The 72,089-nt window shown below is 41.9% G+C and overlaps 1 protein-coding gene across 2 annotated transcripts; it reads left to right on the top strand.

The window, feature by feature from the left end:
• Positions 1-19,382: 19,382 nt before the first annotated feature.
• On the top strand, positions 19,383-57,545 carry THUMPD2 (THUMP domain containing 2). 2 transcript variants are annotated; one of them, XM_037136151.2, is made up of 10 exons: positions 19,383-19,539; positions 26,575-26,710; positions 28,058-28,470; positions 29,420-29,497; positions 32,989-33,041; positions 37,385-37,472; positions 42,121-42,192; positions 42,709-42,823; positions 47,966-48,074; positions 56,780-57,544. In XM_037136151.2, the coding sequence occupies exons 1-10, from the start codon at positions 19,414-19,416 to the stop codon at positions 57,138-57,140; spliced, it is 1,551 nt and encodes a 516-aa protein (XP_036992046.2). In that variant the 5' UTR covers positions 19,383-19,413; the 3' UTR covers positions 57,141-57,544. The 2 variants fall into 2 exon arrangements, with proteins under 2 accessions (XP_036992046.2, XP_036992105.2); XM_037136210.2 differs by lacking the exon at positions 29,420-29,497 and having other exon boundaries at positions 28,058-28,471; positions 32,987-33,041; positions 56,780-57,545.
• The last annotated feature ends 14,544 nt before the right edge of the window (positions 57,546-72,089 follow it).

Genomic DNA, 72,089 nt, shown 5'->3' with positions numbered 1-72,089 from the left:
GAATTCTATTATTTATCATTCTTGTGCAGACATAGAAAGAAAAATATAAGTGAAATCAACTGATTAAGGAATTCCTAAAATTTCTTCACAGTCAGAGTCCATCTCTCTGAATCACTTTTAGACTCGGAGGTACAGAAATCCATGCTTTGCCATGGAATCTTATCCTCTGTGTTCCACTATTACCTCCAAAATCATCTTCAAAAATGCTGACGCATGTTAGTTTTGATGCTGGAAACCTCTTAATATTTACGAGAAGGAATTGCAAGGCTCTCAGACACAAGCTGGGGCTCGTACTTCCCCTGAAGTGGTCTTTCATCAGTCCGCTACCTGCAAAGGCGAAGAGCTGCAGCTGCCCACCCCATGCAGGCACAGACAGCAGCCATGGCACTGTGACTGCTGTTCACTGGCAAAGGCTCTGAGATGCCACTGTAAGCCTCCCCCCAATGTAAGGGGCTAGAGTATTTAAAATATCTTGTATTGTTGAAATACGTTGCTTAGTGAAGAGAGCAAGGCACAGTCCAATGTGTAAAGCAGGCCGCCATTTGCGTTAAAATGAGGATAAGGAATATATGTGACTGTGGAAACAAAAATATCTCTAGAATACGTACACATTCCACCATTGTCTGGAGGATTTGTACTGTGCAGCTAGAGATGGGTAGGTAGGAGGGAGGACTTCACTGTATATCGTGTCTCTTAGATTTTAAAAAATGGGAATATTTAATTCAAAAATACATCTAAAATTTGTAGATTTGTTTTAGCTGTTTTAAAAATAAATGGGAAGTGATTTCATTCTTATCATAAAGTAACAGTTTTCAATGCTAAATAGAATGTTTGCATAAGAGGTGGGTACATACATAGTGTCTTGCATTCAGTTAATTTAAGAGCCAAGAGACTCCAAAGGATCCATTACTGCAAGTCAACTCTAAGCAAAAGTACAAATAAGTTAATAAATCAGCTCTGGTTTGCCATTTGTGTTATTAGTTGACTGCAAAAAGACACTGAAAAGCTTTGAACCACAGGGGAATAGAAAACTGCCATTTCTTCTTCTCCTTCCCTTCTTTCCCCCTTTATCCCCCTCTGCCCTCCCCTCTTGTTGCTGTCAGTCTTTTCCTTATTCTAGTTTGCTCATTTGTTTGTCTTGTTCATGAGGTTACTCTTATAGGTGAGATCAGACAGTATTTGTCTTTTACCACCTGGCTTATTTCACTTAATATAAGGGACGGGTCTGGTCAAGGAACAGGTATAAATGACCCATTGGACATGGACAACGAGGTGGGGATTGACCGTGGGAACAGGGATGGAGGGCAGGGGAGAGCAAAGGGGGGAAATTGGGACAACTGTGCTAGAACAATAATAAAAGAAAAAAACATGTCATTTCTGATCCATCCTTTTGAGTTGTGTACACAAATACAAAAAGGATGGTGGTCATTCACACGATAAACTAATGAGTAGCTATCAGTATGGAACTAAAAGACCAAAGTCTTAACTGCAAGGAGCTCCAATTCCAGTGAAGATAAAAGATACCGTAGACCTATGATGGAACTCAATGGGAGATGCACGCACAGGGCAGGGGAAACACAGGTAGGCGTTAGCATGGTTTGTTATATAAGGGCACTTACCCAACAGCTGACACTTGGGCTGAATCCCAAAGGTTCTAACTCTGAAGCAGACAAACTCAGTGGAAAATGTGCTCCAAGACTGGTCGGAGGATCCATTCACTTCCACTCTTGAGCCCATTGCCATCTGATAATGGATGCATTTAATAATTCTATCCACTTCTCTTGTATATCCTTGACTTCCTTCATACTAGTTCTTTCTTCTAAGCACAGAAACATTCTCATCTCTTCCACCTCTACATCATCTTTTTCTCCCATGACACCTTCTAATTACTGTCCTCCTTCTTTGCTTTCCTTTGTAACCTTTTTCTAAAACATGCTATATTTACTAACTCTGCTCCCTCAGTTCTCATTCGTGCTCACCACCTCAACAATAATTTCTCTTGCCTAGGTAGCCAATAATCTCCTGCCTGCCAAATTCAGTCAATACCTTACCACATCTTACTTGACCTCTTTTTCTCCTTCCTTCATTTCTCAAATCTTTGAATGAATGTCGACTGACTTTATTATCAGAGTTCATGCTAACCACATGATGTGCGAGAACATACCTAGTTTGAGAGGCCCATTTTAATTTCAAAAACAAATGCCTAGAGAAAAATAGATTAGGACACATTATAGAGAAGTCCCTCTCCCCCAAAAAGTCCATCCTGTTTAATCAATCAACTAACTGACAAGTACAACTTAAAAGGCCTGTGGCAGAAGTATTGGCTTCACTAGGGCCTTCACTCCCAAGCAAAGGTCATGGCAAAGAGCAGACCAAAGTTTCTGATCTCAGTAGGCAGAGAGTCTCATGGGAAGAAAAAAAACAACAGACAAGGTCATCTGAATGAACCGTTTCACTAAAGAAAACTTCTTTAAAACTTTCTTAAGCTGGACCCACAAACAGCTCACAAAATACGGAGGTCTTACTAGGCCAAGATAAGAGGACAAGAACCAGGGAAGGTAAGCCTGGCTATAGGGAGGCTGCATTTTCTCCAAAGGCATCTGCCTCTGATGGAAAAGAAACTATAAACTCATCCTCATGGTGAGTCCTCCTGAGGCCAAGGCACCAGAACTCAGAGCCAGGACACTGCCAAGGGACACAGCTTCGAGAAATTAATTTCCACGTCCTGCTGGAATCATGACAGCATGTCCTCAGGGTACGGGTGAACCAAAAATAAATCAGCACTCCAGGGATCTGTAATCTAGCCTTCCATAATCTGAATGTCCAGGAATTTCAAGTTTGAACCAAGATTAAGGAGGTCCCAGAATGGTAGCACTGCCAACCAACCAGAAGTCCTCTCTGAGAGAAGATACCATCCTCCTAGGCATCAAAATAGTTCCTAAATATCTTAAATGCAATGTTCAGCACAGACTTCAATATGACCAAGCACACAAGGAAGCAGTAAGAGAAATGACCCTAAAATATGATGTACTGAAATTTTTAGACATAGACTGCTAAAAAAGCAAAAACAACAAAAACTGTGTTTATGTTTGAAGAAATAAAAGCCGCAATTAAAATTTTAGGTAGGTAACTAGAAACTATAAAGAAGACAAGTAAAAGTCTAGAACTGAATAATATAATGGTTAAAAATAAGAATGCAACAGATGGTTTCAACAATATGCTAGGCACAGATAGAGAAAATTGGTCAATAGACCCCTGACTGAGGTGGCTCAGTTGGTTGGGGGTCATCCCACAAAGCTAAAGGTCACTGGTTCAATACCTTGTCAGGGCACATGCCTGGGAAACCAATGGATATTTCTCTCTTATATCAGTGTTTCTCTCCTTCATTTTTTCCCTTCCTTTCCCTCTCTCTAAAAAAAATAAAATACAATATTTTCTAAGAACAGGCAGCTGAAAGACAGGTCAAAGAAACTATCCGGAAATAGCACAGAAATTCTAGAAACAAAGGAAACTACTTGAGAAGGTATTTAGTACCATAAATTTTCCAGCATGCAGAAGCAGAAGAAAATGCATTCTTTTTTTTGGGAGGGGGTGTGGGGGAGGCAACTGAGTCCCATAAGACAAGGGAAATGTCTGGGCCTCTGTGTACCTGTCCTGTTCCCAAGTTCACCAGGCAAATCATTCACTTCTCCCCTGAAAGGAATGTGAATTAGACAGAGAGGGGACAAGGATATTACAATGACCAATGAAGCCAGGGAAAATTCAGGCCACTCACATAGAAATGTTGCTCTAGTCTAGGGCATTGGGATGCATGTGACCGTGGGACACCAACAAGGAAAGGTTGGGGAAAGAGAAAGTGAGTGTGTGTGAAAGGCAAATCCTAAGGAAGGTTGCCTCAGACATTTTCAGAAGTTACTAGGACAAAAATAAATAGTAGGAGCAGATACAAACCAGTGGGAGACATGGGAAAGAAGTACTGGTCAATACAAAATTCAGATAAAATATGATTCCTTCTCGTATGACTGTCTCTACCTGCATCCTCTTGAAAAAATATCAATTACACAAAAGCACTTTTTAAAAGGGTGCATTTGTCAACTAAAGTTGAAGAGCAGTTTCAATTAAAGACTCATATAAAGTTAGGATCATCTCAATCCTTCCATTTTTAAAAATGCCCCTAAGCTAGCCACCTCAGAAAGATAGCAATATATCCCATATTTAAAGATTTCCAGAGAAAGATTTTACATATCATCTCAATAACTAATTTCAGCACTTAGCACAACTTCTTTTCATCAACAAAATTAACTATCATTCAGAACTTTAACTGCAATCTCTTTTTTAAAAAAAGGCTAAATTAATTTGACTTACAGCTTAAATCTAATTTTTCCTCCCAAAAGATAAATATCATACGTGCTCCATAAGACCAGTGTTAGGATGCCCCGGCGCCCTCTCAAGCAATCCTCCCCATGAGAAGCAGGAAGTTGCATGAGCATGAAAAGCGCAGAATCGCTCTTTGTCAACAGGCTGGATGGGTCTGGTGCGGGCGCAGGATTTACGACACTGAAGTGAATTGTTTGACTTTGTGGAAATCAATGAAAGTAAAATTCAATTTAAACTTTTTATTAAAATGACATAAATTTTAAAATGTGACTATCCTGTCATAGTAAATCATCAAGATTGGTAAGGATTATTAGAGGCAGAACCAGAGAATAATCATTCAAGTGCATGAATTATGCTCTTGAAAGAAAAGTATTGGGCCTTTTGGGCCCATCAGGAAAAGAGAAGTTGGGTCAAGTCTATACACTCCAGGCAAACCATTCCATCTTCTCATGTCAGCAGTCTCCAGAAACAGTGACTGGTGTGTCCAGGTCAATCACACAGCCAGAGGATGTGATTATTTCAATTACTAAAATCTGGGAGCCATGGTGTACACTGTCCTTTCAAACACAGTGATACAGCCCAAGAGTTGGCAATATCATAAAGAATGTAAACTTGTGGCATGACACTGAACTAGTCCAGGCTGCTAGCTCCCTCACCTGAACCCAACACTGAAGAACCAAAACCAAAACAGAAAAAAAAAAAAAGCAAAGCAAAACAATAAATGACTAAGAGGGAATCGCATGCATTTGAAAAGCTAACATAAAACCCATCAGAGACCCCTGAGGATCCAGAATGTGGTTATAACCTTGAGAAGAGAGAAAGTAGCAGTCTCACGAAAGAGGTTTACAAACCAAGCTTTGAACTACTGTTTGTGGATACTCATTAAAAAACCAAGATAGCAAATAGCCCCAAGAGAATGTAAGCTCAGAAGGAAAACGGCACTTGAAGAGCATTAGTGCTGTAAAGCAAAAGACAACACACATGACATGACAGATAGCAAGCACAGTGAATTAATGGGAGAAACACACTAAGAATTTAAAGCACATATAAGGTCATGGTCTGGTTATATGACGCAGAAATGCAGAAACAAGAATTTTATAAAAGAGCCAAGGAAGAACCATGAAAGGCAGTATAAATGCAGTGAAAACCAATTAATGCGCTGGAAGACTCAGTCAAAAAACCCTCCCAGAGAAGGACTCGGGGGTCAATTAAGAGATGGAATATAAATGGGATATTATGAGTTCATGTTAAAGGTGTGAAACAAACAGAGTGGTACAGGCCAGAGGAGGGAGAAGGAATCTGGGGTTGCAGGCGGTTCGGGAGGAGAAGCAACTACATTGATGTTTCTCCCTCTCTCCTTCCCTTCCCTTAAGATAAATGTCTGCATAATAGTATAATGGGAGAGTAAACAAAAGGAAGTACAAATATCTGAAGAATTAATGACTGACAGTTTTCCATAATTAAGGATGAATGACCTAGATTAAGGAGGAGCATCAAGGGCCAAGGCCACCCCAAAAAATGACATAGAAAAAAGTAAAATCCAAAAGCTAGACATCCATGAGGAAAACTCAAGAACTTCGAAGTCTAAAAGAAAATACTAAAAGACTCCAGAAAGAAAGACCAATTCAACTACAAAGAATAAAGTTCAGATTATTACTCTTCCCAACAGCTATACTAGAAACAATGGGAAAATATTTTTAAAGTGCTTCAAGTAAACACAAAACTTAAATTTGTTTCCAGTAAATCTATTGTTTGAATATGAGAAAATGATAAGAATGTTCTTTGTATGCAAAGCCTCAGAACATTTACATACAAACACCTGCTGTGAAAACTACTCCGAAAATGTACTCTAACAAGAAGAATAAAAATAAAGCCAGCTATAAGGAGAGTTGGGATGAGTGAACAATTCAGTAAAGTTTACCTTGTCTAAAAAAGCAAGGGCAAAAAAATAAATCAATATACATAATAATCCAGGACTGTAACAGGATGATACTAAATGGCCTTTCCTTGGGGAAGAGGAAAGGAGAGGTTGCAGTCAGAGAAAAGTAAGACTCCATGTTACAGATGAGGAAACCGAGGCACAGGTAGGTGAAGAAAATTGTACAAGGACACACAGCCAGTGCTAAGCAGTGCAAGACTCAAACTCAGGCATTCTGATTCACAGTCCAGTCTTAAAAAGAGAAGATACAGATATTGATAAAATCAAGAACTGAAAAACATAAGAATAGGTCTTAATAAGTCTTAGGTAACAATCAGATAAGTAAAAACAAAATATGTGTAACTGTCTAAACAGCATAAGAACATGTGATTTATTCATTGGAAGAAGATGAGAAATAAGTTAACCAAATGAGAGTATGATGAAGAGATATGAACTAGATGGTATCAATAACTCTAAATATAACCATAACTAAAATGAATAGGAATGATTAATTAACAAAAAGAAAGGGTATCTGGTTGGCTTAAAAACAAACAAAAAGATGCAAGAACAAGTTTTCTATAGAAACACACAAGGGGAAACCAAAAAAAACCATAATTATCTTCTGGAGGGTGGACCGCTTGTAGTGCAGGCTTCCCCTGCTAGGTGAGTGTTCTAGGAACCCGTCTGTAGCAGTGTACCAGCTGGCGTTGTTGTGAGAGGCTGCATTTGGCTTTGGTGAACTTTTTGAAGACTCAAACACATTTGCCCATTTCATGATGTGTGATTTATGAGCACAACTGCCCACAATGCACTGAGTGTTCAGCAGTTTTTGACCAAAAATGTCATGATCTCCATGTCCCACCCTCCCTATCACCCAATCTCCCCCTGAACAACTTTTTTGTTTCCCCGAATGAAAAATGTCCTCAGAGGGAAACATTTGTCTGACATGAAAAAAGTGAAACAAAAAACAGCAGAAGCAATTAAAAGGCACTAAAATGAACTCATTCAAAAACTGTTTTGAGCAATGAAAAAAAACATCTCAAATGCATATTGCAGTAAATGGAGAGTACTTTAAAGGTGACTGGAGTTTAAACATGTAAGAATAAATATACAATTTTTATAAATAAATTATATTTTTGGGGGGGTCCCTCCTCATACGCACAGAAAAGTCAAAGTGAAAAGAGAGAAAAAGATGTAATAAGAAAGTATAAAACAAAAGAAAGCCAGAGAAGGAATTTTGATGTCAGCTGCAAGTGAATTCAAGGCACGAAGTACAGGGAAAGGCATAAATACTACATAAAGATTAAAAGATTATATAAGAGGCATAATGATTATGTCCCTAAATGTACCAAACAATATCTCAAATAATAATGTTTTGCCTTCATATAGTGCTTACCATAATCCAATCACCATTCCAAGAGCTTTCATCCTCAGTAGCACTAGGGGGTAAGAATTATCATTATCCCCACTCACAGGGGAGGGAACTGAGATGCAGAGGACTAAGAGACTTATGCAAGGACACGCTGACTGTCTAACTCAGAGTTCACCTTCTCAATCTCTATTTTCTGTTCCTATTCTAAATTTTAAAGTAACAACTGATGGGTTTTCAAGGATATAAATCAAAACTAAATCATGGATTTATTTAGAAATTTTAACACATCCTACATGGAGAATCTGATACATCAGGTAGATAACAACATAATAGAACATGAGTGAGAAAATTATGGCTTGCAGGCTGGCTGCCTATTTTTGTAAATAAAATTTTATAGGAACACAGCTAGACTCATTCATTTACATACTGTCTATGGCAGGTTTTGCATTGCAACAGCGGAGGTGAGTAGTTACAACAGAGACCCCTACTCTGCTAAGCTTAAAATATTTACTAGTTGTCCTTTAAGAAAAGCATCCTAGCAATTGCTATAGAAGATTTATACCACTAAATTCACCGGCTCAATCATCAATATATAGAGCATTTTATACCCACAGAACAGAGTCTACACATCTCCCAACAAGACACCAATTTCCTTACTGTAAAGCTCTAATTCTACCTTCTTTGCACAATAACATGGTTGTCCAAAATATATCCCTGATGACAATATTAGAGAGTCAAACACACTTAAGAACCGGGTAAGTAAAAAGAAAATGAATGCCTTAAGAATGGGCATTTGAATGTGACAGTCAAATGCACAAATCTTCAGTGCTAATTTAGATGAGTGCAGACGTAAGATTAGTAGAAGGTCTCAGTGCAACTGTGACTACTGAACACATTTTAAATAAGCATTGACTGCACAATTAATGGAAGCGTCTACTGCATATCCTTTGAGGCAGCAAGAGTGAAGCACAGCAGGTAAGAACCTGGGCTCTGAGGTTAAGCAGCAAGAATCCCATTCTCAGCTCTGCCCCTTAGCCAGGGGTGTCTTTGGGGAAGTCACTTAACCACTCTGTGCCTCAATTTTCTGATCTGTAACATGAGGTTAATGACAGCATCCAGTTGATCACAGAGTTATTGGGTGTTAACAGGTGAAATAATGTAAAAAAAAAAAAAAGGGCTGAACACAGTTCCGAGCACACAGAAAGTTTCCAGTAGACACTACTGGACTGTATCTGTTGGTAAACGGAATACCATTCCACTGATCCCTGGGAAACCACCGTGACTTCAGAAACAATGTTTTAGGAGATTACTTTCTTTTAAACTTTTAAAAATCTTCCTGTTTTAGCAGCTGAACTATCTGTACTTTGAGAGTTCAGGTTGTTGCTATCCAGGATTCTCTCATTTAGTAAGAACACCCAAGTTTAGAAGCAAACGCTTTGTGGGGAGGAGGGTGAGGAGTGGGCAGGGTATCTGTTCTAAGGAAAAAATAGACTCAAAATCTCAAAATGTAAGGAGATCCAAGTTTAGGAGGCTATCTTTTATTTGGGTCTTTGAATGTCTCCTAATAATGACTGTCATGATGATAGCGCAGAGATGTTCCTATGACCAGTGCCATGGAAAGCAAGATGTTAGTGCCAAGGTCTTCCCTGACAAAAAATCAATTTGAAGAATAGAGATGCAAAGGGTGTGTCCTCTAACGCTAACCCTGACCATTATGCTGTTGTTTGGAAGCAGTACCTCATTCTGGTCGGGACTGAAGAGACACAGAAACAGTTTTATCAGATTTCAAGGGAAACAAAGCTTCACCAGGATTCAGGGGGTCCAAGTTATGCAGGTATTGGAACTAGAGCAACAAAAATGACGCTGGGGTAGAGGAAGTTTAACTTTACACACCTCTGGATAAATATGTTACTTTGCATAGTCACTCAAAGAATACCGGTCTCTGTGAAACAGGAAGCCTACAGAGAAATATTATATCACGGTCGTCATTTTAGGTAAAGTTTCTTACAAGGTTGTGCATCTCTTTTGGTTGAAATCTCTAATTGGGAATATTATTATATAAACAGTACCATTTAACTCGTGGCTGACATAATACAACAGGCTTCCTATGAACTGAGACCCTTTATATAAAATGTAGGAACCTCCTAAGTAATAATTGGAACACTTCAAAAATCATCCTTTTTCTAAAGCCTTTTTTTTCTCTTATGCCTGTAAGTCTTCATAATGCAGCTTGGCCGAATATCTCATCAAGACTCAGCAATAATGATCACAATTGGTCATTTTCATTTAGACCACTATTAAGAAATATCCCCAGAACAAACTCTTGAGTTGTTTCATTGCTCTTATCAAATGCTGAACTGATTGAATCAAAATTGTATTTAAATAAATACTACCAACTCTAGTGGAAAAATAGTTAGAACAAGTTCATTATCTCTGCATCTACTGATCCACCTTTTCCTAGGGTATACAGGGAAAAGATTTTCTTTGGTTTCTAAATATTTTTATTGAATTAGGCCTACCCATCTGCAAAATATATAGCTGTGTTGATTTTCAAAATCACAGAAGCAACACCAAGCAACTTGGAATTAGTTACAGATTTCCTTCTGACGTTTATTTATTATATTTACTGAAATATTTGTTGAACAGTAAAAAGAAAAAGGAAGGAAAGAGTAATGTCACACCACAAAATCTCATTTCTGTAGGCAGTGGCAGTGTTAATGCCATCGAATGGAATAAACAGGAAAAAGCTTATTAAAACTGTTCCCAGTGATGATTACTATTTATTAAATTTGTTCCTCAGGTTGTATTTTATCACACTTCAGTTTACACTTAATCCTGGATGTGAGATTGGATGCCTTGCCTCCATTGGATGTCGAAGCCCGGGGAAAATAAAGGGTTTCCAGCTGGTGCCATAAAACTTCAGTCCAGAAGGCCATCGCAGTAACTCAGGGAGGGAGGCAGGGCACAGAGCGGTCCAAACAGAACATTTTTTTTCTCCTCTCTCTTCAAAAACTAAACCGGGCTGAAACTACACAGCCATAAAACACCAACCAACTTAGAACACACTCTGGAAGGCCCTGACCTCCAGAAACTTCTTTGTTCTGCATAATTGTTTTATGAGCAAAAAAGAGAACAGGATTTCCATACATTGCTGCGGTTTGGCTACAGGTGAACTGCGTCCCTTTTCATGGATATTTTTTCAAAAGAGAGGCCTTTCCGTTGGTTTTCCAAGTTTGCTCTATTCTCCACCCCACAAGTACATTTAAAAAAAAAAACTTTCTTTTTTTTTGGGGGGGGGGTAATCTTTATTTATTGTAACAATGGGAAAAAGCACAGACTGTATTCTTTTTAAAAAATTTTTCTTCTAATGTATATGTGTTAAGTTTCTTGTCATCCTGCTTTTGAATTTTCCACTGAATGAAACTGCATGATGTCCTAAATATTGTAGAAGGGTAGACAAACCTTTTCACTCCATCCAGCGGTAATTCAGCAATAATACAAAATAGCTAAACCTGTGAAATCTGCTCTGCTAAGAGTGCTTTCAATCATATGTTAAGGGTCCGAGAGGAAATGAGTATGTCTCCCAAAGTTTCTGCAACTCTCTTCCTGACAGACACTAACTCAGACTCTGAAGCCCTCGGATCTCTTTGAAATGTTATCTACTGTTTGATCCTTGCCTCACTGTATTCCTGTGTATTACAACCCAATTAAAGGCTATGGAAGAGGGCGCTCGGGGCCTTTTTCTCCTCGGAGAAACTGGCCACTGCTGGCCTTTGTCTCCCCTGAGAAAGTGGCCACAGCCCACTCCTCCTCCCCAAACAGATCCAGATGTCTTGGCCATCATTATTCATTCATGTGTGTCCATGGCACCAGGGGGACTCTTGGAGAAGTCACCCCCCAGTCACCTACAAAGGAGTTCCCATCAGACTATTAGCTGATTTCTCAAAAGAGACCTTATAGGCAAGAAGGGGCTGGAAAGAAGTATTCCAAGTCATGAAATCCAAAGACCTACATCCAAGATTGCTCTATCCAGCAAAGCTTTCATTTAGAATGGAAGGGCAGATAAAGTGCTTCTCAGATAAGACCAAATTCAAGGAGTTCATCATCACCAAGCCCTTATTATATGAAATGTTAAAGGGACTTATCTAAGAGAAAGAAGTTAAAGAAATATGAACAGTGAAAGGACAGCAAACTCACAGTTACTAAGAACCACACCTAAAACAAAAGCAGACTAGGAGGACAGCTAGATCAGGAGCGGAACCATAGAAATGGAGATCACATGGAGGGTTAGCAACAGGGGAGTGTGAGGAGGAGAAGGGGGGAGAAGGTACAGAAAATAAGTAGCATAGACAGTAGGTAGAAAATAGGGGGGAGGGTAAGAATAGTATGGGAAATGTAGAAGCTAAAGAACTTGTGACACATGGACATGAGTTAAAGCAGGGAAATGTGGGGGGGAAGGGGTGTTCAGGGTGGGGGGAATGAAGAGGGGAATGGGACCACTATAATGGGACAACTGTAATGGCATAATCAATAAAGTATATTTAAAAAATGATTAATCCATGTGCTACTACTATTTTAAAGTAATTTTTCAAAAACTACAAGAAAATGACCATCCAAAATGATAAAACTGAGAATGTTGGGCCCAGCCCCTGATTAGGGGCCCCACTAGTCAGCCTGCCCTGCATTGCCCCAAGATTGCAATGTCTGACCCTGTCAACAGTAAGTCATAAGCCCTTAAGTATTAGACACTTGGTTTGTATAAAATCTATTGTCCCAGGTGAGCGATAAATGCAGCTGAACCCAGCTGCCAGCTGGATTACCTTCATCCGAAACTGGCCTGCATCCCAGTCCTGTGCGGGTGATGGCACCCATCCCTGTGCATTCCTTCGGGATGGTCCCTCACGCTTGGATTTCTCTTACCAACTCTGCTCTGAGTTCCTGCTTCGGATGAATGACTCAGATCAGCATTTCCACTACATGCAGGGTGTGGCTCCTTTTTTACATCACAATACTCTGATTCTTGGAATTCTAAAACACCTCAGTCACAAAGCTCTGTTTTGTCCATTGGTTTTATTAAAGTGTGGGTCCCTGGAAAGGGTTTAACAAGTCAGCACCGGAAACAAACTCAAACTAAGTATTGAACATCCGTCTCAGAACGTTTTTTACCCGACCAGCGGCAATCCCGCCCCAACCTCAGCTTCCTACAATCCTGTTCCACAGAGCTCCTTTCCTTGCCTGCTCTTCCCCCTCCCAATGTCCCCTATGCCCTAATCTGATCCCCCCCCCCCACAGTATTCCTTATGTCCTGTTGATATCTACTGCAGAACAGTTCGTTTATCCCTGTATTTCTCTAGTCAGTGACTTGAAGCCTCACTAAACTCCACTGAGGAATCTTCATAAACAAAGAATATTTTGTACCTACAGTGAATTCTGAGGCTAGCTTTTAAGATTATTTTCCCCCGACCTGGCTAATTTCAAGTTTGAAGTTTATGAGGCAGCAGATCTGTGTTATCTAAGTTGATTTGAGTGACAGGGCAATAAAGCAAAACAGAGTAATGAAAGATACAAATATTATCTGTGATCTAGAAGCTCAACTGGTACCAAGTAATTTCCGGCACCATGTCCTCCTCTCCCGGAGCTGTTTTATGAAAGAGCCAAACGGCTGCCTGAGCCGGTGCTGCAGGCTGCGTGCTTTTGTTTGGTATCCACCCTGTTTTTCTGTCTTGACAATTCATACATTTATACAAATTTACAGCATTTAATGAAAACAGTATATGATTAATTATCAAATTTCAAACTTCTAAGAAGCAAAGTGTTGGACAACAAGCCCAATTATGTGCGGATATGTAACAGAAATAGCTTTTCAAAGATGCTAAAATCTATTTTTCAGAATAGCAACAAAATGGCTGTAAAGAGAGAAAAGAATGATCACTCTTCAACAAAAGCAGTAAAAGAAATGAATACATAACACAGCCAGTTTGCCTGTTCCACAGTGCACCTCAGCTCTTCACGCCAACCACGGGAGAAGAGCTGACTGGATTAAGCCTACCTTCTAATAAAATCTTCTGATTCTTTTCTGCCAAGTACCATTGGCAATAAAACACAGTACTCTATGTTTCTGAGAAAATAAAATCTGTCCCTTGGTGGGGTTTGTTTATTGGCAAATCACATCTGTTTGAGTTTTAGGGTCATTTTTTTCAATTAACACTGAAATAAAAAAAACAGGTAAAATAACTCTCAACTAGAAAGTAGTAAGGCTTACAGAAAAAATAAAAGGGAAAAAAACAAAATATGGGGATCCTAGCTAGTTTGGGACATTTGGGGAGATTTCTTCAGACTCAGGAATAGAAGATAGGTACGCAGCACTCCTCTAGAGGAAAATAATTCATGATAAATGTACACACAAAATGGAACAAGAGAAAAAAAGGAGTATTAAAAGAGTAGTCTGACTGAGGTGAACATAACTGTGAGGAGAAAATGACTTTATTTTATGTAGGCAATATAGTTCATTCAAGTAAATTGAAGAAAATTGTAGATTCAGTCATTTGTTCAGTCAGCAAATGTATCGAAGAAATAATTCCCAGACTCCCCTCCAACTGGAACAGTATAAGGGTCTATCAGATATAAATATGGTTTTATGGGCTCAAAATATATTTAAACAAATAAAATCACATCAAATAACCTAGTGTTTCAAAATATGCATTAAATACGTAGCACGTTTGTTTCCAAAAGCACTGGTAATACTAGACTCTATTTGTACATCCAAATAATTTCATGCACTGTATAACTAAAGCAATTGAATTGTCTCTCTAGATTAAAGCATGAAGATTGAATCTTTTGAATTTTGATGCTACATTAAAACTACAGTGATATAAACACTAATGAATAAATAACATTTAAAGGCAGTATTTACATACACAATGCAGTAATTTTTTGCTAAATTTTCTTTTTCTTGATTGCATGTTCAAAGAAGCACCATTCAAGGTGATTACTGTGCGCACATAAGTGGTTTAATCAGTGTGTGACCAACGGCTTTTTCCCAAATTGCTTTTGCAGTTGCAGCCATAAAAATGTTCATTCTTTCTTTCACAATCCGCAGTGACTTGGTTGGATTCTACATGACAGACTTCTGTGCCTCTGTCTACTCACAATGCCACAACTCATCTGAATTCTAAAGCTGTACAAACCCCTACTCTTTACAAGTTCCTCTGCGGGGTTGTAGAAACAAGAGTTCAATAGACTTCCATGGTGCTTCCTAACGATATACCTACCGAAGGGAGGGGGGCCTCCGAAGGCAGAGAATGCCTCCTCTTGGCAAAGACGCTCTAAGGAAGCTGAGACGCCAAAAAAATAGAAAATGCTCAGTCAACTTCAGAATAAGTTCATCTATTCAACTTCATGTATTAAGTGCCTACTACATGCCAGCCCCATACGTCACATTGCTTTCCCTTTCCTTCCCACATGTCACATTGAATTGTCATCCTTTATACCACCAATCCCCAACCTTTTGGGCACCGGGGACCTATTTCGTGGAAGTCGATTTTTCCACGAACCAGGTAAGAGGGGAGACAGGAGGCGGAGCTCAGGTGATAAACCTGCGGTGTCCATGGCCCCCTGCTTTATAGGTCTCTGAGCAACCCAGAACCTTCACCATGATCTCCCACCGAACCGAACATTTCTCAAAGGCTGGGACCTTGTCATATGAACTGACACATTGCCATGGCCTGAACATATATGAATGAATAAATAAATGATAAAGGTATAAAATATTAAGAGAGTAAAAGAGTGTAAGAAAGGCAGGAGAGAGCATCATGGAAGATGTGGCACTGAACTTAGCCTTGAAGAAAAGAAAAGGAAGAGAAAAGGGTTCCAAACAAAGGGAACAGTATAAGCACAGGCCTGGCCTGGGAGGAGGGAAAGAGTGGGCAATTGAATTGGTTTGTATACAGCAATGGTTGCTGCTCTCCTGGGGAGAAGGGCCCTGGCTCACCATTGTACACTGCAAAGTTGTGAAGAATTTTATCTCTGGGGTCCTCCTATACCCTTGAATGCCCCCCTACTAACCTCAGTACCCTACCCCCATATCTGGATCACAAAAGCCCCGCTGGTTTGGTGGTTATAGCAACTCCCCCCAGCGGAGTGACCTTCTTTAGTGACCTTCCCTTCGGTCACATTCCGTTCAATTCAGCATCCGTTTACTGACAGCCTTCCGCAGGCAGGCAAGCCAGTGCGCTCTCTAGGGATGCCCAGATGAATGAGGTCATCCCCTCCTCAAGGATCTCGCAATTGAAGTCATTTGCATTTTAATATCTAAGTATATACATCAAACACTTTTAAGAACTAAAGGAATTGCCAATCACACCAAAATAGGAAGAGATCTGGAAGCAAATGATACTGCCCTAAATTCCTAAAACACCTCACTTAAAAATGTATCTGTTCTAAAATTGCTCCTGTCTACTTCCAATGTCCTACATGTTGAATATGCAATATGCAAACAGCAAAACTCAGCTGGGTATGCTAAGCATCTACAGGGATCAATGGCTCTTTTTCAGTACAGACTTTTTTTTAAATAAGAAGTAGAAATACTGGCGGACAGAGTATTTGAGTAATGGGGAGAGAATTCCAGGTGACTCTCCACGCGGAAACCCAATTATTTTCTCCCTAAAGAGGTAGAACTCCACCTGCTTCACCTCATCTCAAACACTGTGAAAGGCATTGTTGGAAGTACTGGGCTGAAGCAGAGTCCGAAGGTGAGAAAACGCACGTGACCCCCCGACTGGAGGAAGAGTAGTCCCTGACCTTGCTGTCCAAAGGCTCCTGAAGGGGGAGGACAACAAAAGAAGGGAAACTGGAGTGGGGTGTAAGGGCCAGATTGGCTCGGCCATGGTTCTGTCCAGAAGACCATGTCGCTGCCCAGCCGCCTTGGGCAGCACTGTGATCACCTGGTCCCTATCCACCTCTCTACCTTTATTTCCAGCCATTTTTCAACTCATAATTTATGCTCTAATAACACCTAGCTGCTGTTGTGGCCTTCCTGTCCCACTGCCTCCACCACACACACACACACACACACACTCACATCTGCTGTTCTTTCTACACCACACCACCATGACAAACCCCTCCACCACCACTCCTATCCCCAGGGAGTCATTCAACTCTTACACACCCTTCATTACCTGGCACTGGAGTGATTTTCTCCAGGAAGCTCTCCCTGTCACCTTTTTGTGCTGCCACAGCCTTCTGGACACATCCTTAATAAATCAATCTCGTCATCCTTTAAGCCCCTTGAGGTCCAGAACCTTGCTTACTAGTGTTTGTGTCCTCAAGACCTCAGGTGGTATCTGGCAAGGAGTGGGTGTCCAGTAGTTGTTAAACTGAATGGGATACGTTGTGCTTACCATCTTGGGTACAGAATGTAGAAAGTGCTAAGGAGGTCTTCCCAGATAGACTTGAGAGTCAGGAACTCCAAAGTACAGAGAACTTGTAATGAGCTATGGCAACCGCTGAGAGAAGAAGAACGTAAGTCTGGAGGCAAAAAAAAGAAAAAAGAAAAGAAAGAATTTCACCAAAAGGGAAGGATCTGAGAAGTCTTAGGGCTGAACCTGGGAAAAGCCCTTGTCACATGACTTAAAAATCTTCATGATACTGTCCCAGTAGGCCATGAAGCTGCAGAGAGAGTGGGGGGCAGAGAAGTACTTGCCAGAGAGATAGTAATTCATTTAAAAGTTTCTATTTACCTGGCTGGTGTAGCTCAGTGGATTTAGCACAGGCCTGTGAACCAGAGTTTTGAGGTTCGATTCCCAGTCAGGGCACATGCCTGGGTTGCAGCCCAGTTCCCAGCGGGGGACACACAAGAGGCAACCATACACTGATATTTCTCTCCCTCTCTCCTTCCTTTCCCCTTTAAAGATAAATAAATAAAATATTTTTTAAAAAGTTCTATTTATCTATTCATATCACCACAGAGCTTTAATGCTACGGGTTTTTTTTTTTTACTTTGTTTTGGAGGCAACAAAGTTACACATAGAGACTGATTGTATATTTATCAACAGTACTTGGTTGTGAGAATTATTATAATTTCACAAGCCAATAGCATATAGCATAATATCTTTTAACAAGCCAATAAAGAAATAACATACTCTAAACACATGACAGATTAATCACACTATTGATACAGACAAGGGGAGATGAAGGAATGATGCTCAAATTTAATGAGGTATACCTTTTTACACCAGCAGGCAGGACAGAAGAGAAGGCATCCAAGCAAAAGCTGATCTCCAACTGCCATCACAAGAATGTTTCTTGTTGCTATAGCCCGTTGCTAGGGAATGAATACAACAAGACACAATGTTACCATTCTAGAATGTAATCATCTCACCAAGACAGGAGCAAATGCCCCAAGGGTCTTCCCAGAGTTTTTAGGTTAGTGAAGAGTCACTTTGCTCAAACCAAAACTCACAGTCCTCATGAATTCTCAGTACAGTTGACCTTGAAAAAACTGTGCTGATCCACCTAAACACAGATTTTTTTTTTCAGTGAATATAGTTGACCCTTTGTATCTTCGGATTTCACATCTGTGGATTCAACCAACCTCAAATGAAAACAGTATTTTTGCATTCCCAAATGCATTTTCCCATCTGTCAATTCCCTATCTCAGACAGACACTGCTGTTTGAGTTCTTGGATGTAAAGGGCCAACTGTAGTTAAGTTTTGAGAGAGTCAAACAGATTTTTGACTGTGCGGGGTTGGTGTCCCTAAACCATGTTATCCAAGAGCAAACTACATTTACAGTCTCGTAGTTGCATTTCCACGTGTTCTTATGGATAAGCCCCCACTCGGACCCCTCGGGAGCTAAGTGGAGTTCTTACCGAGGACAACAGATGAGATGATGACATCCTGACACAACTTCATCCTTAGAGCACAACTACTCCTGAACCCTTTTTGTCTTGTTTATGAACGAGTGGATTAAAACAATTTACTGGTCTTAAACAAATGGATTTGAAATCATAGTAAACCATAGGTGTTCATTTTGTAATATGGGTTCTATTCTTCCCAAGAAATATTTTCATTGCCATTTTATAATTCGGAATTAGACAACTTTCCCTCCAAGTACTGGTAAGAGACCCAATCAAATCAGGTGGACTAAATTAGATTGTGCATTCACTGCCTGGCAGGTTAAACACGTTAAGAACTGTGAGCGGTTTCCTGACCATCAGGGTATCTAGTTGGAGAGTGGAGGGTGCTCTTGGTCCTGGGGATTCCCAACTTTCGCCCAGTTCTTGATGAAGATAGAGCAAGGGCTTCTTAGGAGAGGAGAGGAGGGATGAAGGAGAGAAGAGGGAGTTGGGAGGAATGAAGAAGGTTGTTATACTAGATATTAAGACATCTAGGTTCCTGCCTCACCCATGCCAGTAACTCGCTGTCCTTTGGCCTCTGTAGACATCAACTTCCTCAATCTGAAAATTAAGTCAGGTTAGATGATCAATTACGTTCTTTGCACCTAAGATTCTAAATCCTTCCAGATGCCTCATCAAGGACGATCGAAACAGTTTAACCAAGGTGACTCTTGGGGCCACGCCCACATGACCTGACCTTCCCCAACACTCTCTGCAGGGGGTGTGGGGCCTTTAGCTCCATCCACCCGCCACCAACCCCTGAGCGCCCGCCTCTGCGAGCGCGGGGACTCGCGGGAACGCGCGCTCGAGGCCACGTGACCCCTGGGCCGCGAGGGCGCGCCCGAGCTGCCATGGCGGCGGGGCCCGGAGCTCCCGATTCCGGGCCTGCAGCGGCCGCCCGCTTCTTCTGCACGGCGGGCCGCGGTTTGGAGCCCTTCCTCATGCGGGAGGTGCGGGTGCGGCTGCAGGCCACGCAGGTGAGTCGGCCTCGCTGCGCCCCGGAGGGAAGGAGAGAGGCCCAGCCACTGCCCCCCTCCCCGCAGGGTCCGCGTTAGACCCGGGGAGGCGACGCGATCCACGCTGTCAGCCGCGCAGCGGCCGTGGCGACAGCCCCCGTCCTCGCAGTTCTACGGACAGGTCTTTCCATTGCTACAGGAAAGAACCGCCAGTCGTGTCTCCCTGCACGTCTGTAACTGCACGTTAGGCACTGCTGAAATCTTTTTAAAAGGGGGCTGAAGCAAGCTATTTCCTGGATTCTTTAAAAGAAAGTGTTTGGTAGTGACTATAATTAGAGTTAGACCTGCCAAAGTTGGAATCCTTTCTCCATCTTTTAAGCACAAATAAACCTTCAGGTTCTTTTACTTGACTCTTGCCAGTTTCCTGGCGGTGATGGTACATCTATATTTTGTTGGGAAGCTAAAATGATAAAGGGTATGTAAAGTACACCTTAAACACAGTAAATGGTAGCTAGAGAAATGCTCTTGGGGGCCTCAGTCCAACTCTCAGCGAAAGTTACTAGTTTCTGGTATTTATAAGTTGTTAATTTCAGTGAAATGAACAAGGTTTTAAGCATCAGTCTTGGTTCATTTAGGAAATGTGGGTCTGGTTTCTTGCAAGCAGAGGAAAAAGATGTAACAAAAAGCCTTCAGTATCTTGACGGGTAATAGGACAGTGCCGATGCTGTGGTATTGGAAGAGGAAGGCTTGCTAGATGAAATTGAGGACTCCGGCAGCTCCCCTACTGTTGGGAGCCCACAGGAGTAGTTTCTGCAGCGAGAGGATGGCATCAGAGGAGGAGAAGAGAGGTCATGAAAATGGCATCGTGTTGGACTACCTGCTGTTGGTGGTGTTGGTGGCAGATTTTAATAGTGTTTGGATGTAGCCGGTATAATAACAACTGCTAACATCAAGCATTTAATAGATGTCAGGCACGTGTTCTTGGGGGCTTACTCTGTATTCACCTCTTTAATTTTCACAACAACCCTACGAGGTAGTCTTCACATTTAACAGAAAAGGAAAATAAAACATAGGTAAATCCAATAAATTATTCAAGCCTTGTAACAGAAATGGCAGAGCTGGGGTTTGAACCCAGGCTGTCAGGCAGCCTTTCTCCCAGGTCCAGTCCTTGCCCATTTTGTGGCCATGACATAATGCTGTATTAATTTTTTTTAATGTTAAGTTAGAGTTCTTGGTATGAGGAATAGAAGGCCTGCCCCAGTGTGGGTGTATGTCACATTATTGGGAAAGAGAAAGACCCTCTCTGCTTGTTCTCCATCTTCTCTACAGACAAAATCAGATTGGGCTGGGCAGGGGCAGGGGGGCTATGTATTTTAATCAGAGCAACAAAATTCAATTAATCATAGGGAAAAATTTTTGGCCATGAGAACAATTAAATGCCAAGAGACTTGGGGATTTCCATGTTCTGACATTGTGTGTTTTAAGGATCGATATGCCTGGATAGATATATCTGAACAGATAACCTCTGAAATTCCATCCCACCTTCTCAATATGAAACAGATTCTCAAAGTGAAGGCAATTCTGAAATAATAATGATAGCATCTAACGTTTATGAAGCACTTAACATGTGTCAGATATTTTATGTACACGTTATAATTTAATTCTCAAAAGAACCCTAGGCGATAGTTCATTTTCACCTCCATTCTACAAGGAAATAAAGAGAAAACATGCTGACTGGTGGGACTGGTAGTTGTACCTGAATCTCTTTAGCTTCGAAGCCCACGTGATTTATTTACCACAGTACCACAGTTTACCGTGGGAAACTGCCCTGGAACCCTGCATGTAGGTTGTTCTGTAACAGCATCACTGTAAGAAGTATATGTGGGCTTTAGAACCCAAAGACATGTCCAAATCTTATATCATCCTTTAACAGATGTGTGAGTTGGGGCAAATTACTCAAATTTCTGAGCCCCACTTTCCTTGGATATAAAATAGAGATGATAATACCTACTTTAAAGGATTACTGCATTCCTTGAGACAGATCCATAGCACATGTAGTATGGTGTATGGCAAACAGTAGGTGCTCAATTAAACATTCCTATAGAATGAGTTGCACAGAAATATTTAAAATCATGCTTGCAATGACAAGAGAGACTGTTAGAAACTTGGGTTTGTTTTAAGAAAATAGTGTGAAACCTTAATACAAAACAGATTAATTCAGAAGTGATTGTGTAATTTTACAAAGTAATCACTCTGTTCTGATCAGTGATTTTCCTGATTGTAGTGAACATAAGAATCAACTAGGGGGCTTGTTGCAAATGCGTATCCCTAGTTGCCAGCCCCACAAGGTAAGCCCAAGGTGTTTGCATTTTAACTTAGGAATTCTCTCCCCTCTCAGGTGCTTCTTCTGACTGGGTGTTCATTTTAGCTTTTTATCATGGAGAATTTCAAACATACACAAAGGTAGACAGAACAGTATGATGAATCTTACTCATCTACCAGCTGCAGCAATCATCAACCCATGGTGAATTTTGCTCCATACACACTTCCACTCCTCAATCCATGTTATTTTGAAGCAAATCCCAGACATCATTTCATCTATCAATATTTCCCTGTGTATCTATAATATCAGGGCTCTTTTTGTAGCATAATATATAGTATAACATTAAGAAGATAATACAGCTCTTCTTAAAAATATAGGCCACAATATCATTAGCACATCTAAAAATTAGTAATTTCTTTTCATCAAATATCTTGTCACTGTTCAGATTTCAGCTTGCTCATAAATGTCACTTTTTGTTTTAAAGTTTGTGTATTTAAATGAGGAGTCACACAAGGCCCACACGTTGTGATTGGCTGGTAAAAGTTTCTTTTAATCTATACATTCCCTTCCAATCGCTTTCCAGGGCAGTTTGCTTGTTAAAAAGCTTCTTTGTTTGTCCCATAGTCTAGAGCAGGGGTCAGCAAACTTTTTCTGACCAGAAAGGACCAGAAAAGAAATATTTTAGGGCCAGGAAAGAAATATTTTAGGTTTTGTGGATCAAAAAATGTGGGGTGTTTTTAAGGCTTTGTGGAACACATTGTGGTTTCTGCTGCATTGTATTACTGCTTGCATATCCCTTTAAAAATGTCAAAACCATTCTTAACCCAACAGGCCTGGTTTTCTGACCTCAGGTACAGAGTTGTGTGTCCACTACGGTCATCTCTAGCTGCGGTGGTTATTTAAATTAAAATTTATTAAAATCAGATAAAAAATTTAAAAATTACTTTCTTTGGTGCACTAGTCCCATTTCAGGTGCTCAGAGGCAACACATGCTAGTGGCAACTATGTCAGCACAGGTTATGGGACACTTTCCTCGCCGCAGAAGGTTGAGAACACTGCCAGAGTTCCCTGGTCTGGATGTTGCCACTTGCTTCTCCGTGGGGCAGTTCAGCGCGGTCCTCTGTGCTCTGTGTTTCCTGTCGTTTGGGATCCTGTGAGCTGTATCTAGGGCTTGGTCAGATTCAGGTTTGGGATTTTTACCTCCTAGTGGTGTCTGTTTAGGCTCCTGGGTCTTTTTTAATATTTATATTATATAAATATATGTGTTTTAAATATAATATACTTATGTAATGTCTATTTTATATTTAGACATAATGATATATTTTTTACTCATTCTCTTTTTAAGAAATGTATTGGGAACAGTTAAACTTTACTTTGTAACACTGTTTAATGTATTAAATACTTCTATTTATTATAAGCATAATAGTAGGAACAGTGATTTTTAATATCAAACTCAACAGAGTAAACATGTTCCAAATGCCAGCAGGCTAGAAAGTCCTTGTCAAGTGATTCCTCAACCTGTAGAAACCCACAGAGCAAAGACCATTGCCCCAAGTGAACAAGCCAATTAATTGTTATTTTTTTAATGAGGTCATGGTGGAGGGACAGAACTAAGCAGATAGTCTGCTTCTTTCATTTAGTGGGATGATTGCGTAAGGTTGCTTTTTTGAAGATTCTAGGCATTCCTTTTAGGTTGAATGGCTTTTTACAAATTAAGTAATATATGTATTTTTAATCCTCTCTTCTACAATGAAACAAAAAATCTCACACACCACTTCAACTCTTCCCTTAGCACTTTTAAATTAATTCTGAAACTAACTGGCACCTGTAGAATTAGGAAAACTTTGGTATCTCTATATTACTTCCTATATTACTGTACATTTTACCTGTACTTAAATATCATCTTTGTGTTAGACTTGAATCCCTGAATTTTAAAAGAAAGGGAAGGATGCTAACTGCTTCGATATGCTAGCCCATGACAGCTGTTTTTACTTTAATAAAAGCTGCTATTTTATCTTTGGAAGTGTTAGACATGAAACCAGCTGGTTTTAGACACTTGGTTATGCTTTAATTCCAAATGCAATAAACAGATGGTATATATATATATATAAATTTTCAAGTTACAAGTATTAGGATGAAATATTCTAAAATGCTGCATTTCTCCCTAACTATTGTAATTGAGTACCATCGGTTACAAGCAGGAAACTAAGGAAAAAGAGTAACACTAGCATCAGCCATTCTTCAAATCATTAAGTATCAAAATTCTCCCTACTGCTTTAAGCTATAATACTTTATCTTCATAAAGAGCAAACCAGTAAAATGCTTTCATATTTATGATTATGTCATTTTCACAGTGACTTTTACAATTTAGTAAACTACTTCTAATTATATGCTTATTAGTTATAAAAGAGTAGACCTTATGTTGATTTTTAAATAAAGAGAATAATGTTGATTTTGACTTTGTCAATGTATTTAGCACATTAAAGCATCAACACATATTATTCTTATGATTTGACCCCAAATAAATTAAATCTTATAGATCTTCTTAATTAACTTGACATTCAGTTATGTTCTTTTTGAAAATCTTGCTCCTCCCACCCCAAAAAAGACATTTTTAGAAAAACTCATCGTATATAATGTTTCCCTAGATGTTCAAATAAGTGGACAAAATGTAAGATCTTTGTACAATTAAGTAACTATAAATATATAGTTCACTGGATACTTAGATTAAAATCACTAGTCTAGATGTTCTATCAGTTTATTTGTTTATAGGACTTAAACCTTAAAACCGTACATTTTCAGTGAAGTATTTATTTCACTTCCCCCTGAGTCTTGTCAAGGTATTTTATGTTTGTTACTTGTTTTATGGTGGCTTTAATGTCAGAGAACATAAAAATGTAAAATTTTAAACATGTGCTTTTTAAAACTTTGTTTTCAAGTTCTAAGCACTTTGAGGTATGTATTGAGTTTGGACTTTAGTGGAAATTGTCACCTTTGTAATGAGAAAGAAGTAAATTCTAGAAGCTAGAAACTCTTCTTTTAGCTGCTTCATTATCCCCTTAAATATTGACTCCTAAATTTTCTTTTTATTTTCCACTTCATCTCTCTTAGCTGCGTTGCTGGTATCTAAGCCATTTGGGCTTTCTTTTTATTTATTTTTCAAGCTTTATTGAGCTATAATTGACATAACATTGTGGAAATTTAAGGTATGCAGTGTGTTAATTTGATAGATTTATATATTGCACAATGATTACTGCCATAGCATTAGTTAATACCCCCACCTGTCACATAATAACCATCTATTTTTTGGGTGAGAACATTTAAGACCTACTGTCTTAGCAACTTTCAAGTATATAATTCAGTGTTATTGTCTCTATTCACCATACTGTCCATTAGATCCTCAGAACTTGTTGAACTTTGTAACCAGAAGTGTTTGGGTTTTAACTGGTGACAACCTAGGGCTTCCTTGGCAGATACTCTGTCATCAACAGAGAATGGTAACCTCAGAAATTACCATCTGGAAAGCTTACTTAAACCATATCAGATAAAAAAACTTAAGAGTTCAAGTTCCCATTGAATGGGAGCTGCCTGAACGCATGGGACACCCTGAATTCCCTGATGCTTCAGTTCTAGAAAAGTATTAGAACCATCTTAGTCAGCCCTCGGCCACCGCTGAAAGGAGAATTTCAAGACAGTCCACATCCATTCTGAATTTAAGGGGGCTGGGTGGACCCAAAAAGGGTGTAGGATTCCATGGGTGTTGACCGCTATTTGCCCCACTGTTGAGCCCAGTTAGAGACCCCGCAAGTCCACGCTCTTTTCATTCGCCTTTCTTGCTTGTCTTTTACCTCGCAGCTACCCTGTCTCCAAAGCCTGCTGCTGTTTGATGCATATTTCCTGCTTCTATCCATTTTTCAGTTCCCGCAGCCAAGTGTCTCATTATTTCTACCTCAGTAATCTACTTCTCCCTCCAGCATCACTTTCTACACTCCGTCCTTTATGCCTCTTCCACAGTAATTTTTTCTGCCAGCTAATTTGGTGCTGTCAGTTTTCATCAAAAGTCCGTGATGGTTGACCATTACCATCTCTGGCACTCCATGTCACGGCCATTTATCAAGCTGGCCGGAGCTACACCATCCATCGCCTGACATTCTCAGTCAGCACAATGCAGCAAGTGTGGCCGTGCTAACCTACGAGGAGCCTCAGCCGGGCTGTCACACGCACCTCGGCCTCCTGCCCTCTGTTCCTTCCCTAGAATCCCTCTTCCCAGGTCATGTAGGATCCTCCTCCAAGACTTTTACTAATGATGCCCGCTTTCCAATAGTGTGTGAGGTTTAGCAACACAATCACCGAGTATTTTGTGTTCTGTTTTTCTAGTGTGTATACACACAAATGCACACTCACGCTTTACAGATGGTGGCATGACATAGTTAGATGATGGTCTTGGTCACTGACTTTGTGACTTTTTACAGTTTCTTAAACCTATCTAAGCCTCGGTTTTCTAACCTGTAAAATGAGGGTGATAAAATCTACCTGAGACAGTTATAAAGATGAGGGAAAAGAATGTATTCAAAATACCTGGTATAATGTCTGACAAATACTAGATAGTTCAGAAATGGTCATTTTTATTGTTAATCTAGATGCTATGTTTTAATTCATTAAGGGGGGAAAGGGAAATGGTTCTTATTCTACGCTACATTCAACTACATTAATATCTATTTTTCTATCTCTAGGTTGAATATGTTTCAGGAAAAGTTTTTTTTACCACCTGCTCTGACTTGAATATGCTAAAAAAATTAAAATCTGCAGAAAGATTATTTTTACTGATTAAAAAGCAGTTTCCGTTTAATGTTTCTTCTGTAAACAAAGGTACAGTATATTTTACCTGTTACTTTTATCCACACAATATATTGTGCCCTAGCTTCCTGCTTGATGAGTAATAAGTAGCCATTTGACATCTGTAAGATTCATTCCAACCTGTGGGACCATTGGTTATGTATTTTTCTATATTTTCTGACTGTTATCACCTGTGGCTTCTCTCTTTGCGATTCGCTGCCTGTCTTACTGAGGTTTCCGTGCCTTAAGTCACACTTCATTTTGAGAATTCTGATCGGACACCTTCTCTATGGATATGTATGGTCAGATGCATTTATTTAGATGGAGGGCATCTAATAATCCAAAATGTATTGTCTTGATAAATTGGTCAAAACTGTCACCTTGTAAATTTAACTAATGAGTGATTTAAGTAGAAGAATACTGTGTAGTAAAATTGCCTGTATTGGAGACCTAAAATGTTTGAATAAACTTCTAGCCTTTTATAAAGCATTTCAGTTAAAGGGGGTTTAAGAGATTTTCTGTTTTTATAATATGTGCAAAAAATAATTTAAGGATCTTGATAAAAGCAACAAAATCTAGACACTGATGGATTAAGCATTGCCTTAAGCTTCATTTTGATTGCTGACTCTGCACAAGAGATCGTATAAGTGTGTAGTCTATAATAAATTGTATTGAGAAAGATACAAATGGCAGGAAATCAAGACACGGCAGAAAAAATTATTTTAAAAAAACACTAAGACATTATACTGTGGGGTTAATATAATTTCATTCCAATATTCCACACACATTATTAGAGAAACATAGAGCAATTACTCTTGGGTCTTCTTGATAACCCTTGTTCATTCAGAAAAGACTACATTATGTTAAGTATGCTGGCAGAGTCTAAGTTATGAACAGATTCTGGACCTGAGGTGTTACTTTATGGAAACTCCTTTCGTGGTGTGCACTGCTACGGTGTGGTCTAAAATAGTCCAAAGTTCAATTGCTCTGTTTCTGGGACCTGTGTTTGGTCATTTATTTTTTTTCCAACTGAATTTTACAGGCAAGATCAGCATCATTTCAAAGATTGAGACACCCTCTAGGTCTAGGCATGTATTGAAGAAGTGCACATATTGTGAAGGACAAATGACCTTGCTGAAGTGTATGATAATCCTGTAAGAATTTGAAAGTAGTTTTGATATTTAGTATGGAATATAAGAATGAACCTTATTTTGCACACCATTCTTATATTAAATGATAGGAATTTCAGATGAAAGTGAAGAAATTAGTTGAAAAAACTTATTTTCTAAAAATAAAGATAATGGAACTTGGGGGGTTATGAGTATAATAGACTCTCTTTAAAGTTTCAACATAAGATAAACTGAGATTTTATTTATTTAGGAAAAATATATAATGAAATGCAAAGACTTATAAATGATGATCCTGAAAGTTGGTTGAATGCCATTTTGATTTGGAAAAATCTTCTTGAACTTGATGCAAAAAAGAAAAGACTTTCTCAAAGAGATGCTAACCTACTAAAAAGAAAAGTGGGAGAAAATGACACCATTATCACTAAGAAATTAAAAGCAGAACAAATGCAAAAGACACAAGAGAGTAGGGAATGCCAGCTGGAAAAACAAATAGGAGAGGAAACGCCAGCGCAAGGAGAGTTTCTCACTAACAGAGAAAAATTTCAACTAGAAGAATGTCAGACTGAAGCAGCGAAAGCAGCTGGCACCCCCAGCCAGAAAGACTTGACTTTCAGAGTGTCTTGTCGCTGCAGCGGAGCCATGGCGAAGACCTTTTCTGCTCAGGTACACTCAGCTCCAAAGTGGGCTTTCGCTTCCTAGAAACAATTAACTACTCTTTAGATTTAAAATGAGATCAGAACCTTTCACAGAATAAATAATAAGGTTCAGGCAGATAACCAGGCCTAATATCATATAATTAAATCTCTTTAAAAAGGCATTTTCCATTTTAATGTTACGTCAGATGCTTAATAGGAATAGTATGCCATTCTGAGTACTTAACTCCTTTTACTCTCTCCCCAAAAGTTTTCTTAAACTTACAGGTATCTGTCGCATTTAGAGAACCCTGACATTTGGGTTCTCCTTAGTTCAGTTCTGTGTGTACTGAGTGATGACTCTGCACCAGGCCCTGTGTGTGTGGTTGTCACTAGAACCCAGACTGCAAATACATAAGTGCACTCAAGGCCTCAGCCATCTAGGGGAGGGTGAAGACTACAAGCGGGATCCTTTGAAAAACTGTTACCAGTTGACCCCTACAAAGGTCAGTGATATAAAGAGCATAGGTGTGGGTTCTTTGGCCAACCTTAAAATCAGACCCTAAAGTTTGAGACTAATGCTATTGATCTGGTCATTTGAAAGCATACAGGCTTAGAGCAGGTAAAACAGTTCATCTTTTCAGCTTGCATCTATTTCCTAAAACCCAGAATGGCTTTATTTACTAGGCCACAATTTGGTTATTTTGTGTCTAAAAATTACAAAAATAGAGATTATACACAAGTAGGTTTTAATGCCATACAGTGTTTTGGACTGTGGGGGTGAGGGGGTGAAAAAAGTAAAATGCAGCCTTATTGCCTTGAATAGAAAGTTTTGCAGTATAATATTTTAATACTGTAATTTTAAATCCCCATCGCATAGTCAGACTTGGTTTTCCTACTAGCTCTGTTTCCACTTATATTTAAACTTAAATGTTTATTTATAATATTCTTTTGTTTTCTGTAACTTGCTTCTTTTCCAGGAGGTAGGAAGAATCATTGGAATTGCTCTTATGAAACAATTTGGGTGGAAAGCAGATTTGAGGGACCCAACTGCAGAGGTAACGAATGCTCATTTTATTTTGAGTGCTTATAACCTAATTCTTTAAAGACAATGCCGACTAATCTATTGTACTTTTCAACTTTGCTTTAGAGTTTCAAAAAGCCTGTCTACATGGATCCAGCAGTCTGTTCTCCTGTAGCAGTAGAACGGTGCAGATAATTTTGCTGTTAGTTTTCAGTGTGCAAATGTCTTATCCAAATAAAATGTTGCGAGATGGAATTGTTTTGTCACAGTTAGCTAAAAAGCAGTCATTATAAGGTTGTGGAGATGCTCTCTACAATCATTGTAGTACGTAACAAATCTCTATAATAAAAGATTCTAGCAAATGTTTTAAAAACATAGAAAACGAACAGGCTGCACAAAATTCAACAATGTGCTAATAGTGGTTTTTGTTAGGGTTGTAGGATATGTTTTCTTTTTCTCTATTTTTTAAAATTAATGAAGTTACACTATTTTTAACTGGAACAAAACATAACATATGGGAAAATAAATGCTGGCTACCAAAAATAATATTCAATGTTTTTCAAATACCATCTCATAAATTTGAATAGGTAGTTTAGTCATTTTCATAATTAATTTATTGTTATATAGCTTTAAGTAGATTAATTACTAGCCAAATCAGAACATTTAGTGTTATTTTATTTTTTAATTCTTTATGTAATATTTTTAACTTCTAAAAAGTAATGCCTGGTGTATGTCTTTTATTCCTGTCATGCAAATTACTTTGACCTCATGAATGTTTTGAAATAGGGTGTCTTTCATCTCCCCCTTCTGCTCCCTGGTTCCCTTTGATTATCTCCCTGTCTCAGAATTACAGTTTTTCATTGTTTAGCTTAGAAATAAATATAGCTAATTTAATTCCTATCAGCCATTTAATGCAATTAAGGTGAGCTATTATTGGTAGAAGTGACCAACATAAAACAAAATTGGCAACAATAAAATCAGAGGACTTGCAGCCAAGATGGAGGCGTAGATAGACACACTGTGCCTCCTTACACAACCAAAAGAAGGACAACAACAAATTTAAAAACAAAAACAACCAGAGCTGCCAGAAAATCAAACTGTGTGGAAGTCCAACAACCAAGAAGTTAAAGAAGACACATTCATCCAGACCGGTAGGAGGGGTGGAGATGGGCAGCCGGGGTGGAGAGGACCCCACATACAGCACCATAATTCATCAATGTGTGTTGACCCATCCCGGCCAATACCTAAGGTTCTGCCTCTTACAACGTAACAGGTGTACCAACACACACAAAATGGCCCAAATGAAAGAACAGATCAAAGCTCCAGAAAAAAAATACAAGTAAGTGATGAAGAGATAGCCAACCTATCAGATGCATAGTTCAAAGTGCCATTAATCAGGATGTTCACAGATTTGGTTGAGTATGGTCACAAAATAGAGGAAAAAGTGAAGGCTAAGAAAAGTGAAATAACGGAAAATGCACAGGGAGCCGACAGTAAGGGGGAGGAAACCAGGACTCAAATCAATGGTTTGGAGCAGAAGGAAGAAATAAACATTCAACCTGAACAGAATGAAGAAACAAGAATTCAAAAAAATGAGGAGTAGCTTAGGAACTCAGGTACAACTGTAAACATTCCAACATCCAAATCATAGGAGTGCCAGAAGGAGAAGAAGACCAAGAAATTGAAATTTACTTGAAAAAATAATGAAGGAGAACTTCCCCAATCTGGCAAAGAAAATAAACTTTCAGGAAGTCCAGGAAGCTCAGAGTCCCAAAAAAGTTGGACCCAAGGAAGCACACACCAAGGCACATCATAATTACATTACTCAGGATCAAAGATAAGGAGAGAATCTTAAAAACAGCAAGAGAAAAGGAGACAATTATCTACAAAGAACTTCCCATAAGTCTGTCAGGTAATTTCTCAAAAGAAACCTTATAGGCAAGAAGGGGCTGGAAAGAAGTGTTCAAAGTCATGAAAGGCAAGGACCTACATCCAAGATTACTCTATCCAGCAAATCTATCATTTAGAATGGAAGGGCACATAAAGCGCTTCTCAGATAAGGTCAAGTTCAAGGAGTTCATCATCACCAAGCCCTTATTATATGAGATGTTAAAGGGACTTATCTAAGAAAAAGAAGATAAAAAATAGGAACACTAAAATAACAACAAACTCACAACAATCAACAACTGAACCTAAAAAACAAAAACCTAAGCAAACCACTAGAATAGGAACAGAATTACAGAAATGGAGATCACACGGAGGGTTATCAGTGAGGAGGGGGAGGGAGGAGAATGGGAGAAAAGGTACAGGGAATAAGAAGCATAAATGGTAGGTACAAAATAGACAGGGGGAGGTTAAGAATACTATGGGAAATGGAGAAGCCAAAGAACTTATATGTACAGCCCATGAACATGAACTAAGGGAAGGGGGGATGCCATTGGGAGGGGGGTGTACAGGGCGGAGGACAATAAAGGGAATGGGACAACTGTAATAGCATAATCAATAAAATATATTGAAAAATATTAAACTCACCATTAAAATATAATAATAAAATAAAATCACACACAGTAAAATTTGTGACCAAAATTGACAGAAAAGTCAAATCTTAACAAATTTTGTTCTGCAAAATGACAGAAAAATTCATAGGGGGAGAAGCTGCTCTTAATAACATTTGATATATAAAAATATCAGTATATCATATCTTTAGTATAAACTCGAAATAGAAGAGAATCACAATAAATAATTTGGCTGAAGTTGAATAATATAAAAAATTGGCAACTTTAGCCCTGATGATCAAGAAATTAAATTGACTAAAGGGAGTTCATCCCAGATCACTTTTCTTGATGAAAATGCATCAGTAGTGGAATAGCCCTGATTAAATGACATACATGAAAAGAAGCTTTGGGGTGGAAGTATTGGGGTTCAAATGCTCCTGAGGTCAAACAACGGAATTAGAATATTCCATAAACTTTATCAGACTACAAAAGTAAGATTCTGACTTACAATTTTGGGTGACTATTTATAATGTGACATTCAAGTCCTCTCTATGGTAATAAAGATAATAGAGAGGAGAAAGGTCACCTAAGATAGTAGAGAGAGAAGGTAACCCTGTTACAATATATTTGACCTGAAGAGTTTTCTGTTACACCAAAAGTATGTAGCTGTGTGGCTTCGGTGCCTCAACTCTTATTTGAGGTTAAAATCAGGGGGGACTTAGGAAGTCTCCCCTAATCCCAATGCTGAGAAGTCTGATCCAGTTATGATCATTCAGAGAATCTTTGGGAAGAAAGTTAGTCTTGAGTTCTTCATAACATGAATCTCCATATAATGTATATACTGAATTAACCTCAAGTTTTTCTATGAAATATATTTAAAACTTACTCCACCTCGTCTTAAGAAAAATATTGTGGAACATTTTTCCATATATATCACCTAGGCCTTATTTAGTTCAAAATGGAAGTTTTCAAATTATCAGTAATTTGGTAATCCATTTCCTGGTCCATTTTTATGTATTTGTTCTTTCAGATCTTTATACACCTGAATGACCTTTATTCCATCGTGGGAATTCCCGTGTTCAGGTACGTATTATATTCCAAGCTTCAGGTTTGTCCCACAGGAGAGTTTGTAAAAGTAAGGACTTTATGCTCTGCATTTCCAGTGTGAAACACTGATGTAACAGAGGGGCTTAGGCAAAGCATTTGAGTTCTTTACTTCAGCCAGGAGTGCGTTTTCATGAAGCTTAGTGGGTATGATCTGATCTGACCAGTTAAAGCTATGAAAGATTTTATCACAGTAATCCACTGATTATATGATTTGTACTTAAAATTATATCTAATTATTTCTCTTATGAAGTGATTTTTTGCCAGCCCATATTTAAGCTGAAATTTTTAGTCTGTTGGCATCTTAGAATTTTAATTAAAATAGACAAAACAGCATCATTCTTAAAATTCATCTCGAACATGAACTGTGTCCAGCGATGCCACACTGTACACGTCTGGCACAGTGGATAAGAACTGTGGGCTTCAGTTCTGCCTTTTGAACAGACTAACTGCAAGTCTTGGCAGATTATCATATTTCTCCACTGTACAGTCAGGAAAATAATGCTACCTTCTTCATTGCTTTGTGGGTGGGCTCAAATGAGATAACCTACATGAAAATGCTTGGTACTATTTCTAGGACACAGTAAGTGTTGAAAAATTTCAACTCTTTATTTCTGAAACAGATCAGCAACCAGGGAGGAAAAGGAAAAACATTTATTAGACTAGGATTAATTTATTCAATTAATTTCTGTTGTAACACCTAGTGAATACTTAGCTAAACATTATGCTAGACGTTCAAGGTGAGGAAGATGGTTATTAAATTCAAGGCATTCAGTTTGGTGGTGGAACAGATAGGTGACAGACGCTCGATTGGAGTCAGAAAAGGGGACCTGTCTCTGGTGGAAGATGGTAAACAAAAGAACGTGGAGGAGAATCACTTAATGAATCGCTTAAATGGAGAATGGAGGAGGATCACTTACACTGAGAACACTAGGAAGGGTTCCCCAAATGGACAAGAGAAGGAAAGGACCTCGCAAGCAAGGGTTTGCGTGTGCAAAGGCATGGAGGTGTGAGATAGCTTGATCTATATGGGGACAGACAGCAGTTTCAGCCTAGATGGGACACGGAACACACAGTGGCAGAAAATGAGACCGAACAGTTAGAAACAAGTCAAGAGTCTTGTAGGCTGTGCTAAACACCTTGGACTTTGTTTAAAAAGCAGTAAATATTTGAAGCAGCAGAGTGATGTGAGCAGATTGGTGATTTTTGAGATGTTGCCAAGGAAATTATATCTTTAAATGAAAGGGAAATAAAAGGAAAAAGGAGGTTTAAACTCTTCCGGTAGTTCAGGCAGTGAGTGATGAAGAGCCGGACTGTGAGGCAGAATAGGGGCTAACAAAGAGGAGGCCGTGGCCTCGATGAAACGTCCAGGAGTCTAGAGCAGGTGTCCGATACCTGATTTGGACATTGGGACAGCTAGCAGATACCGGTGTCACTGGGGAGGAATGTAGGGAAGGCAGTGTATTCGGGGAGCAGTGTCTGAGTAGATATTTCAAGTTATAGCTCAGGAGTTCCGGTGACAGTCTAAGCTGGACGTGTAGGTTGAGGTACCCAGTATATAGATGGAAAGTAGCCCAAGAAAATGAAAAAAAAGTATCGAGATATGAAATACAGTGAAAGAGGTGTGCTCAGTTTACACCTGTTGAATTTGCGGTAGTCTAGGTAGGTAAAAAAGTGTGCAAATGCACTTAAAAATAAAGACCTTGCCCTGGCTGGTAAGGCTCAGTGATTGAGTGCCAGACTGTGAACCAAAGGGCCTAGGGTTTGATTCCCAGTCAGGGCACATGTCTGGGTTTCGGGCCAGGTCCCCAGTAGAGGGCACGTGAGAGGCAACCACACATTAATGTTTCTCTCCCTCTCTCCCTCCCTTCCCCTCTCTCTAAAAATAAATAAAATCTTAAAAAATAAAATAAAAATAAAGATCTCGGATTCAGATGACAAGTCTCGGCTAGAAATGTCAATGAGTGTCTGTCTTGGTAATAGACGGTGTGTAATAGAATAAAGAAGGAATGCTTATATGTGGAGAAGAGGATCAAAACCACATTTATATTCATATTATGTAAAAGTCAACTCAAAATCTGATTAAACACATTAGCCAGATTCTATGACAGAGAAATATTTTTATTTTCAAGGAGTTTATTTCCTTTTTTAATATTTTATTTATTTATTTTTACAGAGAGGGAAACATCAGTGTGTGGTTGTCTCTTGCACATCCCATACTGGGGAACTGGCCCGCCACCCAGACATGTGCCCTGACTGGGAATTGAACCGGTGACCCTTTGGTTCACAGTCCTGCACTCAGTCCACTGAGACACACCAGCCAGGGCTCAAGGAGTTTATTTCTGAAAATTTTCTTCTCCTAAATAATTTTATTAGATTGATGTAATGGGCCCTTTTGTTGAAGTAAAAGCAGACCATTTGTCCAGGTTTATGAAAAATAAGAACACATTCACTTTAGTTACATATTAATAGGGCTGGCTTCCATAAATAAAACCTCTATTGGTCAAAACATACATATAATTGTCAAAATTTTCAAAGGTTATCTATATAAATTCCTGATACTCAAAAAGGCACTTACCAATATGGACAAAGACAGTTTTCCATACCAAGTCTCTTCTTTTGGTGCCTAGAGTGAAAAACAATCTCTCAATTCTGGTTTTAACTAATGTGTTTTTTATAGCAAGACAGTTGTCAAGACTAGCCTGTAATATCAAAACTCACTGAGCAAAATATTTCTAGTCATTCCACCTGCAAAGTTTATATTCCATATTCTATATCTGTGAATAGTGCTATCTGCATATGAATCATTATTTTTCATCTTTACCAGAGGATATGTTTTTTCTTATTGATTTAGATAGAGAAGAAGGGAGAGAAACATCAGTGTGAGAAACATTGATCAGTTGCCTCCCATAAGCTACCCAGCTGGGGATCAAACCCACAACCTAGGTGTGTGTCCTGACCTGGAATGGAACCCATAACTTTTTGGTGTATGGGACGGCACTCCAACCAACTGAGCCACCTGGCCAGGGCTGCAATGTGAGTTATTTTTTAAAAAACCTTTAAAAAATCAAACTCCCATGGGTTTACCATGCAGAGCTTCCTCATTGTAACAGTAAATATACTATTATACTGTTTTTTTGAAAAAGATACTTCATCTTAGCCCTGGCTGGTGTAGCTCAGTGGATTGAGTGCGGGCCTGTAAAGCAAAAGCTTGCTGGTTCAATTCCCAGTCAGGGCACATGCCTGGGTTGCAGGCCAGGTCCCCGGTAGGGGACACATGAGAGGCAACCACACATGGATGTTTCTCTCCCACTCTTTCTCCTTCCCTTCCCCTCTCTCTAAAAATAAATAAATAAAATATTTTTTAAAAAAAGATACTTCATCTGATTATAAGATTTTAAGAGGTTTAAAGTAAATATGCAGAGAACAAGGTAACAAAAGCAAAGATCAGAAACGACGAGGAAAGAGACAGGGTTTGGGGAACACTGTGACTTCGAACGACGTTCAGAGAGGAACCCTCTTAGAGGGTTTGAAACAGGCCTGCCCCCGAAACAGTCAAGCAGTGATTTTTGACATCACGTCTTCATATCTTAGCAACAAATTGTGTAAATGAAGTAGAAAAGTACATTAAAATTTCTAAGGGAATGCTCATTCATTGCATTAGCCACGTAGAAATAATATTTTAAAATTTTCTACCAAATCTGGAAACACCGATAGTAGCACTGATGAGCTAGGGGTGAGGTAGGAAGGCAGACGTGATGGAGCCCAGAGAACGCGTCGGGGAGACGGCTGCTTCGGCGCGAACAGTGCGATGTCGCGCTTCGTTTCATCTGCGCAGAAAGATGCAAATGAGCAAACAGCACACTTACACAAGGGACTTTTAATAGAAAACGCACTTCAGGGGTTAGCACCCATCCAGTCCTTCCTCCCGTGCCGCATCTGTCACAAAACCGCCTGTTCTTCTTGGTGACTCCAGATCAGCAAACGAAGGGAAAACAGGGAAGTACTTAAACACTTGTTCAAAACTACCCTCGTGTGATTAAATTGTGTAAGTTAAACACAGAAGGGCTTAAATTTCCATCATTTAAAAATGTTACCTTTCTAAAGCACCGCACTACCTGATTAAACAAGGTGCCAAGTACAGAAGGTATTTTTGTAAGGTTAGGTACTCCCAGCTTGGGGAATATGCAGTGTGTGTTGTGTGAACGTGATGAGGTGATTCACAGGTACGGGCAGGCCACTCATTTCTGTCTGCAATCAGGTTCTTCTTTAACGTACAGTAGCAGTGGCCGTGTCATCGGGTCCTCTCTCTCTCCCCGCAGGGCTCCCTTGGCCAGCCGAGCTTACATCAGGACGGCAGGGCTGCGGTCCACCATAGCGTGGGCGATGGCCTCCGTCGCTGAAATTAAGGCAAGGAAAATGCTCCTATTATTACGATAGCGAGGTCCTTTCCATAATTAACTTACACAGTCTCTTACTTATGGACATCTTGGTTGCTTGCTTTTTTTTTCCTCTTCCGCCTTTCTTTTATCATTTTCTCTTGCTGCTTTTTGTTGCTGTTGTTGTTGCTGCCATTACCCTTACAAAGTTCTGCAGTGATGTTTTTATGTATTGTTGGATTTCCAAGAGCATTTTGCCTATGAAAAAGCTAAAAGGATGGCCACATTTTATTCTTTCCAATGTTTTGTGTCACAGTCACATGGCCTGTGAAGCCCCTGCTTCTTAAAATTTAACTTTTCTCCTGTGACCAAGATCTTGATTATTTTTTGGAAATGTTCCATGGGCATAAGAAAAAAATTGTATTTTGTAGTCAGTGTCCTCTGTATCTTTACTTACTATTTTACTATCTGCTTAATTTTGAAAGGCATTTGAAATATCATTGACATTTTTAAAGCTGTTGCATTTTTATTAGCTGCCTTATTCAGCTGCTTTATAGTTTGCTACATACACACGTCTGCTCCTGCTTCACCATGAGAGGTGCCTTTAGTAATTACATGTGTTCTCTTTGCCTAGAATAGTGAGTTAAAACCTAAATTTCACCATGTGTTATTAATATTTTCACTCCTTTCTTTGCATTTCCTAATATTTTAGGGACTCCCCCATCGTCAGCTTTGTTTTCAGTGCACTTTCTGACACTCACATGGCTGTGTCCCACTGTGATGGTCTCGGGCTTCTGAAGAAAGAGTTCAGTGCTGTGACACACACCTGGCTGTGTTTCTCCTGTTTCACTCTGTTTCCCACTTCTTACAGTTTACTCTTTTCATTTCTGCTGGTCTCACCAAGTCACTTCGTAATCATTTCATTTTCCTCCCTGAGGTTGGAGATTGTACCTTATTGTTCCAGCCCATGAATGGTTCCCTTTCCCGGCTCTCTCATTGAAACACATAGGACCCTGCTGTTACTTAACAACAAGAGATCTACTGCTTCCTCTGACAAGATAGGTTTTACTACCAAGACACTCACTCTCATCTTCCCCTTCTTTCCTATCATAAGATGAGACCTCCAGGCTGTTTCCTCTCCTCCTGACCCACCGTTACTCCTCCTACAGTGAGACCTTAGAAACATTTTATCTTCTTTCACTCCCAACCAACCCCCAGCTACTAGATTGACCTAAATCATTGGTCATGTATCACATTTCCCTGGAAGCATGTCTTGTCTGTTTCCACAGTTCTTATTTAGCACTTGTATTCCCAGCCTGCCCTTAATCATTGGTCAAATCATGTACAACGAACGCATTTCTGTGCAAGCACACAGAGGTGTGCTGCAGAGGGTGTCGGTCCTCGCTGTGGGTTGTCATGTTGCGTGCCCCCAGGGAGGGCCCCTGCCCTGGTCTGCTTCTTGCTGGGTTACGGTCTTCCCGTGAGTATGTTCCTCGCATGCGGTGTTGTAGTGGTATATACCACCTGGATGTCCGTAATCCTCACGTCTCTTCCTTTCATCCCCGGTGTGTCCATCTCGGCTGGAGTTGCATTTCTTTTCTCTCAGCTGTCTGTCTGTCTGTGCTGTCCCGTTGCCTTTTAGCTGCCAGTGTGAGAGCCGAGTTCTCTGTGCCAGAGTGATTTTCTCTTCCCTTATCACCACCTTGTTCTTTCTGCTCAGAAACTGGTAAGACTTTTGTCTTTAGTTCTGTAAGGGCCAGGATTCTCACCAGAATATACTTGCATGTCTTTTCTGTCCAGCTCCTAATCTGGGAGTCTGACTGCCTGGGTTCTAATTCTGCTCCACCATTTGCTGACTGGGAAACTTTGGGCGAGATAGTTAACATCTTTATGCCTCAGTTTCTCACTTACAAGATGAAAAGAATAATTTCATAAGGCCATGTGAGAATGGAATGAATTAGCATTTATCAAGTGATTAGAACAGTGCCTGCCATTAGAAGCATATAATATTAACTACTGCTATAGTAATAATTATAGTCATAATACTTATTTGGATTCTAATAATTGTAAAATTTTTATTATTATTTCTCTAGCTCAGCCACTTTTTCTCACTTTTTAATTATTATTACCTCAACTGCTTTGCATTAGAGACTTGAACCTAAAACTACTTTTTTTTTCTGCTTCTGAAATTCTCTCTCTCTCTCTGTCTCTCTCTGTCTCTCTCTCTCTCTCGGGACATTTTGGTCCTTTCCATTAAGTACTCTCTGGCAGAGAGAAACCTGACTGGCCACTGAGCACTCTGCTTCCTCTGCAGACCAATTGAAGGACCACTGGGACTGGAGGTGGGGTAGGTGTCCTGCTTGCTCCTCGTTCTTTCTGCCCAAAATCTCTCAGTGCCTTTGGAGCACATGCCACCGGATTATTACAGTCATACACAGATCTCTTCCTAGCATTCCTATAAGAATAGAGGCCATTCTTGTTCTAATTATGGTCTCACTATGCACTCCATAACCTGACCCATCCAAGTTTCTGCTTCCTTACCTCTAATGACCTGCCTGAGGCACACCCCGGACCCCATCATACTCAGAAGGGAATGCCTCCCCAAAATCTCACCTTCACAAAGCCTGCTGTTAACCACCTTCTCTTTCCTGTTCGCGTCCTCCAGCACCCTAAGACAGTTCAGTAACCCCTTGGGACCACCAGCCTTTGACCCTAACGCTGCCCAGTATTCATCACTGTCCTCGTCCCTCCCTCACAGCTTGGATTTTATTTTCTGCCATTACAGTCATTCCTTTGCCCATACTTTTAACTCTCTTGATTCTTATTTGACATAAATATTCACCATGATCTCCTCACCAAATCTGCCAGCGTACCGGAATCTGCGCCCACTTACGTTGCCTTATTGCTGTTCCGTCATGTGCATTGCCCTTGCTGCTCTCCACTGCCTGTGGCCTGGGTGCCAGTCCCTCTTGCCTACCTACAACGGACTTTCTGTTGGGCCATTCTCATCAGCAGGTGCACTCGCTATAATATCTTGCAACTTTAAAAAAATAACCTTCTCCTGAACCCACGTGCTCATTCAGCTACCACCCCCATTCTTTTGTTTCCTTTTACAGAAAAACTCTTGAAACTAGCTGCCCACACCTGCCGCCCGACCTCTTTTCCTCTCCCTCTCACTTGTGCCCACCCTCTTTGGGCTCCAGCAGCAGCTCCACCGAGACCACTCATCTCACACTGAACCCGTCAGCCCTTCGTCACCAGCAGCGCCCTCCTTCTTGAAATGGTTTTGTCCACTTTGTTTTGGGAACACTACACTGGGTTCTTCTCCGTCCTTGAGCACGTGCAATGCTCAGCATGTGTTGCCGAAAGGTTGTCTACCAAACGTCTGTATTTACGAGATCATCCGGGTCCAACCCATAGACGATCTTCTATTTTAACTTCTCTTGCTTCTGTGTGCCTCATCTGGTTCTGGTTCCTTGAATACCCTTCATAGACTTGACACTGACTGCTCCCACATTTACACCTATGGTCTGAACCTGTCCTCTGAACTCCAGGCTTCTGTGTCCAATGGCTCACTTGGTCTCCATAGGTGGTCCAGGATGTATCTCTAAATTACCACGTCTGGAACTATACTCTTGTCACCTTTGAAGCTTCTCCTCCTGGAGTCTTCCCATCTCACTAATGGGCACCTCTCCTCCTCCAGTTGCTCAGGTCAAAAACTTTATGCCTCTCAGGTGCTGCCGTTCTCTAGCACTCCATATCCAGCCCACCGTGTTGACTCCGCCTTTAAAATATACCTGGAGTCCAACCAGCTCTTACCACTTCCACCAGTACCACTCTTGATTTAAGCTACTGTCATCTCCTGGATCCCCTAAGTAGCCTCCCTCTTAACACTCTTGTTCTTCTGTTCTCTTCTCACAGATCATCGGGAATGATCCCTTTGAAATGTAATGTCTTGTTACTTCCCTGCTCAGAACTCTCTAAGAGTTTCCCATCTTTCAGAATAGAACCAGAATCCTCACAGTACCTACCAGATCTGACATGCAACCCCCAGAATGGGAGTGCCTAGTGTTTTTCTCCAGATATCCTGTTCTGTTCCCAGGCGCAGACAGAATTACACTTTCCTGGCCCCTTGTAATTGGGTGTGTCATGTGACTGACATGCTTTAGCTGGTTAAATGTTGGTGAACATATGTGTCACTTGCAGATGGCACCTTTAAATCCTAATGCATAACTTGTCATGCTGTTTTTCCCTCTGCCATAATGACGGCTGTGCTCCAAATGGTGACCATTTGTTCAATTCGACTTCCAGACTAAGGAGCAAAAGCCCCAGGTGCCCTACTATGGGCAGGCAGCATGAGGTTACCTGCTGTTTAAACCTCTAAGATCCGGAGCTTGTTACTACATGCAGCGTAAGCCAGCCTGCCTCGACGGGCTTGCCTTCCTGCCCCCCGACAGCATCCCCGTGTTCCCTCTCGCTCACTGTGCTTTGGCCCCGTCCTGCCTAATATGTACACAGGCCCAGCATACACGTGCCTCGGAGCATTAACTACCTGAAATTCCGAAAGTGTAAACAGGAACCAGTACTCTTAAAGTACTGATTCCTCCAGGTTTGTGTTTCTTCTATAATACCCTATTACAGTAGACTTAATAGTACCAAATCGGCATTTCTGTTCCCAGGCTGGTGCATTGGTTTTAGATCCAATGTGTGGACTTGGAACAATACTTCTGGAAGCCGCTACAGAGTGGCCGGTAAGTTCTACACTTTGGTAAACTAAGAAATATATTTACATCGATTGGTACATCGATATGTATGTTTACTTACTGATTGTTTACAAGTAGGCTGCCTTTTGGGGGCTATTATTTTAATTATCTGAATCACTATTTTCTACTATGAAATGGCTTATTAATTAAATTGCTGTGTTATTTTTAATAGTATAATAAGTTTAGTACAATGTAATTCCAGTGATTAGTCATGACAGATTATGCTAATCCCCAAATTCTGTAGTCATTTATAACTGTAAAATATTTTAATAGATTTTAAATTGTTAACAAAAATTTTTGCTATTGAATATTGTTTTAAAGAAATCTGATGAATTCATTTCAACCTGGATTAACACATCTATTAATTGCACTTTCACCATTTGAGAAAATGTCAATAGGTTTTCTTAACTACGGAAAATATCTGATAGTTTTATTTATACTTAAGTATGAATTTCTTTCCTGATAGTTTTATTTATACTTAAATATGAATTTCTTTCCTCATAGGAAGCGTACTATGTGGGTGCTGACGTCAGCGACTCGCAGCTCCAAGGTGCCCGTGACAACCTGAAAGCTGCAGGCCTTGAGGATAAAATTGCGCTACTGAAAGTCTCTGTTGTAGGTAAGACATGAAAAGTGCAAATATTTGGAAAGGTGAGCTTATATAAGTATCTTTGGAATTATAATATAAAATAAGACTCCCCATAAACAGTGAATTATTTATACCTTGTAATCTATTGGTGAGGCTAATACTCAGTTTACTTCCAATATTTTAATTGTAACTTTTTTATTTTTCAAAAGATTCATGATTGGGAACAGCATTTATATAGTTTTCCTAAGCATTGGAAAGACCATGCTTTCTTAAGATCACTTCACACAGTGTTTCTTTTCCTCACTAGTTTGGTTTTTCCTTTGTTGATACCCATGAACCCCTTGTTCAACATTGACAGGGGTGCAGATGGCACACCTTTCTACTATAGTAAGTGCGGGCATGGACTTTGGATTCAAAGAGACTGAGTGTGAATTCTGGCTCCACCATCGTTTCTAAACTGCATGTCCTTCAGCAAAGGACTGGACCTCTCTGCACTTTCTCATCTATAGCGTGAAGGTAACACCCTCCTCCCAGAGCTGGAGTGAGGGTTTATTACAGGAGCACACACTGTGTGGTGCCAAACTCACCGCCTGAGTTACAGACCTGCAGGCATGGGGCTGTTCAGGACGCTAGCACACTCCTATCAGGACTTGTGTCTCTGCGGAATCACCACCTTCATTCTTTTTGTGTGCTTTTGTGACTACTATTTCTAATTTCAGTAATACTCACTTTATTTTATGACCCTTAACTCATGCCAAAGAAGGTGGTTCTTTACCATACAGAGATTACATGTGTTTTTTTGAAAGTGTATGATTGTTGAAGCACTATGCTGTACACCTTAAACCAATACAAAATAGTATTGAAAGGAAACTATAACTGAAAAATAAATTGGAAAAAAAGATTGACCATGAGTTGAACATTGTTGGGGCTGGGTAATGGAGTTTAATAGTACTATTCTCTTTACTTTTGTATATGTTTTAATTTTTCTAAAATTAAAAATTTTAAATATAAAATCTAAAGAAATTAATGTATTTATCCCTAAAGTTTAATCATCATGAAAGTTTGGAGCCAAATGGTATTATATTAAAGGCTGCCTTAGGAAATGAATAGACATTGGTTAGGCTTTTTTTCTAATCTATAGATATCATTTTTAGTATCAGATGGAGCCCTATAATATTTACAGATTTGAGCAAAAGAAACAAATGTATTATTAGTTAAAATCACAAAACTATGTGCAGATTAAAAAGGGAGGACATTTTCACTCCTTGAATTAGACATTCTATAGCCTGTTGTACATTTCTTCGGTGAAAGAGTTATAACAAGATTATTGGTAACCATTGCTTTGTTCTCAGGTGTCATTCATTTCTACCCTGGTAGGAGTGAGGCCAGCGTGGTTTCAGCATCCTCATGCTGCGCTGGTTACATTTTCTTTTGTGTTAGTGAGTTTTCCTGTAATACCCTTCCTGGCCCCAGAGTTTCAGCCAGGTGTCTTGTGGCCCAGGCTGTATTCTGCAAGGTCCATGAGGCTGTCAGGCTTCCTATGGGAGGGGGGCAGAGAACAGGAAGCAAATGTGGGACACAGTGAGTTAAGTTTCTGTGAAAGATGTGTAGGAAATAGAGGATAAGAAGCTTACCGCAGGGAGCTGAGTGTTTTTGCTACAATGGCTCTGTCATTTATTATGTGAATACTTTTTCATTGTTTGGCAACACTGCTATTCTGTAACGTTTTACAGCAATATGTGTTTTTAAGTGCGTATTTAATGAAAAAGTAAATACAGTAAGTTCACTCAATGTTGATAGGTTCTTGGAACCACAGCAAAATGATGTCTAATAAAACCAATTCTACCACAGGTTAATTGATAGAAGCAAGAGTCAGGTCTCTGCAGCATCTCATCTGCTTTATAACAAAATGGTACTACGGGAAATAACCTCATTCCAGGATCTGCTGTACTGAGTTTTCATTGCTCACCAAAGCTGATGGTGAACACTTCTTGAATAGAATGTTTGTTGACATTTCCCATCCACTGTGAGGCCACCATGATATCGCTGACCAGACAAAACAGATCTCTTTCTGGAAGCATCTAGAATTTACTCCAAAACGGACTGGTTGCTCCAAGGACACTGAGCCCAAAGCCAGCTGCTTTTCACAGGCAGCGGAGAAAAATGCACCCAAACAGCGCCCTGGGGACCATGCCTTTTTATTTAAGTCAAATGACTCCTCTTCAATGAATTTTGCTCTTTTTTCTTTTAAATTTTTTAGAAAGGCGTTTATAGACATCTACAACTAGATGCAGGCTTGAGAAGGATAAGGAGATTCTTAGTAAAGCATTCCCTGTTCAACCTTTGTGTACATTATTAAATTCCAAAGTTCACGGTTCACAGAAATTCTATGATAAGTATAAAAGAAAATATTAAGCAAAAGGTCAAAAATACATTCAAATCTTATAAAGCCTTAAGTATTTGCCACCTAATTAGTATCACCTTTATAGATTTAATAAAAGATAGTTTTCCTGTGACCACTGATAACCTACCCACCATTGCTTGTGGCAGCTGCATGAAATCAAGGGGCCTTGAAGGAGCATACGTGTGTGTCGCATGCAAAACACATAAGAATTTGGTACTTACTCTTGAAGCCCTTGGGCAGTGGCTGTCTGCAGGAAGACACTATTCCTGCCCGTGGGGACAGCTGTGGGGATGAGAACGAGGAGATCTGTGTGACTGTGTGACAGCTGATGCAGGTCACAATGGACAGCAAAAACTTATAGGCGGCCCTCAGGGGCTATGGCTGAGACCAGGCAGAGGTGCAGCAGCCCCGCATGAGAAGCACGGGTAGCAACAGGACGCTATGGCAGGGCGGCAGCCAGGGCAGCTGCATGCTGCCCATGGTCCGCAGGTCCACAGGGAAGCTGCAGGGGCAGCTGTGCAAGGACAGGTTCACCGTGTTCCAGCACATCCCCACATTTAGAGTAATTGCATCCAGACCAGCAAAAGAGGACAAGTAATCAACATGCACGAGGTGTGTAAGTGGTCACTGTGGCATCGCATACACCAGCCCTGACCTCATAATACCTGATGTCCTGCTGCTGGCATGGCCAGCTTTCAGCTGTGCAGTCTACGTCAGACATGACCGACACACCCTGGCACAGGGACTCAAGTCAGCCAAGTGCCTGGAGCTAACCAGGCTGCTTCCTTTGAAGTTCATGCAGTTATCCATCTACAGTCGTGAGAAAAAACGGCTCCACCTAAAGCTTGCCACTGGCTGTGCTTTTTGCCTACAATTATGCCCCCCTTCAGATGCAAAAGGAGATCTGTTTGCACACGTGGAAGACCTGGTGTTCTTCCAGAGACCACCAGTGGACCGGCACCAGCTTGTCACAGGATGGACATCCCTGTGCTGGAGGCAGAGGACCGGAGAGCCCAGCAGAGCCCAGCAGTTAGTGTTTGCAGACTCTCAGTGGGGCCTGAGTGCATCAGGACAGCAACCCCCGGCTGTTGTCAGGCTGCTCTCCTAGGCTGACTGGGAAACACGGCATGTGGGAGGGCTCAGGCCAGATGAGCCACTATGCGGAGGCCCTGACACTGGGGAGGTCCTGAGTGCTTCTGAATACCCGAGATCCCTTAGATGTCAGCTTCTCTGACCCGTACCCGTTGTCGTAATGCTGTCAGTGACATGCCGGTCGGACATTCCGTTTGGGAACACTTACATGCTCCTGTGGACCCAGGCAGTCTGGTCTGTTGTGGGACATTTTTAACTATGAGAAAGCCCTTTACGTGAGCCAGGAACTGATTTTTTGTAGAAATCTATGGCATTGCAGCATGCTTTGTACACAGGTTACACAATTTGTTGGTAGCTATTAAAATGTAAAGGGGCCATAGCTTTTTCATATTCTCACCCAAGGATATGTTTATTACTTTTAGAGAGAGAGGAAGGTGGGAGAGAGAGAAACATCAATGTGAGAAACATGAACCAGTTGCCTCCCATTCATGCCCCAACCAGGATTGAACCCGCAACCTAGGTATGTGCTCTGACCTGGAAATGAACCCACAACCTTTGGTGTATGGGGTGATGCTCCAACCAACTGAGCCGCCCAGCCAGGGCAAAACAGACATAGCTTTGACCAGCAGTCCCCTTTTAGGAATCTTTTGTAGATTCGCTAAGATGTGTATAAAATCAAAGTGTGGGGATGCTCACTGGTAAATCCACCAGCGCTCTCCCTGGCACTGGAACTGCCCGAGCAAAGCTGCAGTAACCCTTTGGGGGATGTGGTAGGGGGATCCCTGCATTCACTGGACTTGGTGACCTCAAAGGTTCATCTATTTATAAGCTTTTAAAGACAGGTGACAGCCTTTGTAGTGTTATTTTCTTCTCTAATTCCCTCTGTCTCTCCTCTCAGCACAAGCCATGGAGCTCCATGGAGAAGGTGACCAAGACCAGGGGTGGGCATCAGAAGCCTTCCCATGGTCGCTGAGGTGTCTGGGGCCACCTCTTACTTAGGCTGCTGGGGAAGGAGTCCGACAGCATTCTTCACACACACACACAAAAGAAGCACAATTAGTAGACATAAAATAGATGGGGAAAGATAAAAAATGGTGTAGGAAACAGAGGACTCAGAGAACTTATATGTACAACCCATGGACATGAATTAAGGGGGGGATGCTGGAGGGTTGGCAGGGCATGGTGGAGGAGGGGGATAAAGGGGGGGAAATTGGAAAAAAACTAATAGCATAATCAATAAAAATACTTAAAAATAGATCTATACATGCAAAATTTTATACATAACTGTAAAAAGAAAAATGAAAGCTACAGAGTATAATTTTTGTAAGAAGTTCTTGTAGACAACGTAATGTATTTCTTGTCGGTACTGACAATTTTCTAGTCATGTAATATGTTTAGAGAATTGAATTTCTGCTTAATTTAAAATTCTGCTTACTTATGTCATATTTCATCATACCTGGAAAACCAATTTTCAAAGAATGGACTATAATTACTGTACCATTTATCTTCAGTAATTCTAAATGCCTTTCAGAAACTTGTAATTTCTTAGAAATAATATTAGCCACCCTAAATTTTATTTAATATGAAAACACAGTCCTGTGTACTTTAATTTTCTCACATTTAGATTATAAATACTTGAACTTACTGAATAGGATGCTCTAATTTCTGTGTTTCAGAATTGCCGTTGCCTCCAGAAAGTGTTGATGTTATTATTTCTGACATTCCATTTGGGAAAAAGTTTAAGTTAGGAAAAGACATCAAAAGCATTCTACGAGAAATGGAAAGGTAAGGTGTTGAGTTTATTTCCATGATTGTGAGCTATTGGACACTTAAACAAAATGTATCACAGCTCTTCAGTGTAGATTTTACTGAATTTTAGTAATTTCCTTGAGTCTTTGTAGCTTAATTTTCTAAGGTTTTAAATCAGAAATTTATCGTTGAAATAAATATCCCATATCATCTCACACTATGTTTCATTCAGAAAAAAGTTATTTTATTTGTTAATGACGGAAATTTGTGTACCTGAAATGGTGACCTACATGTCAGTCAGTGAACCAGGTAACTTGCATATTCACTTCTAATCAGCACAAAACCCTGCATCCAGTGTGTTAATCCCCTGCACCTCACAGGTGGGAATCTGGTTCCCAGAAAGACGAACTTTCTCAAGATCACGCAGCTGCTAGACAGCAGAGCAGTCACAGAAGGACCGTGCAGTGACACAGGAAGGACAATGCCTTTATTATTGTTGGTGAAAAGAAAGTGCTGAGTGTTCTTCGTGTTATGGTCTCTAAGGTTGACCTTGGGGAATGTAATCTAGTGAAAGTGTTGCTTTGAGAAGTTCAAACAGTAAGTCCCGAATCTGTATTTTTATGATCGTTTATTGCATTAGAGTAAGGAGAGGACCTAGAGTGTGTAGAGGACTGAAAGGACATGAGTAAGTGGTCAATTCTTATTAAATAGTTGCAGCTGAGCATTGGACAGAGCAGGACAACATAAATGTTCGAGAGCCTGTATGTAAATCATGTCACCAGTGGAAAAAGTGAACCATGTGTGCTGGGGCGGAGAAATTTAGTGTCAGGGCTGACATTTTGTAAGGAGAAGTAAAGCTTCATGGGAAGTCTTAGTTCAACTAAGAGGCATCTCACCTCGTTCTTACTGCTGGGTGCTCCTGATTTCTTTTTGGATTACCTTATTTCTAAGGAACTTGCTCTGTTAATGCAGTTACCTAACTTCTGAAATGTTACCTGAGACCTTTTCCTGGGCAGCAGCTATAATTCGGACACTCTCCGAGCTCCCGTGCTCCTTTCTGCCTGGCGTCACATCCCCCACAAGGAGCCATTGCAACCCTGACTTGCTAGTAAAATTATTTCAGGAGGTTTCGAAAAACATTGGTGCCCACTCTCCATCTCTCCTCTCCGAGGCTCTGAGGTCATTGTCAGTATTCCCTACCGCCCCCCAGGTGAGTGTTGTGCAACCAGAGTTAATAACCACACGCTCTGCGTCTGACTAGGTATTAATTCACCAGCTGTACTCTGAAGCCAACTCCTGGTGAGATACTAATATGTGTGAGTAGTGACTTACATTTAACCTTGATAGAACTTTTCAGAAACAATGGTTTAACCCAACTAACAATCGAATGCTGCATATTTTAGACAGCACAAATCAGCAGAGGGCAGTGTTTTGAGTAGATGCTCCTTATCAGCCTGACTTTCTCTAGGCTGGTTTTGGTTTTTCTAGGTAATTGAAAATGAGACAGTAATCGATAAGACTGCCCTCACATTGTGGCAGTAAATTTAAATATTTATCTAAGAATCAGGAAGATATTCAAAATTTTCCACCTAATTCAAGTGCCTCAGTAGGATGTTTGAAGTGTGTGCATTTGGACATAAGGAACTTCTCCTGTGATCAGGCGTCCTTGCCTCCTGCCCACAGCCTTTGTGGTTTGACTTGACTATTTGTGGTTTGAGGTCTTATGTGCCTCGTGCAGTGGTGAAGAGTACAGGCCTTGAAGCCAGATGCCTGGGTTCTAGTCTTATCTCTGGTACTAGGAGTTCTTCCCTCACAGGCGCATTGCGTGGCCACTTTGTGCCTTTGTTTTAAATAATAGTACCTACCTCAGAGTATAGTTCTGAGGAGTCGGTGGATTTAAATCTCTTGGAACAGTGCTGGGACCTACGAAGTGCTGTTAGCTAACTATAACTGTTAGCTCTTACCTGACTTTTTAGTGTAAACCACTTCAGGTCCTTTTCGGAGGTAGGTGGGAATATATGGAAATATATTTACGTACATGTAACTTTTCTCCCAGTGGTTTCTCAGTAGTTTAAGGGTATAGACAGAAAATGGAAGGGAAAGGAAATTGTGTGAATAAAAATAAGAAAAAATACAAGAATCCAGTAAAGCTGTTTATAACAGGCAAGAAACAGTTGGTCTTGTAAGTAAAACAGAACTGGACTCTTCGAGAAAGAACATGCAGTCAGAATTAACAACTGTCGGACAAACGATGGCTCTGGCAACGTGAGCTCAGCATTCTTAGCTCAGTTATTTCCTGCTCTAATTTATTTCATCAGTAACCATTTCATGAGGACAGAGCATTGTGGGTAATTCAGAGACATATGATTTCGTAACTTTCCTCTCAAATATGATCTTGGAAAACATGAGCAAAATTAGAAATTTAACTTGCTCACCTGGCCATAAGAAGTCACTGTGTACCCAAGAAGCTTGAGATGGATTCATTGGAGAAGCAAGATTTCGATGAAATTAGAAATTTGGAAAGAGCAAGGAAGGAGACCATGCAATGTTTTATACATGAAGATGTTCAAGAAGTATTTCTTGAGTAAACACTCCGAAGGCATGTGCTGAGAACAACAAACACACCACACTGCTGCGAGCGGAGATTGGGGTGGAAGGTCAAAGCTTAATGCATTCCAAGGTCAGATAATTCGGAGCCACTTGTACCCTCTACCCCTAGTCTTGCAGGTTCACACACAAAAGGGAAATCTCTTTCCTATTGTTTGATGCAGTTTCCCCAACTTAGTGGCCACGGAATTCATTTTTTATAAGAAATCATATTTCATATTATTGCTTATGTTCAGAAGAATACAGTTTGGGAAATGTTGCTATATAAATTCTAAATAAGTTTTCTTAGTAAAAATTATGTGTATATGAATATGAAAAGATGCCTAGAAGGGTATTTATCAATCATGTTCATCTCTCAGTAGCAAGATTTGAGGTGATTTTTACTTTCTTATCGTCTCCATTATTTAAAAAAAAAAATTATAATAATGACTTCCGCCAAGATGGAGGTGTAGGTGGAAGCACTGCACCTTCTCGCACAACCAAGTTTAAAAATAACAAAGTTTTAGCAACAAAAACACAGCCAAACCACAGAAAATTGAACTACGCAAAAGTCTGACAACAACGAACCCTTCAGCCAAACAAGTAAGAGGGGCAGAGCCAGCAGCAGAGCAGGGTCGGGCAGGAAAGATCCACCGGACCGACCCGGGCCGCAACCCAGGTGCGCCAGCAGCTGTGGGCAGATCCCAGGTGTGGAGAAGCAGCGGGTGGACCCACTGAGGGCTGATCGCAGTCACACATTCGTGCGCAGATAAACTGGTGAAGGAGTGAGCAGTGACATGGACCGAGCAGGCCCCAGTGGCAGGAAGCGGCAGAGGGAACCGCCATTGTCCCTTTCTGACCCTGCCCCCACATACAGCATCACAACCCAGCAACCTGGGTGGCCCCGCCCTGGTGAACAACTAAGGCTCCGCTCCTCATACATAACAGACATGAACAGATCAAAACATGGCTCAATCGATTCCCAGTCAGGGCACATGCCCAGGTTGCAGGCAGGTTCCCTGCAGGCCAGTTCCCAGCAGGGGATGCACAAACGCAACCATACATTGATGTTTCTCTCCCTCTCTCCTTCCCTTCTCTAAAGATAAATAAATAAAATATTAAAAAAAAAAACATGGCTCAAGAACAACTCAGAGCCCCAGAGCCGGTAAATCTAAGTGATGAAGAAATAGCCAAACTTTCAGATGCATAGTTCAAAACACTGGTGATCAGGATGCTCACAGAACTGGTTGATTTTAGTCACAAATTAGAGGAACATATGAAGGCTAAACTAATTGAAATGAAGGGAAATACACAGGAAACCAATAGGAATGGAAAGGAAACTGGGACTCAAATCAAAGGAGTGGACCAGAAGGAGAAAAAAAAATGACCAAACAGAAAAGGATGAAGAAACAAGAATTCAAAAAAATGAGGAGAGGCTTAGGAACCTTTAAGACAACTTTAAACTTTCCAACATCTGAGGACTTCCGCCAAGATGGAGGCATAGGTAGAGATACCGTGCTTTCTCTCACAACCAAGTTTAGAGACAACTCAATATTAGCAACAGAAAACACAGCCAGAACACAGAAAATTGAAATTTTCAGAAGTCTGTTAACAACACATTCTTCAGCCTGACTGGTAAGAGGGGCGAAACCAGCAGCTGTCAGAGCAGAGTCTCACAGAAAAACTCGGTCAGATGGACTCAGGCGCGCAGAATCCAGGCGCAGGGTTGGACCTGGTGGGCAACTCACCGAGTGACCGCGGGGAAACAGTGAGGGATCAGGGCTGCTGCGGGTTGACTGTGGTCGCACATTTCTGCGCAGATAGACAAGCGAGGGAGTGGGCGGTGAGACTACGGGACTGTGCAGGCCCCACGGGGAGCGGCAGCAGAGGGCGCCGCCATTTCCCCGCTCTGACCACGCCCCCACATACAGCGTCACAACCCAGCGACCTGGGAGTCTAAGGCTCTGCTCCTCATACTTAACAGGTGCAAACAGACCAAAAATGGCTCAAGATCTCAAAGCCCCAGAGCCGATAAATCTAAGCAATGAAGAAATAGCAAAACTCTCAGACGCACAGTTTAAAACACTGGTGGTCAGGATCCTCACAGAACTGGTTAATTATAGCCACAAATTAGAGAAACATATGAAGGCAAAACTAATTGAAATGAATGGAATTGCACAGGAAACCAATAGCGATGAAAAGGAAACTGGGACTCAAATCAATGGAGTGGACCAGAAGAAAGCAAATAATGGCCAAACAGAAAAGAGTGAAGAAGCAAGAATTCAAAAAAATGAGGAGAGTCTTAGGAACCTCCAGGACACCTGTAAACGCTCCAACATCCAAATTATAGGGGTACCAGAAGGGGGAAAGGAACAGCCACCAGTGGAAAACTTATTTGAACAAATAATTAAGGAGAATTTCCCCAGTCTGGCAAAGGAAATAGACTTCCAGGAAATCCAAGAAGCTCAGAGAGTCCCAAAGAAGTTGGACCCAAGAAGGAACACATCAAGGCACATCATCATTACATCAGCCAAGATTAAAATGAAGGAGAGAATCTTAGAAGCAGCAAGAGCTAAGGGGACAGTCACCTACAAAGGAGTTCCTATCAGACTGTCAGCAGATTTCTTAAAAGAGACCTTACAGGCAAGAAGGGGCTGGAAAGAGGTATTCCAAGTCATGAAAACCAAAGACCTACAACCAAGATTGCTCTATCCAGCAAAGCTTTCATTTAGCATGGAAGGAGCAGATAAAGTGCTTCTCAGATAAGATCAAATTCAAGGAGTTCATCATCACCAAGCCCTTATTATATGAAATGTTAAAGGGACTTATCTAAGAAAAAGAAGTTAAAGAAACATGAACAGTGACATGAAAGGACAGCAAACTCACAGTTATTAACAACCACACCTAAAACAAAAGCAAACTAAAAGGACAGCTGGATCAGGAGTAGAAACATAGAAATGAAGATCTCAAGGAGGATTAGCAACAGGGGAGTGGCAGGAGGAGAAGGGGGGAGAAGGTACAGAAAATAAGTAGCATAGACAGTAGATAGAAAATTGATGGGGGGGCAAGAAAAGTATGGGAAATATAGAATCTAAAGAACTTGAGACACACATGTGGTCATAAACTAAAGAGGGTGAATGGTGGGGGAGGGGGTGTGCAGGGGGGAGGGGAATGAAGGGGAGAAACAGAACAACTGTAATGGCATAATTAATAAAATATATTTTAAAAAGTAAAAAAATTATAATGATAACTTAATGAAAGTTCTGCTAGGCATCTCTCATATATATATATATATATATATATATATATACACACATGTGTGTAATATATATAGTACACCGATAGGTACATGTTTTCAATTTTAAATAAATAGGAGCATCCTTAATTTTCTGTACTGTAACTTGCTTTTTTTCCACTCAGGAACATGTCATGAATCTCCTTTCTGATAAGTTGTTATAGTGTATATTATAATTTTCTATGGTTACCATAGATAGTATCACATTATTTGTATATACCACTGTATAACCCATACCTAGGGATGTGCATTTAGGTAATTCCCAATTTTTCATCTTCACAAAGAACAACACTCTGAACATCCTGTATAGTCTTCAAAGTGAAGTTAATATGACCAAGTTACTTAACCAGACTGAGTGCCTTGGTTTCTACATCCATGAAACAGTAACGCTAACAGGACGCACTTGAAAGGGTAAGTGTCAGGGTTAAGTGATAGATGACAATGTATCCAAACCAACCTGGAATCACCATATGGTCATATGGTCATGTTACTCTATTACTTCTACTGTTACATTCTATTAGAATAATTTCCTAGAAGTGAGACTGCTGGGTCAAAGATTATACACGTTGCATTTTTAGTACATTATTGTTAAACTGCTGTTTCAGAAAAGCTATACCAGTTTTTATGTCAGCAGTACTCATTTTCTCATAACCTTGCCGTACTCGGGATGGCAGGGTTTTTGTTTCTGTTAACATGTTCTATCGTGTTTATTATTATTTTAACTCTATTTTCTTTGATGTGTGTAGAGGTAGTTGAATGTTTTCCTGTTTCTGCCCCACGGTGTACAGCCTCATCTGTCCCCTCCCTCACCCCCTCGGTGGAGTGCCCCAGTGGGAGAGGTTCCTCTCTTCCAGCCAGGATTCTTCCTCTCGGTTCCTGCCTCCTCAAGGACCACACTCTGCCCACCTCGTGTTCGAGTCTTCAAACCATTCATCTCCTCATTCCGCAGATTCAGTCATCCCTTCCAGACTCTTAGGAGGCCTTGCATACCACACACACTGCTAGGCCCTGGGGATAGAGCTGCGGATAGGACAGAGTCCCTGCCCACGTGGGGCTTGCGTTCCCGTGTGGGCAGGCAGACTGTTCATAAATGAACAGGATAATTTCCAGTCATGATGGATAATGTGAAGGAAAGAAAACAGGACATTTTGCAGGAGAGTGACTGAGAGAGAAGCAGTGACCACCTTGCCAAGGCCTCTCCCAGGAAATGGCATTTGAGCCCTGGGGCCTGAATGATGAGAAAGGGAATGAGTGACAAGTGCAGAGTGAACAGCAAGGCCAGATGTTCTAAGACAAGAAGCAGCTTGTTGAGTTCGAGCCTCCAGAGGAAGGTCAGTCACTCAGACCATGTGGGCGAAGGGAGGCAAGCAGGCAGTGGAGTGGAGAAGGTGGGTGAGGGTCAGATCACATCACGTAGGAGTTTAGAAGGTATTTGAAGTAGAATGGAAGAGAGACTTAGCTGGGATTTACGTTTGTTTTCTGTGTGGAAACTGGCAAGGGGGGTGGGAAGAGCAACAAGCGTGGAGAGGACCTGTCGGGAGATTGTGCAAGAGCGTAGGTGGGACTTGACCGTGGAAGTGAAGTAGGTGTGATGTCGTTTGGAGACAGACATATGGAGCTTTGCTGATTGTCCTGCGAGGGGAAGCTCCTTGGCTCCTGACAGCTTTGTTGGCCGTGATTCCCATTTCCTTACCAGACTTCTTGGGAGTCGTCAGCACTTGACGTCTGCCTCCTCACCTTCCAGCCCCCTTTGATTCCAGCAGACCAGCCTTTGCTCCAGGTTCACTAGTGATTTCTCGTAACCCCACTCACCGGTTAGTCCTGTGGCATTTGACCCCGCTGAGACCCTCCCCTTCTGTGACTGTACTCCTGTGACTTCCGTGACATCACTTCATTAGACTTCCCTGAGGCTTGCGTTTCACCAGCTCTTCCTCCTCTGAGTCTCTGTTCCTTGGCCCCTTCTCTGCCCTCACTGTGCACTGCCACCCCAGGCGATCTCATCCACCACTGCGGCTTTATCTGCCGTTTACTGCTGAGAACTCCGGGGTCTCCCCCTCATCACCTCCAGGCTCCACCTCCAGCCATCCACTGCAATGCACGCTGACGCCCAGACCAAATTCCTCTCCTCCCTCCTCCTCCTTCCTCCTCCCACCTCCCCGCCATTCACCCTCACGAGAAACTATTCTCAATGCCCCCCCTCCTGCCTTCTCCCTGTCTCTGTTGCCTTCTCTGCCTCCATCGCCTCCTCTGCTCTAGCCCCTCGTCACCCCTTGGCCTGTCTCGTCCTGCTTGTCCTTTCACTCACAGTGTAGGTTTGAGACCCTCTCTTTACTGGCCTCTCCGGCTGTTCAGCAATCTTGACAGCAACTCCGAAGATTGGATCCATTCATTACTTTTTCCACTTAAGTACTATACAGACTTTGGTCAAGTGATTGAAATGAATTCTCCTCAACAAGCTCAAGGTCTTCCCGTTTGCCAATCCTTTGTTCATGTCCTCGTTCTTTCCTGGTGCCTTTCTTCTGCCATCAGCCAATTGCCTTTAATATATGCTGATTCTTTAGGATTTTTCATCTGCCTTTTCTTTTATACAAGCATTTATTAAAATATTGTTATAAATTATTTTGAGGCTGCCTTTTAAGTAGAGTAAAAATAGATAATTAAAGCAGATTTGTACTAGCAATTCCATAATACTATAATGAATATGCATTATGGAAGATACTGCCTAATTATCAAAATCCTTGTATTTAAGTAGATAAAATTAAATTTCACATTAAGACCACCAAACACTTTGAATGAAATGGGGTTGTTTGTTACGTACGAGGAAGGGAACACTCACACCGGTTATCACTTTCTGTCCCAGAGTGCTCCGCGCCGGCGGGGCAGTCGTTCTGTTGCTCGGCGAAGCTCACTGCAGGAGCCTCGCAGCCGACCGAGACAGCAGCGTCCCTCCGAATTCCAAAGGCGGCCACGCCGACGAACCCGGAGCAGAGAAGTGCCTGATTCCCGAAGAAAAAACTGGCACGTCAGAGACAGTGTCACCTTCCTTGGAAGCCGATAACCAAGAATGCCCACCCAAAATGCCACCATTTGGCTCTTTGGTGCCCGTGGAATGCTACAAAGTTAGCCTTGGGAAAACAGATGCATTTATATACAAATATAAGAAGTTGTACTCTTCTGGACTAGAGCAGCCTGCATACCGTGTGCCATGTTCCCGTCCTTGAATGTCAGGCCTGCAGCAGAAGCGGTTGCCTCCAGGTTCTCGAGAGTGCGCAGAGTTCCGAGTGGACACGTGCCTCCGGAGACAGGGGGCGTGGCTGCCGGACACGGGTTTTTAGCTCGTGTTTCTGCTTTAGGCTCCGAAGGGCTTCGTGCTTCTGACAAAGAACAATGAATAGATATTAAACTCAAGTGCTCCTAAACTTTGTGTCCTGTGAGAGCAGGACAAGTTCTGCTCTGCCTGCAGAGTTTCTGAGCACCAACAAAACAACATTTTTCAGGGGTTCACAAAGTGTATCAAAGTCATCGCAGGTCGGTGATAGTTTACCAGATTTTTTTAAATATTGGAACTTTTATGCTAACTTTTGACATTAAACTTGATTTTTGAGCCTGTAATTTTATGTACAATACATTTTATATGTTATGCGCCTTTTGTTATGTAGAACATCCGTGGGAATGCTAAGAATATGAATTAAGCCAGTACCCTCCAACATGGCAGAAAATAGGTGGTTCTACCAGGGTAGTTTCCTTCTAAAAGCATTAATAAGCTGTCACCTCATTCTTATTTAAATGCTTTCTTTGTGTGCACTACTTGAGAAGAAGAAAGAGGAAGGTGATGAAAATATGATTTTTTCCAGTAACATAATGTGGTAGCTTCGCTTGTTGGCTGCTTCAGAAACGTTTCCCTATGCAGGGAATCCCACCTCTCCAAACCGGAAACAGGAGACTTGTTTCCCGGCTCTGCTGGGGTGTGTGACCTGGGCCCAGCATCAGGGCGCACTGTCCGAGTGGGGCTGTTGGGCCATGGGTGGGAAGTGGAATTTTTCCCGGAGAGCACCTCACAGCAGGCTCAGTGGGACCTGCGCCTGTCTTATATTCATACCTACTGTCTGCTCTCTGCCAAGGCATTGTTCTAGGCCTTGGGTCACGTCAGTGAAGCGAACAAATATCACCGCCCTAAACACTCTAGTGGGAGAAACAGACAAGAAACAACGGACAGAATAGGTAATTTATTTGAAAAGTTAGAAGCTGAAAACTGATGGAGTTGGAAAGGAAAGCAGTGAAGTGATTAGGGAAGACAGGATGATGAGCAGAAGTGTTCTACATTTTTAAATAGATCATGAGAATATGAGATTTGAGCAAATATTTAAAGAACTTGAAAGAGCGTTCCAGGCAGATGGAACAGCCAGGTACAAAGACCCGGAGGCAGGCAAGGATCTGCTGTGTTTAAGGAACAGCAACGGAGGCAGAGGTGGCTGGAGCAGAGTGACTGAGCAGGGGACTGAGAGCACAAAGACTGAGTGAGTGGCAGGTGGGGATGGCAGGTGAGATCGCATGAGACCTGGAAGGCTGTTTCCGAGTGCGACCCAAAGCCACTGGAGAGTTTTGAACGGGTGGCAATCGAACACACATTTTACCAGATCACTATGAGTGCTATTATGAATTGATTATAGAAGGAGAGAGACCAGTTGGAGAGGTTTTTTTGCAATAATCCAGGAAAAAGAATATGGTAGCTTGCCACAGGGGGGTAACAACAAAGGTATAAGAGGTAGCTGGATTCCGGGTGTATTTTCAAGGTAGAACCAGCAGGATCTGCTGATGTGTTTGATGTGTGTATGGTGTGATAGATGAAAAACAGACAGGAATGACTGCAAATTTTGGTCAAACACCCAGAGCAATGGAGTTTCCACCAAATGAGAGTGGAAAGGCCACGAGAAGGGAAGGCTGGGTGGGAAATGTCAGAAGTTCAATTTCAGACCTATTTGAGATGTGTATGACACCAGGTAGAGATGTGAGCAGGCAACTGAATATATGAGGACACAGTTTAAGGAAAAGGCCTGCTCCGGAGATACAAGTTTGGGGATTTTCAACATGTAGGTGCCATGAGACGGGATGGGATCACCGAGGACGGTGAGGGGGGAGAGGAAGGAGGAGGAGCAGGGCTGAGCCCTTGGTTCCTCCAACACTAAGATGGCGAGAGAAGAGGAGGAACCTGCAAGGGACACAGAAGGAACGAGTGAGGCAGGAGGAAGGGGAGAACAGCTGGAAGGCAAGTGGCAAAGGCTGTGGGAGCGAGCGATGAGCTATTACACACACTGCTCACTGGCCGAGTCGGGTGAGGACCGGAAATTGACCACTCACTGTAGCAATGAGGGTCATTTGTGAACCTAACAATGGGGTTTTGGTGGAGTGGAGAAGAAGCAAAACCAGACCGAATTGGGCACATAAGAAAACAGGAAGAGCTGGAGGAGTATAGACAACGCACTTGACTAGTTTTACTAAAAAAGGGAGCAAAGAATGGAGGTAGTATGTTGGTAGGCCATGTGGAATCCAGAGAATGATTTTTTTTTAGGTGAGACAAGTAGCAGCATTTTTTTTATGTTGATGAGAATGTATCAGGAAAGACAAAAAACTGATGAAGCAGAAGAAAGAGGATGAACACAGGAGCAGTGAGTGCCCTTGGATGAGGGGATGAAGGCAGGGCACACGTGGAAGAATTAGCTTTTGATAAGAGCGTGAATAATGTCTCCATGGTTACACGTGGGCAGGCAGCATGCAGACATTTCTGCAATAACATGATAAATGTGCTCCTGGAAAAATTTTTTTCTCAAATCTATGCACTGAAAATAACCATTTGTGGGAAAATATAAGGTTGTGGCAAGCCATTCCAAACCCATCAAACTTTGTAACCTGCACACTAACAAAAACACCAATTAACATAGTTTTTTTTTACATAGATATAATAAATGAATACATCAGTAAATAAAGAATTTCACCTTTGCAAGAAAAGGGCAAAGACAGCTGGATAGAATCTGAAAGAAGGAAGGGTAGAAGCTGTTGAGCTGCGTACGATAAGCCCTTCCAAGACAGAATCTGTGGCCACCCTGAACCAAGAAGAGGCTGGTGTGGCGAACGGGCAGCGTGTAAAGTACCTTGTTCTCCTGCACCTGCTCGTTTACATTGTTCCACTGTTGCCCTTCCCGTTCAGCTGCTCTTGCCTGCCGGCGTAGAATATTAACGAGCTGGGGAAAAAATCGCTTATGAACCCACCCAATCCCCACATGATAGTGACATCATCCGCTGACTGAGCCTTAACATTGGAGCTAATGCCCATCACAGAAATGTGCATCGTACAACAGACCCTCAGTGCGAGCAGATGCTGGAAGGTGGGCAGATGTGGTGGAGGGAGACTGCCTCCATTTTCTGTGAGAAAGTGTGTGGTAACCTCTCCAGTTCTGAGACCAGAGACGCAGACTATCTGTGTCCCACTGAAACAGTCACGAGTCCCCCCTGTGGAGGAGGTCTGTGCCATCCTGGTGTCTTTCCCTGTCCCCAGTCCCCGTTGCTCAGTGGCCTCACGGACAAAGTGGCCCTGGTTTCGGGCGTAGAGAGAGTGCATTGGCCCGGTAAGGACTTCTCACCAGTGCCAGTTAATGTTCAGCAGGAGTAACTAACTCAGAGACTTGAAGTACCACACCCAGGAGGGGATTGTAGTGAAGGCCCTTCCCATGTGGAGAGGGCAGCAATTTGTCCTCACTGGAAAAACCACGCTTTCCGGATTTGGATTCTCCAGGCCAGCAGCACCTTTCGTGAACTTACCAAACTGCATTATCCACTGTCATGTATTTCCATGCAACCGTGCTTCCCACCAGAGTTGACTTACAGCGATGTGAGACAATAGACAGGCCTGTAGGGTTTCTAGTCCTACCATGTACCCCATCACCCGAAACAGACGGCCTTATGGGACGGTGGGACAGCCCATTAAACACCCCATTGTGCCAGCAGGCAGAGAATTCCTTGAGAGGGTGAGATGCCTCCCTACAGGATGCTGGGTGTACTATGAACCAGTGACCAATAGGTGGCGTGCTTTCTCCCAAAGTCAGAATAAAGTACCAAGGTGAGAGTGGGAGGGGTACCTGTTACCAGGTCCTGTTGCCAAGATCACCTCTAATGAAGTGGGTACCATAATGGAATCCACTTTCCGAAAGGGTAGCAGCCGAAGCATCTGACCTTTGGGGCCAGCAGGGACAGGGGGCAGCACTCACGGCCCAACGTCAATGGTGCAAGCTGTGGTGTGGGTGCCCAGCAGAGGTGGCATTGGGTCCCTGGGGCAGTAGCCCCATCATAGGGTTTGGACGGTGCTCCTGGTCGGATGGCCACCCAGACTAATTTTCTGGCCCTCTTGAACATCTTACTATATTTGTAAATAACCCCCTTTATTCCTGAACTCCCTGGCGGCCATTCTGTTGATTGTACCTGGGCTCCCTGTCCCACAAAGCGAGGGCACGAAGCGCACTCCTTTCTCGCAGCCCTGCCCCTCTCGTTCTCCGTGGAGCGCCCCGTGCATTTCACCCTTCTCCTGTGACCTTATTTCCCAGGTTTCAAGTTTATGTTCTTTGCTGCACACACACCCCCAAAGTACTTTTAATGTTTTGGCCTCTCAGAGACTTTGAACAATATAGTTTTTCCCCCCATCAAGTGTCTAAGCCTTACCTACATTTTTAGGAAGAAAAAATATATGTGGGGGTGGACATCTCTGTGTATGTAACCAAGAGGCAGCGAAGGGCAGGTAGGAAAAAGTGTTTCTTCACTGACTTTGATGACAGTTGAAGTCATAAGGGGCAGTGGTGAGAATTATCTTAGACACCTCACAAGATCAAATCATGGTTTCAGTTTCTGCTGGAATTGCTTTATTATCAAAGGCATTGGAGAATTTTCCAAAATTTGAGGATGTCATATAGTTGGAGTACTTTACAATAATATGTTCCTCTGTCACAGAGTGTGGCATATAAGAACAATGAACATTTCTCAAACTAAACTAAACAGCCTCTGTCAGAAGGGAACAAATGCCTGCAGACCTGAGGACGGTGAGTCAGAGGGACACTTAGAAGGCAGCCATGTAAGAGACAGCGTCAGGGGAGACGCCCCTGTCCACATAACCCAGAAAGTAAGGCTCATCAGGGATTCAAAGTACATCGATTTTAAAGAGGAACCCTTCCCTTGGGTTCTAGATAAATGACATTGTTCAAGGAGCTATGCAGCAAGCCTTTGGGCTGAAATCATAACATCAGGTGAAGTGCAAGGTCTTTTGGGAAGCTATCCTGGTACCTGAGAAATCTCAGGTTAGTCATTTAAAAAAATTTTTTTAAAAGATTTCATTCACTTATTGAGAAAGGGGAAGGGAGGGAGAGAGAGAGGGAGAGAAACATCCACGTGAGAGAGACACATCAATCGGTTGCTCTCACACACCCCAACCCATGACCAAACCTGCAACCCAGGCATGTGTCTGGACCAGGAATTGAACCAGTGACATTTCTTCACCTTGTGGGACGGTGCCCAGCCCACTGAACCACACGGGTCAGGGCTCAGGTGAGTAACATTATTTTACCCTGGTATTTGTAGCCTTTTCAATTCTCTCATTTTTCCACTCATTCACTTACTCCTTCACTCGTCCAGCCATCAAGCATTGACTGAGGGCTTGCTGCGCATCAGGTTCTGGGGCTGCTCCTTGGTAAACTGGTCTCATGGGAAATGCTGCCGTGACAGCTTTCTGGAAAGAGAGGAAGGCAGGGGTGGGAGGGCGCCAGCCAGAAGTCCAGGTTTCCGAGAGAGAGGATCATTTCTGACCTCTGGAAATCAAGGGGTGAAACCACCCTCTAAGAGAGCTCGGCTGAGGAAGGGGGACAGACCCCAGGAAAATATTTGAGAGTAAAAACTAAGGGACTTGTTGGGAGTTTAAAGAAAAACTGAGAACTTACCCAGGTACCTAAGGACCTCCACTTTAAATCAGATAAGCTCATTTAAGAGAATCAGGAGATTGGAAGCATAATTTTGCCATTGAAATGCCACAGTCAGTTAATATTGTCAGTTTTCATCAAGTTCCTTCAGCAAGAACTGCTTTCCCAAGGGTGTGACAAATGAGACCAATTACTCCGGGTCCCCTTCCTGTCTCTTACACATTATTTCTACTATTTAGTGGTCATCCCTCTAGCTGCCCTTCTGTGACTCCCACCCTTGAGATGTGTGCACCGTGTGAGATTGAGTTCACCTTGGAAGAGTGTCCATATTAACCATGTATTCGGTCAATGGGGTCTGTGGGCCCTAAATGCCCAGTACTGGCCTCAGTATTAGCAAGGGAACCAAGGGAAATGAATTCACTGGGCCAGACGTGTTTGATTATTGTTTTTCTGTATGTCATATCACTGTCCTGATGAAAACCTCCCAATAACTTTCCATTTTACTCAAAATAAAACTCCAAGTCTTGATCTGGCCCTCGATCACCCTCCAGGTTCATCTCTGACACCCTCCCTTTCATTCCAGCCCTTCTCTGGCCCTGGAATATGCAGAGCTCAGTCCCATCTCAGGCCTCTGTCTTCCCTGCTCGACATTTTTCCACGTCTGCATTGCTCAGGCCCTCTGCTCAGATGTGCCCGCATTGGCCAGGCCTCCCTGCCCTCCCTATCTAGATGAGCCACGCCCTCACCCTTCCCACCCTTCTCTCCTAGTGCTCTCTGTTTCTCTTTACAGCACCTATCACCACCCAATTCTTTGCTTATTGTCTATCTTTTTGCATTGCAATGGTAGCTCTTGAGGGGACTGGCTTTGTTGGTTTGCTCACGATTACCCCCTGCACTGAAGAAGTCTGTGTCTGGCTCATGCTAGGTGCTCAGTGTAGATCAGATAACAAATGATGAATGCAGGTTACTGCTCACGGTCACCTGCCAACCAAGTGAACAGGGTCAGAATAGGCTCAGGATGCTAGAGTGAGTCCCCTCTCGCTTTGACCAAGTCCATGATTCCAGTGTCACAAAGGGAAAAAAAAAACATTTTCAACTATTACTCCCCGAAGGAAGATTTTCTCTTTCTTTTTCCCAGGGTGACACTGGAACGTCCGGAGTCATGTGGCACAGAACCAGTTGCTCAGTCGTTACTAGGTAAAAGCGTGACATTTCCTGTGACCCCCTTCCTGATTATGTAGGCGTATCACAGACCCGCAGGCTGATTGCTTTAAAAAGTAAGGAGATTGTACTAAATTATGTCTTAACCCATTGTGTTCTTCACTTATCTGGCTTCCTGCAGTAATTGTGTTGTTTTTTGACAAGTTTGTGACAAGGGAGTCTACGAGTCCTACTTCCCGTGGCCCCGCGTGGCTCTCCGCCCGAGCTGCCTCTCTCCAGCTCACCCTCTTTCTTCTTTCACCTTCACTTCAATTTCTTGAAAACCATTCCCCATTCCTGCAAACACCCTTTAAATTGTTACTTTATTTGGAAAATGCTTTGCTTAAGAACTGGCCCATTCTTTAAATCAATGCTGCACTAATCACCTGTTTTATATCCCCCACTTTACCTTTCACAGTTGGTTTAGTTTCAATTCCCAAGTCCGTCTGATGTGAGAAACACACTGGCACGACAGTGATTTACAGCAGTCACAACAGAGGCGTACAGAGCAGAGGCTGATGCTCCTCTGGCAACTTTGCAGGAACACAGATGCCTACTCAGGTCTGTCAGCCTCCAACTCGAGTTAGCTCACTTGCTGGGGAGAGAGACACCTTGCTAGAGACCAGCCGAGAGACCCTGGGTTAATGCGCAGCCTCAGCATCCTCCATTGTCAACAGGGATGACAATCAGAACCTTCATACACCTCCGGTCCTGAGCTTTGGTCTTGTTTTAGTCTTAACTCACTGCATAGCAATCCACCTCTCGGAGAGAAAATCTGAAATGAAGTACTGTCCTTGATGCATAATTAAAAAACCAGGAAGATGCCCTTGCATCAACTCAACATCAGATGGCTTTATTACATTGTTTGTGTGATTTACCTGCTATGTTTTACAAGTGAGTTCATGTTCAATTTGGAGAAAGAAAACAGACAGTTTATGGAGATGTGCAAAGTATTTGTGGGCTTCTTATATGGAAGGTGGTTGCCCACGCCCCCAGAACGCACATCAGCTTGTGGACAGCCCCAGAGGTCAAGAAGAGATGGATGACTTTCAGAGCCACACATCCAGACGGTCACAGAATGAGGACTAAAATTCATGAGTCTGAGTTCTTGTCCTCTCTCTAACCACAAAGTTATCTAGTCTCTTTTTCTGAGTAATTGCTTTCATCTAATAATTTTTTTAAAAGCCATAGGGAATGCTCTTACAGGACAAAGGAGGACCTACCCACTTAAATATTAATCTTTGAACCGCCCTGGTGACATGGGAATTTGTTAAAATGCTCTGGCGGGGGAGTGCCAAGAAGTTAATTAAAATTGCTGTCATACCTTTAGGCTACTGCAGAGTTCAGGGTCTCCTGAAGGCCAGTCTCATAAGGAGAGGTTCTGTGCTGATAAAAATAGGTCTGGCATTCTTTACAGAATCACAAAGAGCAGTGTGTTCTCTGGTTTAGGAATATAGCAGCTTGATTAAAAACTGCAGAGCAGTAACTTCCAAGGGGAAGAATGAAAAACGAAGAGGAATGTGAACCTATCCAGATGTATGAAATTCTGAGAAATAAGCTCACATGTTTTAAAATGCACTGTTGGCATTTCTACTGGGTGTCGGGTAAGTGATCCATGTCTTTAACCTGAGAAAGTGGAAAGAGTATCAACTTGGGAGTAAACAGACCAGAATCAAAACCTTGGCTCTGCCACTCAGTTCCTTAGAGAAGTTTACTTAACCTCTATGAGCCTCAGTTCTCCATCCATAAAGCAAGGTACTTGTGAAGAGCATAGCTTGAAATAGACACAGAGGAGAGACCAAGTCAGTCCATTTGGTTGTCCATCAATGGAGAGGACTTAAGAATCAGAGCTTTCTTTTCCACTCATTTATATCTAACCTTTACAAGAATGAAGGAGACCTGGGAATTGACAGGGAAGGGGCTCAAGCATCACCCTCTTAGAATCAAGTGCTTTAAAAGAGAGAAGTGGGGTGTGTGTGTGTGTGTGTGTGTGTGTGTGTGTTTTGAGCACCCAGTAGAATCTAGAACTAACAAATGGAAAACCAAGGCTCAGGGAGTGATGACAAGCTTAACAATTATTGCAGGTCTCTAGATTTCTTTTGCATTCTTATGTTTAACAGCTTCAACAGGTGTGATAAGATGTGATGTGAATTACCTGTGAGGAATGAAGCCACAGCTGAGTGAAGTTTAGTTCGAGCCACGTTTTCAGAGCAACTATTTGTGTGCTCCTCACAGTCAACCTGACAGGCAAAGCTTTAGGAATAAAAATAAAAGATGTTTTATGGTTCGAGAACTAAAGGTCATGAGCTTAACATCTGGCTGTGATTGTGAAGGCCCTGTTGTGTTCTGGCAGCACAATGAGTCCCAGCCTCTTCTTGTCAGGATCTATCAAAGCCCCCATGATCCCTTGCTATAGCAAGGCTTCTGTAGACTCGCCAGAATTCCCAGAGGATGTCGCCCCACATCTGCGCAGACAGTGAGGAAATTTACCCCTAAGGTCCTGAGTAGATTCAGAACATTCCCTGACAAGCCTGAGGGTACAGTTCCTACATCCTCAGGAGCCACACTCACCATGGTGGCCTCATCAGAGCCTTGGCCATCCAAGGTCAGCAGGTCACGAAGGGAGTGGTCTGTGCATTTTGTGGATGCTGGCAACGCCAGCCCTAAAGCATGCTGGGGCTTAAGGAGAGCAGGCCAGTAGTCCACCCGGTGGATTTAAGCTGGGGTGGCCAGTGTGTGACATTTGCTCTTCCCACTCACTCACAGTCACTGTGTTCTTTCCCCGTGCCTGGGCTGAAGTCTTCCCAGTCTCCAGTAACTGACCAAGTTCACATTCAAACTGAATCCTATTTGCCATCCCCAGTAGAAGCAGCTTCTGGAGAATGACTAGAAACCAAAGAGGGGGAGTCAGCAGCTGGAAAATTAGAGAGAAGGAGCACTGGGGTCATTGGCCATATTCTCAGTGACAGCTTTTCAATCTTGTGCTCTACTCAGTAAAGCATAAATGCCATCCTATGTGACACTGGACTTACCATGAAACTTAGTGGGGTTTTTTTTTTCATTTTTTCAGGTTACCTTATCCCCTCTTTTCTACAAGAACCATAATTGTCTTAGTAAATAACCTAACTCTAAAAACTGCTTAGTTGTCATCCTTAATAATAGCCCTTCTCTTCCCCCATCCCTCCATCTAATTTACCAGCATTCTTGTCAATTCCATCTCAGAAATATATTCACCGATTTCTCTCCAGCTTCCTCTCCCCCTTCTTGTCCAGGTCACAGCTGTGTTTCCTGGATTCCTGTAACACCCTCTCTCTAACTGGTTTCCTTGCCTCCTCTCTTGGCTCCTTCCAGTCCATTCTCTATTGGTCCAACCCTGACATTCTTAAAGTAGAAATCAGGCCACATGGCCGTTCTTTCGTCTCTGAAGACTTTCTTCCCTAGACACTTTCACTGCTTCCCATCGCCAGAACAAAACCCCGCTTTCTCACGGCCGTCAGCAAGTTCGCTGTCCATCTTGCCTGCTCCGCTGCCCCTGCTCTCTCCACTCCAGCCCCTCAGTCTCCTCTCAGTTCCTGTTGGCAGAGAGACCCCAGGAGAGGGCCTGAGGGAGACCCACGAGCAGCCTGAGTCCTTACCCACAGCAGGAAGTATTTCACAATACTTAGATGCTGATTGAAAAAAAAATAGGCAATAAAAACAGAAAATTATGTTATTTGGTAGCCAACCAATTTGTTTTCCTCCATGGAAGCTTCAATAAGGCATAATCTAACAGGTTTTAGAACAGTTGACTATGGAGAGGAAATATATTGGCTAGCCAAGTTCCCACGATGCAATGGAGCACCCTGAGCATCTTTAAGCCTTGGTTATTTCCCTGCAGCAAGAACTTCCTCTCTTTCTGGTCAAAGGACAGGGCTGGAGAAATTCAAATAATTCAGTTTTAATAAGTTCTTGGTCAGTACAGCTATTTCCATTTAAAGGAAATCATTTTTGAAGCAGTCCTTTCAGAATTTCAGTTAGAGATTTAAAACATACTTGAACATAAACTGGAAAGCTTTCAGTTGAGGTATAAACCCACACTGGGGTTACTAACTTAATGCTATTCAAGCCGTCGAATAAATTCTCCATAGTGCTCAGTTCATAGCACATTTCAAGTGAGATCTGGTTTAGTTTGGGTTCATAGCCCCTTTAATTATTCTAACGAGGCTTACTTGCTTACCAAGCCATATTCACATTCCATTTAGCCTATTTTACTACTGTATATTTTTTTACGAGCTCCCTAAAATTGGTGCTCACGGAGTGCGTTCTGTCCAAGGAACTTGAATTTATCTTTGTGACTCTGAATTCACCTATTTGTCCCACAGTGTTATGAGCACCCACTGTTTTTCAGGGCCAAGCACTGGGGACAATGAATGAAAACAACAGTTTCCACCTTACGAGGCTCTTTGATCCAGTTAGGGGTGAACAGGTGATTAGGGTGCAGGGTAACTGGTCAGGAGAGGGGTTAAAACTGTGTGGCATGATCAAGGCAGGCTTCCAGGAGGGTTGTGTTGTAGCCCAGTCACAAAGGAAAGTCAGCATGAGCCAGGCGGAGGAGGGGAGGGCCCCCGCAGAGGAGACAGCCTGAGCAAAGCCCTGGGGGCAGTGAGGGGCAGTGAGGGGCAGTGAGGGGCAGTGAGGGGCAGTAACTGGGCAGCATCAGCATCCCACATGCACCGCCTTCCATTGGGTCATTGATCTTTGACCTTGTGGCCTCCTGAGTCTTCAGAATCCTAGGTTTCTCTTCATCTTTAGCTCGACAAGTGAGGCTTACCTGTGCAGTGTACCGTTGTCATTCTTGGATTTAAGTTTCAAATGGGAAGTCTCTCAAAGGCAACAGCAACAACTAAAAGTTAATGTACTTTTTATGTTGCTGGGGATAAATTGAAATCAAAACGATATGAAGTAAAATGTACAGCCAGTATGATTCAAGTGAAACATATTTTAATAGCTATATCAAATTACTTTAATCCTGGATTTATGAAAACATTAAGAGCTTGAAAGAGTGTCTAATTTTTTACTTGTGCTTTAGTGCATTTTATTAGAATAAGCTTCACAAGGGCACGAACTCTGCTTTGTTTTGCCTCTCTGATGTTGTATCCCAAGTGCCTAGAATAGTGCGGGGCACATAGTAGGCATTCAGTAAATATTTGTTGAAAGACAGAGAAATGGTATTGTATGGAAGTTTCCCACATCTGGGACTCGACTACCAAGGCTCCGCAGTGCTCCAAAGGAGGGTAGGGACTGCCTAGCAGGGGAGGCAATAGTTCTAACACGGCAAACAAAACAAAAACCACATTGTTACAATCATGGGCCTGTGGAGCCTATTGTAAAGTTCTCTTTTTTTTGTAAATGCTGTTGATATATGGCAGATGGACATGATTTTTAGTTTACAATCCCAGCTGTTCTGCAAATTCACTTTCTATTCATAGCTCTGTCTTGTAGGACTGGGGGCATTTGCCCTCGATTACTATTCAGAGCACAGACACAGGTGTGCGGATGTCCCTGGGCTTCCCAAGGGTCAGACTGGCTGTCACTGAGAAACTCTGTATTCCAAGGCCTGGTCCCTCCCAGCCCGCTGGTCTGCTACTCCGTCAGGTTGGAACTTGAGAGCTACTGTACCAAAAGCCCCAGGGTTCCTGGATGCCCCATACAGCCATCCCCCGAGGTCTTGATGTCACCGGAATGAATGGGACCGGGCCTGAAGCGGGTCTGCCCTGGGCAGGCCTGTAGTGTATGGGTTCTTGACTTTGTGCAGGAAAGATGTCACATGAGTCCAGGTGATTTTGAGGGTACATTTATTAAAATTGTGGACAGTGAAACAAAGGAAGGGCTTAGGATAGAAAAAGCAGCAGGAGAGATCCTGGGTGGGGCTGCTTTGGCTGCCTAAAAACGTCAGAGGAGAGGGGGCCTTGGAGACGCGTTCAGGGGCTACGCCCCAAGACTAGCTGCCACTCACTGCGTGCTGCTTCCCTGGTGGCAAGCCTCGGGGGCGGGGGGGACCCTTAGTTTAGGAGAAAGTTCATGCAGAGACAGAGAAGGTGTGGGCAAGCTCCAGAGACCGCCTGCACTGTCCCGAAAGCTTCTTGTCTCCTTTGCGGTCAGGAACCCCAGGGGAGGTCCCAGGGGAGGGTGTCTGCGGAGTATTCATCAGTTTTCTAGGTGTGTTTTTAATAACATGTGGATGTAGCAAATGAGTGCATATAGGGACCAGTCTCATGTTCTGGTCAGCTTCGCCTCTACTTGGATTTGTTAGGTTATGATTGTTTTTATTGTTGTTGTTGATTATTTCGCTGACTTCCCCAGTTTTTGGGTTTGCCTGGTACAAATGGCACTAATTGGGCCTCTTTTCTACCTCCCTGACCAAGGTAATTAAGCTATTTACTCGCTGGTTAGAGAGGAAAGGTACACACCGTTTGCTCTCCACCTGTCCTCAGTTTAAGGAAGATAAGATGTTGCAATTTACTAGCTGGCTATAAATTTTCTCTCCTCATTTTCTCTCTCTAGTCTCTGGCTACAGGCATGCAGCTAGAGGTGGGACAGAGAGAACAAGAAGAGAAAAAACAAATTGTCTCAGTAAATTATTCTGCCCCACATAGGAGTGGTGCAGCCGTTCCAATCACTTCATTCACAAGCCAATTAAGGAAATAACCTTAAGAGAAGCCCAAGGAAATTTTTTAAAATACATTTTTTAAAAACCAGAGAAACCGAAGGACGGGGGGGGGGGGCCTAAGCGCTCAATTTTGGCAACATTGGATCGCCCTTCCCTGGTGGTAAATAGACGGCGGGGAACCTTGGGCACCCAGTTCCTGCTCTGAGCTCACTTTGGCTGGAAGGCAGCGAGGCTTTGTTCTTGCCAGAACACGTTTGATTCCCAACTGAACTTTTCGCCCTTCTGGGCAAATTTTTCTGGTGCGTGAACCCTTCAACCTTCTGTCAGTCTGAGGCTTTTTTCCGTTCTCACTGCAAACCCCTAGGAAGCTTTTCAGAAACTTCAAAAGTCAGATACTCAGACACCGCTTTGGTGGTTGGAATATAAATGTTCAGGAGTCTCGACATCTTCTACGGGGATCTTTAAAGAAGACTTCAAAGAAACAGCTCTCCTGCTTTGAGATTTTCCCACATAAGTAATAAATAAAAATAATTGCCCCTTTCTATATATCTCTGATCTTACCCAGAGGGACGGACGGTTTTATAAAACAGGCCCGAGAGACTGCCAGGAGTGTACACACAGGTGTAATGCCACCGGCCCAGGCAGGAGTGCGAGTGGTCTCTGGGATCACATAACCCCTTCCGAAAGGCGTGTGTCACATTGTATGACCCCTGCCACTCGGAAGGCAGGCTTCACGGGGCAGGGGAGGAGGGTAGGTCACCATTATCCTTTTATGAGTACCAAATGAGTTGGCATCTTCCTCTACTTTAAAGAGCATTTTTATCCCACAGTGTGCATAGAGTAGAGGATCATGTTGGAGTTAAGAGAAAAAACTTAGAAGTGAGCTAGTTCCCACCCTTCCATTTAAAATAAGGAAACCCAGCGGAAGACTTAAACTGCTGTACTGTATCCTCACCTAGGAAAAGGAAGCAAGCATTCTGAGTCTGAAACCATACCTGGAAAAAACGTACTCCAGGTACTGGCCCGTAGTAAGAGCTAAATATCTGTTAGCTGCTAAGGCACCGGCTGCATCTTCAGCCCAGAACAGTGGCCCTCTATCCCAGCAGCAAAAGGCAGGATCCTCTGGGACGTTTTTTCCAAATGCTCAAGCTCAGACCCAGCTGCAGATATTCTGGGTCAGCTGGTCTGGGGTGGGGTCCAGTTTCATATGGTTGGAGCAAGCAGGTGTGGATGATTCTGATGGGCAGCCAAGGTTGAAACCTAGTTGTCTGGGGAGAAAGTCGGAGACCTTGAATCCTTATTACTGGCTAAGTGTCAGGCAGATGGTAAAGGAAAAGGGAGAGAGGGCAGTGGCGAATTTAAAATAC

The sequence above is a fragment of the Artibeus jamaicensis genome, unplaced genomic scaffold, assembly GCF_021234435.1.
Source record: "Artibeus jamaicensis isolate MK-2021 breed Jamaican fruit bat unplaced genomic scaffold, CSHL_Jam_final contig_465, whole genome shotgun sequence".
In the NCBI taxonomy this organism is placed as follows: domain Eukaryota; kingdom Metazoa; phylum Chordata; class Mammalia; order Chiroptera; family Phyllostomidae; genus Artibeus; species Artibeus jamaicensis.
The sequence above is the reverse complement of the archived record's forward strand: the minus strand, read 5'-3'. Positions and strand labels throughout refer to the sequence as shown.

Bases quoted from the DNA above. Each gene is read 5' to 3' on its own strand.
- THUMPD2 (XM_037136151.2), top strand. From the start codon at position 19,414: ATGGCGGCGGGGCCCGGAGCTCCCGATTCCGGGCCTGCAGCGGCCGCC. The intron at 29,498-32,988 runs GTAACGAATGCT...TTGTTCTTTCAG, and splicing joins TGAGGGACCCAACTGCAGAG to ATCTTTATACACCTGAATGA. The intron at 42,824-47,965 runs GTAAGACATGAA...TCTGTGTTTCAG, and splicing joins ACTGAAAGTCTCTGTTGTAG to AATTGCCGTTGCCTCCAGAA.